The 64,825-nt window shown below is 52.7% G+C and overlaps 5 protein-coding genes across 7 annotated transcripts in view; 2 read left to right on the top strand and 3 right to left on the bottom strand.

Annotated features, from left to right (window-relative positions):
* Positions 1-2,406: 2,406 nt before the first annotated feature.
* On the bottom strand, positions 2,407-22,329 carry LMAN2 (lectin, mannose-binding 2). The gene is made up of 8 exons (XM_004679262.2): positions 21,900-22,329; positions 21,609-21,727; positions 8,948-9,065; positions 8,266-8,345; positions 7,935-8,096; positions 7,736-7,850; positions 4,148-4,267; positions 2,407-2,687 (listed from the first exon to the last, which is right to left on the bottom strand). The coding sequence occupies exons 1-8, from the start codon at positions 22,090-22,092 to the stop codon at positions 2,527-2,529; spliced, it is 1,068 nt and encodes a 355-aa protein (XP_004679319.1). The 5' UTR covers positions 22,093-22,329; the 3' UTR covers positions 2,407-2,526.
* Positions 22,330-22,789: 460 nt separating this feature from the next.
* RGS14 (regulator of G-protein signaling 14) lies at positions 22,790-37,965 on the top strand. 2 transcript variants are annotated; one of them, XM_012722426.1, is made up of 16 exons: positions 22,790-22,924; positions 25,014-25,252; positions 31,583-31,604; positions 31,811-31,989; positions 32,317-32,409; positions 32,502-32,645; positions 32,999-33,142; positions 33,266-33,377; positions 33,633-33,739; positions 34,123-34,326; positions 36,093-36,169; positions 36,383-36,503; positions 36,583-36,664; positions 36,775-36,821; positions 36,898-37,012; positions 37,302-37,965. In XM_012722426.1, the coding sequence occupies exons 1-16, from the start codon at positions 22,807-22,809 to the stop codon at positions 37,502-37,504; spliced, it is 2,007 nt and encodes a 668-aa protein (XP_012577880.1). In that variant the 5' UTR covers positions 22,790-22,806; the 3' UTR covers positions 37,505-37,965. The 2 variants fall into 2 exon arrangements, with proteins under 2 accessions (XP_012577880.1, XP_012577881.1); XM_012722427.1 differs by having other exon boundaries at positions 36,912-37,012; positions 37,302-37,389.
* Positions 37,966-49,359: 11,394 nt separating this feature from the next.
* Positions 49,360-60,276, top strand: SLC34A1 (solute carrier family 34 (type II sodium/phosphate cotransporter), member 1). 2 transcript variants are annotated; one of them, XM_004679264.1, is made up of 12 exons: positions 49,360-49,491; positions 49,613-49,762; positions 49,840-49,968; positions 50,040-50,183; positions 51,356-51,467; positions 51,572-51,767; positions 51,847-51,942; positions 57,014-57,083; positions 57,325-57,492; positions 58,538-58,654; positions 58,752-58,876; positions 59,773-60,276. In XM_004679264.1, exons 1-12 carry the CDS (start codon positions 49,383-49,385, stop codon positions 60,274-60,276), a joined length of 1,920 nt encoding a protein of 639 aa, XP_004679321.1. In that variant the 5' UTR covers positions 49,360-49,382. The 2 variants fall into 2 exon arrangements, with proteins under 2 accessions (XP_004679321.1, XP_004679322.1); XM_004679265.1 differs by lacking the exons at positions 57,014-57,083; positions 57,325-57,492; positions 58,538-58,654; positions 58,752-58,876; positions 59,773-60,276 and adding an exon at positions 53,151-53,201.
* A 1,724-nt stretch (positions 60,277-62,000) lies between these two features.
* PFN3 (profilin 3) lies at positions 62,001-62,414 on the bottom strand. The gene has a single exon (XM_004679266.1). The coding sequence runs from the start codon at positions 62,412-62,414 to the stop codon at positions 62,001-62,003; it is 414 nt and encodes a 137-aa protein (XP_004679323.1).
* A 790-nt stretch (positions 62,415-63,204) lies between these two features.
* Positions 63,205-64,825, bottom strand: part of F12 (coagulation factor XII (Hageman factor)) — a 6,197-nt gene continuing 4,576 nt past the window's right edge. Inside the window, exons 7-10 of the mRNA XM_012722142.1 lie at positions 64,563-64,820; positions 64,313-64,462; positions 63,641-63,789; positions 63,205-63,557 (exon numbers count right to left, since the gene is read on the bottom strand). Coding sequence (XP_012577596.1) covers positions 63,390-63,557; positions 63,641-63,789; positions 64,313-64,462; positions 64,563-64,820 — 725 coding nt within the window. The 3' untranslated portion in view covers positions 63,205-63,389. The remainder of the gene's footprint in view (positions 63,558-63,640; positions 63,790-64,312; positions 64,463-64,562; positions 64,821-64,825) is intronic.

The following is a 64,825-nucleotide window of genomic DNA, read 5'->3' on the forward strand; positions in this document are numbered from 1 at the left end:
ATTTATGCATACAGAGCTGGGGTACAGGCCAGAGGTGTAGGGGTGGTGAGAGGATTCACCAGAGACAGAGTGGGGGAGCAGAACAGGCAGATTGACGAAGTACACTGCTGAGGGGAGCAGCGGGCGGGTCAGGAGAGGTCTGTGGCGAGGTCTGTGGCGCCGTGTGGTCACCTCCCGGGCAGGGATTGAACTCATGCGGAAGTGGCTTTAGCTTCTTAGTGCTGTGCTGTAACCCGCTGTACCACTAGGGAGGGCCCTAAACAGCCATGTTTGGCCTCAGTAGCTATTGTTTTCCCCTGGTTTGTTAAATAAATCCCTTTGTTGTTTCCTGAGCCTGGGCAGTCTTGTAATTGTGTGTGGGTGAAAAACTCACTGAACTATTTTAGTGCCCCTTTAGTGCCCCTTGCTGCCCTTTATCACAAGCAGTGATCACCTCAGGGAGAGTCATGAGTCTGGGTGTGGGGGTGCCAAAGACATATAAATGTGGGGGTGCTGTCTTATTGCTAACATTGCACAGCAGGGACAGGGATAGGCACTTACTTTTGTATGAGGAAACAACTCTTTAAGAAAATTTCAAACACACATGGCAAAAATGTCGGTGGCAGTGCCCTGAGCCTGTGTGTGTGACGAGGCAGCTAGCACCCAGGGGGCGCCTCCAGCCAGGAGCCATCACTTTAGGTGCCAGGTTCTTACCGCTGGCTTCCAAGTCTGGATGCTACAATCACCCAGGATGGCCTTTCTCAAACTGCCCTTATACTTGACAAGAATGCTGCCCAAACTAACCTACACATATATATTTAAAAATAAAATTCCAGGCAGTCTCCAGTGTTGTTTCCGACCCAACATGGAGGCTAAGGGTGGCTTTCATTCCCAGGTGATCGTACCACTGAGCACCAGATGACTTGCTGCCAGCCTAACTAGGGACTCAGGAATCTGGAAGCTAATGGGGAGCCAGGAATCCAAGGCCACGGATGGCAAAGCTGTGGCTGTGCAGGTGTGGGGCATTCTAGGCACCAGGCCTCAGCTCTGCTGTCCATGTGGACAAGGCACCACCTCCAGGGGAGAGGGTCAGGGGGGTGGCGCTGCCCAACTGGGGGGACTTCCAGTGTCCACATATTTAAGTGTCGAGCGAAACATTAAATAGACTGTATTGAAGAAGTAACTTTATTGCAGCGAAGTGGACAATGTTTGTTATTACGCTTCATAAACAGGTCCCCAGGCCCACGTGAGGGACCCCTCTGCGGCCTCTCACATGCTGGAGCTCAGACCTAAGCTCTCACGTGGTGCCGGTAGCAAGGAGTGGTGTGAGCGCACAGGCGACGCTGGGCAGGGGGAGCAGGTTCGTACACTGATGGAGTCCGGGGAGCGGGGCTCATGTGGAGGGGGAATATACATGCCCACTCCTCCCACCGTGTCTAGGACATTCTCTACCATGAGCATCGACTGCTAATGTGAGCTACAAAAGCCAGGCTGCAGGAGGTAGAGTCATTCCTATTTGAAGATGGAAGTGTTATTGAGTGGGAAGATACTGAAGAGGTGAGACCACCAACGCAGGAAGGTTCCCAAGGAGGCAGGGCTGGGCTGGGAGCCTGGGCGTGGCACCAGAGTAGATGGCTACGCTGTCCCATGGGCCAGGCACTGAGGGCCAGGTGGAGAGGACTGGAGGAAGCGACCAGCAGGGAGAACCATGGCTGGTGCCTGCTGGTGGAGCTCTCTGGCCAGACCATCATCAGTGCCCCAGGCACCCCGAGGGAACACCACTACTGACCTTAGCCTGGCCTTCTGCACCTCATTTCTTCAGGTCATGCTGGAGCCCCTTAGTCAGAGTCCCTAGAGTCCCCTCTGGCTACAGTCACAAGCCTGCAGGGGCCCACGGCCCCCCGCTGAGGCCCAGGGCACTGGGAGACAGCCAAGCGTCCCATCCCCACGGCCCCACTGCTGCCTCACACCAGACAAATTTTGCCAGACCTCTGAGAGCCGGAAGGTTGGACAAAAGAGAAAAAAGTCCCTCAGAAGAGTCACACAGCTAAGGTTGGTTATTTTACTTTATTTCGCAGTCACACTCTGGGCCCCAGAGAATTGCTCCTCCAATCTCACCTGAGGGTCTGATGGGAAGGAACTCAGAGGGGGAGCGTGAAGGCCTGGGTCTCCCACTTGGCCTCCTCTTCTGCCACACACCACAAAGTACAGAACAGTATTGCCTTGTGTCCTCAGGCGCGCACCCCAGTGTGCACGGGGAGTCTCCAGTGTTCAACATCTCCCACGGGCCTCGACCAACTCCAAGTACAGGCCCCCAGCTCCCAGGATGCTGGCTACAGGCGAGCGCCTCTACCCCCAGCTCTGGGGACACCAAACCTTTCTTCCCCAGCCCTGCAGCTTCCCCTGCTGGGCAAGAAGCAAATGTACGAAAATACTTTAATTATTTCTTTGAAACAGTTAAGAAATAAGGTCGTCTTATTTTTCTTTTACAATCCCAGTTAAAAAAAAAGTTCACATTCATCCGGCCCTGCGCCAAGCGCCGGCTGCTCAGTAGAAACGCTTGTTCCTCTCCTGCCGTTTCTGGAACACCACGGCTCCCACCACAGCGCACACGATGATGCCCAGGAGCGCGCACAGCAGCAACAGGAACACCCGCCAGCCCGTCAGGGGCCCGCTGCGGAAGTTCCCCGTCGGGTCGTCCACATTGTCTGAGGGAGAAGAAAGAGCAAAATGAAGCAGTGAAAGGCATGTGGGCCCGTGGGGTCGGGGTTGGGGGGGCGGGTGTGGGTCCAGCAGGCCAGTCAGGCAGGAACACAGCCCACAGCCACCCTTAGAGTACTCACACTGGCAGTGGAGGGCAGGGCAGTCCGCGGGCACCAAGGTCCTCAGGATGGAGGCCAGTGCCTTCTGCTACAAGAAGCCCTCGACCACCCAGGGGAGGCCCAGGACCTGCCTTCACAGCCTGCCCTGCCCAGCAGAGGTCTAAGGTCCCCATCTGGAGAACCAAGGCCCTGGTAAAGGCTGCCTAGACGTGCACCTGGAGAACTCAGTGACTCCCGGGAGGGTCTTTCCCACGTCCTAGGTCCCCACAAACTGCCCACTACTCCAGCCACACCACCACTCTGCCCACTAACATTGGTGACCTGTATCACACACAGTAATCATGACCGTGGGGGACGTGGAGCCTGTATGCTAAGTAAGAAAGTAAGTCTCTCCAGCTCACCAGGCTGTGGGTGGAGGGACTGGGGTTTGGACTCAGTCTACTTGCCCTGCACAGCCCAGACCCTGAGCCACAACAGCCTTCCACTCTTGCACTGTGGGGTCCCCTCAGGCTTCCTTGCATTCAGGCCTCAGCCCCTGGACCTCCCTCTCAGGTTGCCTGCACACCAGTCACAGCCTGCTGATGTCCTCCCTTCCTGAAAGGTGACCAAGGAGGCCTTCACCACCCTGTGCAACAAGAACAGCCACCAATGGAACCCGAGCCCCTAACAGGTGCTCACCGTGTGCTGCTGAGCCTCTGGGTCCCACAACACCCGATGCCCACTCCTTTTCCTCGACTACCAGGGACAGCATCCAGCACACTGCAAACAGTGCTCTATGGCAGGATGTGTTTGGTCCCCAAAATGTTGAAAAACAACATGGACCTGAAAAAGCTGAAATGGCCTACTGAATCCTGCTCATACCGCACATGGTGGCTTGGCGCTGAGCAACAGCTACACCCTCTCCTACCCTGCTCACTTCATTCACGTGCCAGGCCTGTATGCATGACTTGGGGGCTCTTAGTATGGACTTCAGCAGAACTCTTGCTCTGTCAGGACAAAGTGGTGATTAATTCGTGTGAAGAGAAAAGCCCAGGCTTTGAGTTTTATGAAAAGGCAAAACCTGCTTTTACCTCTTCAGAGCCCAGGAAACGTGAGGATTTAGCTTCCCTTGACCAAGGGGCCAGATCTATTTTCCATACATTTACTGAGACCCTGCCCAGCCTGTGTCAATGTCATCTACACCACCAAACTGCCCACTGTCCCAACACTGAGGACAGCACCACTGCTCACCCATCTACTCCTCAGCGCTTTTTGCTGAGTAAGAGCCCAGGCCACAACCATAACCGGACCAATCAGGCCCTGATGAATCAGGGCCACTTGTCAGCCACCTGGGCCGAGGCATGTACCTTTGGGAGACTTGAGGAAATTGACACTGGGCTCAATCTTGGTCCAGTCAATGTTCTCCTCATCAGGCGTGTGCTCCACCATTAGCTGGAACAGCTTCATAGAGATGATGTCATGATTGTCTGCAGAACAGAGAATAGCTTGTAAGGGGCCTGGCACACTGCCCCTGTCCAACCCCAGAGGGATTGTTCAGTCATGAGAGCGGAGACCAATGCTCATAGCCTTCGCCAAGCCTATTTTCTTCTCCATGACCTCCAGTGGGCACTATTCCAGAATATGACTCTTGAGAGGAGACAGGTGGAGAGAATAAAGCATAGATTTTACATCAAAAACTCCCAGATGTACACAATGAGATACCACTTCACCCCACATCTTAAACAACTAGCAACATCCTAAAACAACTAGCAACAACAAATGTTGGTGAGGATGTGGAGAAAAAGGAACTCTCCTGCACTGCTGGTGGGAATGCAAACTGGTCCAACCACTATGGAAAGCTGTTTGGAGGTTCCTCAAACTGCTAAACATGGAGCTTCCCTACGGCCCAGCAATCCCACTCCTAGGTATCTACCCAAAAGACACAAAAACACTGATTCTCAAAGATACCCCCATGTTTATTGCTGCTTTATTGACAATTGGAAAAACATGGAAGCAGCCCAAATGCCCAAAAGTAGATGACTGCATTAAAAATATGTGGTACATATATACAATGGAATATTACTCAGCAACCAAAAAAGATACCCATTCCTTTTGCAGCAACATGGATGGAGCTGGAAGAGATCATGCTTAGGGAAATAAGCCAGAAAGAAAAAGAAAAATACCGGATGGTTTCATTCATAGAAGGGGCATAAAGGACCAGAGGGGAAAGAAAATAATAACAACTATATACCAGAGACATTTTAGGGGGGTAGAGTGGGGAATGGGATCAAAAATGGGGGTGTGTGGGAGTACACAGGACTATGGTGAAGGTACACGGGTGATTTGGTAATGGGAAGCCCACGTGGATTACAACTGAGATGCAAAAAGGCACAAAAATGATGTAAAAACAAACTATGTTATTAAAAAAAAAAACTCCCAGATGTAAAATCACAGGTCCGCTGCCCTCTTTGACACTTAGCTTCCTTGTTGGTAAATCAGGGTTAATGACCTTCATCCTGCACAGTATCAAGGCAAGTAAATGAGGTGGAAAATGTGCCACCAGGCAGACAGTCTTACTTGAACATGGATCTAGATACTGTTCCAAGGCTGCTTAAGCCCCAGCCTCCCGAGGGGGGGCTGCCGGACGGTGCTGTCAGAGGCCCAGGAACAGCGCTGAGATGAAGGCTCAGGGGAGGTCAGGCTCCACTGAATAAGCGAGGGAGAGAAGCTCTGCCAGACACCCACTGATGATCCCACTTCTCAGATCGGGAGCTCAAGCTCAAGACAGGGTGTCAGTGAGCCTGACCCCAGCGCTCACCTCTTTAGCTGACTAGAACGTGAGGAAAGGCTTAGTTTAAGATGGAGTCTGGAAAAGGGGGAGCCTAAAGGCTGTCTGTGCCCCGCAGTGCCTGACAGCCAGGGTGCACAGCGCCTGAGCAAAGACAAGGAGGGACTTGAGTCAGACTGCAGCCCTCATCTGCACCCTTCCGGGTGAGCCTGGAGTTGCCCCTTCAACTCTCAAATTCCCAGCAGTGTCGGCTGTTTGAGGGGGACAGGGAGAAACACCAGGTAGCCACTCGGCGCAGCAGCTGCCAGTCACAGCGCCACGCACAGACACCTCCGGCACTCTTCACCTGGACTCTCCGGTGGCCTCACGGACCTCCCATCCACCTGCCACTGCTCTGCTCTGCTCCCAGGACCATCATGCCATAAGCTGAAATACTGTTAGGTAAAACTCCAAAACAGGCTGTGGTGGAGCCACAATGAAACAACTAGCGACGCTAATACTATTTACATTAGCTAAGTTGTGGAAACAACTTAAGTGCCCAAGGACAGCGGGGTGGGTTAGAAAAATGTGACACATTTTACTACTCAGCTAGTAAAAAAGATGAACCCTTGTCACCTGATACAACACTGGTGGAACTGAAAGGGCTCAGTGAGATCAGGTGAAGGGGACAGCAAGCACAAGAGGGCCGTACTGAACCGAGAAGAGCAAAACTAAGGCTCAGGCAGAGCCACGCCAATAACAAACCCAAGAAATCTGACTGCAAAACTGACACAACCAGGAAGGGAGGGTGGCGGGAAGGCAAGGGGCCCAATGGGCACGGGGGCGGCCAACTGGGGCTTTGCTGGTGGACATGGTGTGGACACGTACATCTGTAGAGTTTTGAACTTATAAACCCTGAAACAAATACGATGATATAAACCAACTTTGTCTCAGTAAACATAGTCAGGAAAAAAAAGTAACATTAGCTGTGCTGCCACAGGGAAGGATTTTTCCTCCCAGAAGTCTACTAACTATGTACCGTGAATCCATGGATTAGATTTTCTATGAACAAAAATCACAAGACACAACTATCCTCGTGTGCCATAAATTATCAATTGTCTGTGATGGAAAAAAAAAAACCAGACTGGCAACAAGATGGTGATTACTGAAGTGGGTAACAGGGCTGAAGGGCTTGAGACCATCTCCTCACCGGGGTTGCAATGGGATTTTCAGGTCCCCGATGGCACATGGGCTAGAATGCAGCACTGCGTAGCTACAGCCACTTCAGTGTAAGTTCGATTCCCCTGCCCCAAGCTGACCCACATGCCGTGGCAGACCTCTCCTGACCCGCCTACTACTCCCCTCAGCAGTGTACTTCGTGGATCTGCCTGTTCTGTTCCCCACTCTGTCTCTGGTGAAGCCTCTCGCCGCCCCTGCACCTCTGGCCTATACCCCAGTTCTGTATGCATAAATAAATAAAAATCGTAAAACACACACACACACACACACACACACACACACAAACCAATGGGATTTTCATAGTAAATAGGCAGTCCAGGGGTTAACTATATGCAGGCACTCTGGTCAGGGGAGGCTTCTGGACAGTGGCTGGAGGACAGGCCCTGGTCCAGCCTGGTAATCAAGCCCTCTGTAGGTGTCCCCATATTGCTTCCTGATTCTGGTCAGGACTGGCCCAGGAAGTCAGGGAAGACACTGAGTGTAGCCTGGAGGAGCTGAGGGCAGGGTGTGTCTGCGAACAGCTGGAGGCAATGTAAATTGTGGGGGTGTGGGGTGGGAACCAACAGGGCCTGACTGACCCCTGCTGGGATAGATGGCTCCTGGACTTAAGAGAGAGGTGGTAGCAGTGAGGCCTCAGTCAGCTTTAATGGCCCTCTGGCTGAGCCAGGGAGGCGTAGGATCCAGCACAGAAGGGGAGTGCCAGTCAGCCCAAGTGAGAAAAGATGGTGGCCTCAACTGGGGGTAGAGGAGGGACAAGCAGCAGCCTGCTGTGTTGTGAAGACAAAGTCAGCAGGACTTGCCAGTGGATAAGAAGGTAGGACAGAGGCAAAGAGAGCCCAGGAGCCCTCGGGGCATAGATGCTGACAGACACAAGGAGAAAAGAAACCATGTGGCAAGCTCCTGCCAGGGCAGGGGCAACCAAGAGCAAGCTGCTCAGTCCAGCACTCACCAGACAGGTCGCCAGTGCCGGCTGACGCGCCGAAGTAGTAGCCAGTGGGCAGGCGCACACCAGTGATGTCGATGCAGTTCTTCCACTCGTTTTTGTCCTCCAGGTCAGTCATCACCTGCAGCCGGCCAGCAGGTCAAGGGCGCGCCAGGCATGAGGCCACCCTCCCGCTTCCCTGAGCCCCTGCAGAGCCAGCGCTCACCGTCAGGCGGCCCCGGGAGTAGCGCACGGCCAGGAAGGTGTCGTGCTCGCGGTTGCGGAAATCGGCAGTGCAACCTGCCAGCTCAGTCCAGCGGCCGTCCTTGCTGTGGTCGTAGGACAGGGAGCCATTGTTCACCATCACCGAGATGTACGGGAACACGCGCTGAGACCGAGACACTGGTTACTCCATGGCTGCTGGGTCTGTGGGGGCAGCAGGGGCCCCCACCGCCCTGATCCCTACGGGCTCCAACTGTGCCAGGACTTGGGGGAAGTTCAGGGGCCCAGCCTCTAGCCTACCCTGTCCTGCTCTGAGGGCAAGAGCAGGCACCTACCTCTGTGGTATCATCGTTGGGATATGTGTCCAGGAAGATGGCTAAGCCATGGAAGTTGTCTTTGCTTCCAAACACAGGACCTGGAATTAGAGGGAGATGCTATGGTAATGGGAGAAGCGAGCTGTCCTGCAGGAGGTCAAGTAATGCCAGGGTGGGTGGGAGAAAAAGACTCAACCCATGGTGAGGAAAGAGTAGAGGTCTTGGAGGGAGCAGTCCTCGGGGGGCCACGAAGAAGACTAAAGTTTGAAGCCTCAACTATGAGGGAACAGCTAGTGGCTATGAGTTGAAGCATCAGGTGACAAGGTGGAACCCAGCCTGTGAAAAGCAGGTAGCTACACAGGAAAGGCCCCACATTCTCAACCAGGACCTGGCAATTGCCTGCCACATGCCAGAGACGAAAGCCTGTAGGCTTTGCAGATCACACAGCCTTCCTATTTTTTGCTTTTAAACGGTAACTTTCTAAAACAGCAAAATGACACAAAGCATTGGTACAAGACCAGGCCACACTGGGGTACAGAACTGAGCTGTGGGATCCAGCTGCCCTTCTGCCTGAAGGGACATTCCTCTCACCAGCAGGCCCTGAGGTCCCAGGTTTCTGAAGAGAAGGAGCGACACCCTAAGCGAAGGTGCAGAGAGGCGGGTCCCTGCGTGCGGAACTACCATCCACATCAGCACCTCTCACCTGGCACCAGGCGGTCCCGGGTATACCACAAGGCGATGCCGTCTCCATGGAGATTCTTTTTCCCTACACCGTGGACTTTGAAGTGGACGTGCATCTCCCAGTCCTTGAGGAAGCAGGGCTGGAAGAAGAGCCAAGGGGGATGCTCAGAACCCTGGGACCTTGCCAACAGCTGGAGGTGACCCAGCACAGGGTATCTTCCCCACCAAGACAGGACACTTAAAACAGGACTGAAGGCAGTGGGGGTCAAGCAAACAGACCTCCCGAGCATTCCTGACAGGAGGGAGGGAGCTGCTGAGCCTTACAAGTGAGGAGAGGAGGCAGTACAGGGTTCCCAGGGCCTGAGTCCAGCCAAGAGGCTCTAGCCCCCACTAGGATGATTCGCTTTCCTCTCCCTCTCCACTGCTCCTGTTCCGGTCCTGGGATCTGTGGCAGGATAACTAACCTGCTTGAGCAAGAGCATTTTAGAAAAAAGTAAAACACATTAAAAAAAAAAGAAAGAAAAAAGTAAAACACATTCACAGACAAAAGAACTTGTCTACAACGGTTAAGCGGATGGCCCAGGTCTATCTGACTTGGAAACGTCTGCTCAGCATTCTCCACCTTCAAGTTTTTCACACAAACAGAACCAACTCCCTGCTGGCCTCCCAGGCCAAAGTCTCCCTGTGAAGCCAACCTTTAAACCGAGGGGCCTGAGCCACTCCAGGCCCTAGGACCACCTGCCTCCCTTGCAGTCTCAATATGGCCTCAGCATGGTGGTGACACTGGGGACAGGAGCATGGGCCTTTGGGCCACCATGATGTGAGAGAAGGCGGAGGCTCCCCAGCAGCCATGAACATAGGATGGGGATTTGGGCACCACCCACAGCCAGGAACAGCCAGGTCTTAACCACCAGGAAGTTGCTCATGAAAACTAAAGTGTCGACACATACCCTGACAAGAATTCACTTAGGGGAAGTCTGTAGCGGGGTGTGTGAGCAAGAGAATAAACAAAGGCCCCGCAGAGGGCAAATTAAAACCAGGTATTGTTGACCTACTAGCTTAACAGCTGTGGAAAAGAACATTAATGTCAACATGGCCAAGGCTGGAGAGCCGGATGCACCCTCAAACCACCAGGGGACAGGGACTGCTCCAAGCTCATGGGGGCAACCCAGCCACCGCAGCTTTTTAACAGAACCAGGCAGGTCTGGTTCTGCACTTACACTTAAAGGAATCAAATATTCTACGAGAGGAATGAAATTGCAAAACAGCACCAGTGCACCTCCTTACTTTTGGGAAAAAAGTTATCAGTACATGTGTAACGAGAGAAAAAATAAAAGGAACATGAGCCAACACTGATAATGGGTGACTTTGGGACGGGAACTAACAATGGCGAGAGAATGTGTACTTTCTATGTTTGATGTTCGTATAATGAATATATCCTGTCTGTAATCAAAGCCACACAAATTAAGGTTGATTAGACTATGCCCCAGTATGAGCAATCTGGTTTTTTCAGTCCTTGAGCCATCACCAGTGTTCCAGCTCTTGGCACCAGGAACCCAAACCATGAGCCCCAGTCCCAGGGCACACACAGAGCTAGCAGGGACCTGCATGACAGCTTGCGAAGTGTGACAGCTCAGCCTTCCCAATTCTTGACAGTTCACTGGCTCTGGGAGAAGCTGCAGATTGAGCCTCTGAGAGAAGGGGCAATGGAGAGAACAAGCATCAAGGACAGACAGATAAGGAACCCACAGTCCAAGGCCTGTGGGGGAAGGGGAGGGTGGAAGTCCCAGTGAGCCAAGGAACAATCCAGAAGTAGGGAGGGAAGAGAAAAGCCCTCCCAGGGGTGGTGGCTGAGCTTTGAGTCTTCAATCCTCGAAACTGGAATGAAGGGCTCTTCCAGACCTTAACTTTTACTATAATTTTACAAATATATTATGTGGCACACAATAAAAACAAACAGAAACAAACAAACAAAAAAAAACAGGCATGTGAAAAGACAAGATACGAATAAAACTAGAGTAAGGAAGAAAGGAAAGAAGGGAGGAAAAGAGGGAACAGGAGCTCCAGGTATTATCCAAGGAGGTATGAAACAGTTTAAAAAATTGGTTTTTTTTTTAATCGCACTACAAAAAAAAAAATCCAGAACCAAATAGAGTAACAGCTGAAAGTAACCATATTAATGGATAGGTTTAACACACATTAAAAACAGATGAGGACAGAATTAGTGAACGCAAAGCCAGAAGGTAGTGAAGGAATAGCTCAAGAGATAGCTAAACACTAAAATTGATTCAGGGCCCTTCCTGGTGGCACAATGGGTTAAAGTGCAGCACTGTGAAGCTTGCTGCAGCCACTTCAGCACAAGTTCAATCCTAGGCCAGGGAGGTGACCCACATGGCGAGGCAGACCTCTCCTGACCAACCCGCTGCTCCCCTCAGCAATGTACTTTGTTAATCTGCCTGTTCTACCTTCTGTTCTGCCTCCGGTGAATCTTCTCACTCTCCCTGCACCTCTGGCCTATACTCCAGTTCTGTATGTATAAATAAATAATCTTTAAAAATAAATTAAAAAAAAGAATGAAAATGAAATTAAGACAGTTTCAGACAAACAAAAAACTTCAAACTGTCTTTGAGTCTTCAAGGAAAAGAAAAATGATCCAGATCCAAATAGAAGATCAAAGAACTCAAGAAGAATGAAGAGCAACAATCTAAATAAATACTACTGAATAAAACGATAATGTTTTATGTGACTTAAAGTGGAAAAGTTAAAATAAATGACATCAGGATAAATGGGATGCAAGTGTCCTTGTGTTGTCCAGGAAAAAAAGTAGGCAGTGTTAAGACTTTTTGTTAAAACATAATGTTTTTTTTTTTTTTTTAGGGAGCCCTCAGGGACCGTTTGGATTCTCAGGGTGGTCGGATTCTGCCGAGCCTGCCGAGCCTGCCGGGAGTGCAAAAGGAACAGTCTCCTCTTCATATATCTTTGAAATAAGATTAGTTCTATGGGTTTTTTTTTTTTTTGTCTTAAAACATAATGTATTTTTAATCTTCAGAGTAATCACTAAATAATTGGGAAATAGGCACATAACTTTCATGCTAGCAGAAGCAGAAAGATGGAATAAAAATGAACCAATCAAAAGAAGTCAACACTGGAGAGAAAAGTGAACAGAAAACAGACAGTACAAATGGAAATTCAGTAATAGTAAGATGCACCCAAAACTTAATAAATACAATGGAAAATGTTGGGTAACAAAACAAAACGTAAGAGTAGATAGGGTTTCTCTGTAGTCTTTCTTACAACTGCCTTCAAATCCCCAATAATATGAGTAAAAAGTTTAATCTAGGAAGTAAAGGACTGGGGCTCTTTGGTGGCACAAGGGATTAAGTCTCAGTACCATGAAGCTGTCAGAAGCTGCTTCAGCATGAGCTTGATCCCCAGCTAGGGAGGTCACTCACCCGCCACAGCAGGCTCTCTTGTCTTGCCTGCTGCTCCCCTCAGCAGTGTTTATTTCAGTGGATCTGCCTGTTCTGCTCCCCTCTCTGTCTCTAGTGAATCCTCTCACCCCCAGCACCTCTAACCTGTACCCCAATTCTTGTTATAGAAATTTAAAAGAAAAAAAGGATCAAAGACTTAACACTTAAGAGCTAAAGCTACATAAAACTCTTAGAAGAAAATAGGAAATCTTTACAACATTAGACTTAGAAGATTTATTGGATACAATAGCTAAGTACGTGCAAAAACAAATATAAATTAAGGCAGATTTTTTTCCTTAGCTGAGGTATAGTTGTAGGGAGAATTAAATCAGAATAGTGTGTAAAAAGTTTCCTATCTAGTAGTTTCTGTATGTCAGAGGTTTAGAGGGCTCTAAACAAACCAATGAAGTCATTCCTGCAGCAAGTGCTTTTAACTACTTGACTAAAGATCAAATATCCCTTTGTGAGATGGCCTTTAGCTACTTAGCTTATGGGTATAAACTTCTGATATTACACTTTCTATCAACCAGAATTATTTAAGCAAGAGTATGTAAAAGGCCATGAGGGAAGCCCCAAACACTAATCTTTTAAATAAAGTCTGCCCCACTGTTAATGTTTCAAAAGAAAAAAAAAATTTGAAAAATTGAGAACATCAGCATGAAAACACAACTCAAGAATATTTCCAAATTACATATCTGATAAGGTATTAATATCCAGAATATAGTGACTCCTCAATATCTCTACTCCATCCCCACCCCCTTAATATCTTGACTGAGTTCTTAGAAACTTCAACTTGAGCAAAAAACAGGTCCTGGAATAACTTCACTTAAGTTTGTCAGCTGAAATTTTTTCCTCTCTCATCAATCTTACAAGGACCTGCTGAATGTAAAGAGCTCCTAAAACTCAACAACAAAAACACCCAACTCAAAAGTGAACAAAGACTTAATAAAGACATTTCTCCAAAGATAAACAAATGGTCAAAAATAGCACATGGAAAAAAGCTTGGGATCATTAGTCAGCAGGGAAATGCAACCAAACCACCCTGGGATAGCATTTGATACCCACTAGGTTGGCTGTTACCAAAAAAAAAAAAAGAGAGAGAGAGAGAGAGAGAATAGAAAATAACAAGTGTGGGTAAGGATGTAGAGAAATTATGTGTGTGTAAAATGGGTAGTCACTGCAGAAACAGTTTAGTGGTCTTCAAAAAGTTAAAAATAGAATAATCGCTCCCAGAAATTCCACTTTCTAAGCACATGTCCAAGAAGTGAAAGTGGGGAGTCAGACACCCAGTACTGCCGTGCTCAACGAAGCATTACAGAAGCCAAAAGGCAGAGAAAACTCAAGTGTCCATCAGTAGATGAATGGAGAAACAAAATGTACTGCCCCCCCACAAACACGTGACTGTCATAAAAAGGTAAACCATGAAGACATTACGCCAAGTGAGATAATTAAGACACAAATATTCTGTGATTTCATTTATATATGCAATAGTCAAATTCAGAGACACACAGTAAAACGGCTGCGTCTAGGGACTGGGAGAGGTGGGGAGGGCAAGTTTGTGTTAATGAGTACAGTTTTCAGTCTGGGAAGATGAGGAAATTCTGCAGGTAGATGGGGTAGCTCAATAATGTGAAAGTATTTAATGCCACTGAATTGTACATCTAAATATGGTCAGTTACATTTTTTATAAAAAGATTTGTTTATTTATGCATATAAGAACTGGGGTACAGGCCAGTGGTGTATGAGGGGAGAGCATGAGAGGATTCCCTGGAGACAGTATGAGAAGCAGAGCTGGGAGAATGACTGAAATACACTGCTCAGGGGAGCAGTGGGCAAGACAGGAGAGGTCTGCCATGCCATGTGGGTCACCTCCCTGGCTGGGGGTCACACTCGTGCTTCAGTGGCTGAGGACAGCTTCATAGTGCTGTGCTTTAACCCACTGAGCCACCAGGGAGGGTCCTCAATTACATGTTTGTATATTTTGCCATGATCAAAAAAAAAATGGAAAATTTAATTTTCTTTCACATGCGTAGACATAATCATAACTCATTTTCTGCTGGCCATTACGTTAAAAAAAATCTGTCTCCATGCCGATGAGTATCTCAATGGTTTCATAAATTAAATGATATAAAAATACAAAGGCTTAAAATGGTAAACCTTGTTATCTGTGTTTTTTTTTTTTTTTTAAAAGATTTATTTATTTGTACATACAGAACTGGGGTACAGGCCAGAAGCTCAGGGGCGGCGAGAGGCTTCACCAGAGACAGAGTGGGGAGCAGAACAGGCAGATCGACGAAGTACACTGCTGAGGGGAGCAGCGGGCGGGTCAGGAGAGGTCTGCCACGCCATGTGGTCACCTCCAGGGCAGGCGGGAATTGAACTCATGCGGAAGCGGTTTTAGATTCTCAGTGCTGTGCTTTAACCCGCTGCGCCACCAGGGAGGGCCACTTGTTATCTGTGTTTTACCACAATAAAAATAAGCAAAATAATCCCCAGAAGTCTAATTATATGTCGTGACAAGAGAGAACACTAAAACAGACACAAGGAAAAGGACAGAGGAAGGTCTGGCTCACAATGGGCAACCAAAAGTAAGCTCATAGCTACACCAACCACGCTGTGTAGAAGGAGACTCTTCCAAATGAGACTCCACTTACCGTGAAGATACAATAAAACTCATTTTCTATCTTAACCTAATTTGACTTCAAAATGCATTAAGCAGACGCTGACAGAACTACAAAGACAAATCCAAACCCAGAAAGTTAACACACCTCTTTTAGTGACTGAAGAAAAGAAGACAGAAGTGTCAGGAAGGATTGAACTCAACCTTCAACTTGATCTAAGGGTCCAGGGCACACTGCACTCATGCAGCGGAAAACTGAATTCTTTGCACAGACACACACTGCACCGCAAAAGACCTGCCCGAAAGGTCAGCAGACCTTCAGCAGTCCCTGATGCTGATGAAACTAGATACCAATAACAACAATCTTTATGACTAGAAAAGCCATCATAGAGTTGAAAAAAATATTTATTATCTCTCACTTAGACAAAAGTCAGCACAGAAACCAGGTTTCAAAGTGTCTCTCCGGAGCCCAGGGTATCTGAGAACAAGACCTCAGGTAAGAGCTGCGGTGAACTGTGCCTTCTGGCTTCCAGGAGAGGGAGGTTAGGAATGGGGGCCTGGGAAAAGGAACCCTACTCTCACCCCTGCAAGTGTCCCTGCATGTTCGCAGGGAGATCAGTTTCAGGAAAGAGTACACCAGGAAGTTCAAGACACCAGAATCTCCAGGCCCTAAAAAGTCTCTGCGGAGAAAAAGGAAGTCTCCTGCACTGCTGGTGGGAATACAAACTAATACAACCACTATGGAAAGCTGTTTGGAGGTTCCTCAAACTGCTAAAAATGGAGCTTCCATATGACAAGCAATCCCACTCCTAAGGATCTACCCAAAAGACAGAAAACACTGATTCAAAAAGACACCTGCATCCCCATGTTTATTGCTGCTTTATTTACAATAGGAAAGACATGGAAGCAGTCCAAATGCCCAAAAGTAGATGACTGGATTAAAAAGATGAAGTACATATACACAACGGAATATTACTCAGCCACCAAAAAAAAAGAAACACATACCTTTTGCAGCAACATGCGTGGAGCCGGAAAAGATCATGCTTAGTGAGAAAAGCCAGAAAGAAAAAGAAAAATACCAGATGGTTTCACTCATAACAAGAGTATATATGACCAGGGGAGAAAATAATAACGAACAACTATATACCAGAGACATTTTACGGGGGTAGAATGGGGAATGGGATCAAAAATGGTGTGGGGAGGGAAGTGCACGGGACTATGGTGATGACACACAGGTGATTTGGTGATGGGAAGCCCACAGGGATTGCAAGTGAGATAGAAAAATGAACAACATTTTGTAAAAATAAACTATTCTACTATTAAAAAAAAAGTCTTCATGGGGCAGATGGAAAACTAGAACTAGAACAGAAGACCAGGATACAGACAACATGAAGACGAAAGAGTTGAAGCAGGTGAGGGACAGGTTGGAAGTGACATACAAAGCTCTTGGGACGGGGTAGGGGGTGGGGGACAGACTGTACTGTGGCTCTGGCTCTCTACCCTGCTGCGCAGCACAGCCACCTGGGGAGCTCAGAAGTCTTGGTGTCCTGTGCATCACCAGACCAACTTTACAGTTCCAGACCATTCTACAATGAGATGGTTTCCACTCTTTGCTTACAGCACAGTGGCAAGCACAGCTAATCCAAGGGTCAGCTGATACATCAGAACACTTTGATGAACAATCGCAACATTACTTGGGGTTTATAAACCAAAAGCAGTTCAAAATACTGGGTAACCTTGCTGTAACAAAATGCCCTGCACTCTATCTGCTATTTATTGACTGAAGCAGTTTCTCAGTGCTCACCACATGAAAACAGAGAGCAAAGTAATGCCAAAGCATGCTTCATTCTGATGACATGCACCCATCCAGAGGGTGGGGGGGGGGGGGACATACATTCAGCTATATTTCTTTTTTAAAAAAACATTTATTTATTTATGCATACAAGAACTGGCATACAGGCCAGAAGCATGGTGGGGGTGGGGGGATGGGAGGGAGTAGGAGGATTCACCAGAGAGTAGGGAACAGAACAGGCAGATGTACTGAAATACACTGCTGAGGGGAGCAGCATGTGGGACAGGCAAGGTCTGCCACGCCATATGGGTCACCTCCCTGGCCAGGGATTTAACTTGTGCTGCAGTGGCTGCAGACAGCTTCACAGTGCTGGCCTGTTGTGCCAACAGGACTGCATTGCAATCAATTTACTTTTGATAATTATTCAGAGATTGTGTAATGTGATATATTTTTTTAATCTATTGTGTACTAATTATTATAGTAAGTCCAAAGGAAATACTAAAACTCAGTTCAAGATCCAAAGAACATTAACATTACACACATTTTTGTTACATATATGAGGTTAACCAGTAAGAGATTTGCAGGTCTCCCTGGTGGCACAAGGGGTTAAGCGCCGCATTTTAAAGCTATCAACATGAGTTTGTCCCTGACCAGGGAGGTGACCCACATATGGTGGCAGACATCTCCGGCCTCACCCACTTCGCTCCTCAGCAGTGTATTTCAATCAATCTACCTGTTCTGCTTCCCCCTCTCTCTGGTGAATCCTTCCACCCTCCACACCCCAGCTCTTGTATGCACACAAACCTTTAAAAAATGAAAATAAATAGAGATTTGCAAGTATTACATATACTGTATTTAGGATAAAACTGTGTGGAAAATGTAACAAAAATATAAGTTTAATTTAAAAAAAACCTGATGTGGGCCCTCCCTGGTGGCACAGCAGGTTAAAGCGCAGCACTAAGAAGCTAAAGCTACTTCCACATGAGTTCGACCCCCACCCCGGAGGTGACCACATGGCGCGGCAGACCTCTCCTGACCCACCCGCTACTCTCCTCAGCAGTGTACTTTATTCATCTGCTTGTTCTGCTCCCCACTCTGTCTCTGGTGAACCCTCTCACCACCCCTGCACCTCTGGCCTGTACCCCAGATTTAAATAATTTTAAAAAAAAAAAAACAACAAAAACCTGACGTATAAACTTGGGCTTCATCATAGTATTTAAAAAGAAGGGGGGCCCTCCCTGATGGTACAATGGGTTAAAAAGCACAGTACTATGAAGCCATTGCAGCCACTGCAGGTAGGAAGGTGACCCACATGATGTGGCAGACCTCTCCTGTCCTGCCCACTGCTCCCCTCAGCAGTGTATTTCTGTCAATCTGCCTGTTCTGCTCCCCACTTCTGTCTCTGGTGAATCCTCTTAACCCTGCAACTCTGGTCTGTACCCCAGTTCTGAATGCATAAATAAATAGATGTTAAAAAAAAAAAAAGAAGGGACCTTCTGCTCATCTATGAATGCTTTGATAATTGCTCACAATCTTCTGTGCATAATTATCTGAGCATTTCTAGGAAAAAGACCACTGAGATTCTCAAAGGGGGTATATTCAAAACAATATTGATAACACTAACCAATACTCTGATTAGCTTCCTCATGCATGGATGAGGAGACTGAAACCCAGAGAAGCTAAATTACTTTGCTGGGGTCTTAATTCCAGCTAGTCAAAGGAGGAGCTGATGCCTAGCCTTGAACCCAGGCCATTCTCCTCCCAGAAGCCACTTAGTGATCTAAATCAAGTTATTGTCAGTAGAGGCCATTACCTCTTAACACAAAAGAAATTGCACTGATAGTAAAGTAAGCCTTAAGGTATTTGTTCTTTGCTGTGCATGAGCACTGGAACATGCTATTTATATGGTATTGCACATCCAAACAGGTGGTTCTTATATGCAAAATAAAAAGCACCCAAAGTTTGTTTAAAAAAAAAAAAATGAGGCCCTCCCTGGTGGTGCAGCAGGTTAAAACACTGCACTAAGAAGAAGCTTAAGCCACTTCCGCATGAGTTCAATCCCCGCCTGCCCCGAGGAGATCCACATGGCGTGGCAGACCTCTCCTGACCCGCCCGCTGCTCTCCTCAGCAGTGTACTTCGTCGATCTGCCTGTTCTGCTCCCCACTCTGGGTCTGGTGAATCCTCTCACCTTCCACATCTCTGGCCTGTACCCCAGTTCTGTATGAATAAATAAATAAATCTTTAAAAAAAAATGAATACCGAATGGTAATATTTAGATTCCTCTGAATACATTTAAGAGTATTTTTGCTTTGTTTTTTTTTTTTAAGATTTATTTATGCATATAAGAACTGGGGTGTAGGTGAGAGGTGTGTGGGGGGGTGATAGTATTCACCAGAGGCAGAGAAGGCAACACAGCAGACGGATCTACTGAAACACACTGCTGAGAGACGCAGCAGGCAGGGTCAGGAGAAGTCCGCTGCCCCATGTGGGTCAGCTCCCTGGCTGTCAAACTCAAATCGCAGTGGCTGGTACTTGCTTGATAGTGCTATGTCTTTAACACCTGTATCACCAGGGAGGCCTTGTTTTTATTTTTAAAGGGCAACATTTGAAACATGCTGGAAACTATGTCCTTTGCAAATATTTTAAGTAATTTTGGGTATCAGCTTATAAAAAAGTGCAAGGGGATATATGTATACATACTTTCAGCCAGTACATCAGTAAAATGTGCTTATAGGCCACTATTACAACCTCCACATGAGCCCCTAAGCCCTGCTCCAAGGGCCTTATCAGTCCCTCAGGCCTTCTCCTTGTCCTGTGCCCCAGCCAGCAGGCCCCTAGGATTCTCCTTCCAACAGGAACACTCCTTCGGTCCCCGCCCTTCTTCCCCACACCAAAGTCTTATCTCACGCTGAAAGACAGCAGGTGCTCAGGAGTGCTTGCTAATTTGGTGCCTCTCCCAGGACAGGAAGGAGGGGGATAAAAAAGAGAAAAGTCCAGAAAGCATCTCTCCAGTTCACCGAAGACAGAGGCATGATTCTTGGAAGCACTGAGTAGAGACTTAGTCTCAAGGAATTTTTCTCAGGAAACATAGGAAACACTCCTGCTGTTAAGGGAGTCCCTGCCAGACCAAATAAAAAGGTCCCTAGAACTGAATCTGGAGGTGAAGGAAAGACAAGACAATCATATTCTAAGCTGTGGAAAGCTGATGAATATAGTGCAGAATTCTCAGCCCTGTGACATAGCCAAACTATCAACAATGCCAACCACCAGCTACCTACAACTATAATTAAATTACTTGTGACTAAACCCAATTTCAAATAGTTCTAGCACTATTTGTACCTTCTTAAGGGGGGGGGGGAAGGAACCTCAGTGCTATACTGAACTCATTTCCATGAAAAATATAAGGCTACATTATCATTTTTAAAAATTAACTGAAAGCCCTAAGACAGAATAATGTGACAGACTGTGGTGACTTGGGGAAGGTAAGGTAGTTAACAAGTACTGTCTGAGTGGGTGGCACTCGAGCTGAGAGTTAACAGATGAGAAGGAATCAAATAAGCATGAAGCGCCAGAAGGCCGTGTCCCAGACTTCAGGAACAAGTGCAAAGGTCCTAAGGCAAGAAGGCAGCCAGAGAGAATGAACAAAACCAAAAAAGCGAGTGACTGGAGATGCCAGGCACCAGAGGCCAGACTGTGTAGACATAATGCACATTTACCACTTCACATAATGCACATTTACCACTTCACAGGAGACCCCAGGCTCTGAGAATCAGAACAAACACCGAAGAAAATAACTCCAGATGTCCCAGCGTAGGAGTTGCTGAGGCAGATGAGGCAACACAAGGACAGACCTAAATGGGAAAGCAGCCAGAAAGGACTAAAGGATGGAGAAAACTAAGACACAGGCCAACAGTCAGGCTGTGGAAAGGATAAAGACCAGTCAGGTTGGGGCAGGAACAGGTTCAGTTCCAAGCAGTGCCTCTGTCCAAAATTACTCCCTTTCTCCCCTCTCTTGAACTACAATATATCAATATGGAGTCTGTACAGCAGCTGGCTTGGCCACTGCTCACCTGTGCATTCCAGCTGACACCTAAGGCTTCCTGACCTTCAGAGTAAAGGTCACAGAAACTAAAACTGCCCACAAATGCAGTCTCTCCCTGGTACTCATCAACCAAGCACTGGGGGAGGGGGCTGAGTCTGCAAGTATTTCTCTGGGGTTTCCTCCACTGTCCAAGTGGAGGGGGTGAAATGTACCAAGCGGATTGCTAGGCTTGGAGATCAGAGACATGAAGTTTAAGTACTGCTTACAACCGTCTCTGTGTTAGCTCTGCATCACATCGCAACAACCTATTTATTCAAACAGCCTATTTGAACACCAAATGCTATAATGCACGTTTAGGTCAGTGTCTAACACACAGCAAAATACCCAATAAAGTCCCCAGTCATTCCCTGTACCCCACTACTGAAAGGCTTCAAAGAGCCCGTGGGCTCCACTGCTTACTGTGACTTTGGGTAAAGCACTTGCAACTAATGGTCTCAACTTCTGGGTCAGTAAAATGAAGAAGACACCACTTGATGCTGCACATGGCTTTTTAAAGAATATAATGAGGAGGATGGAAAATGTCAAGCACAGCTCCAGACACACAGTAAAGTCCAGTCATTACCTGTTATTAAGGGTGGGAGTGACCAAGATGGGGAAGGGACGCGGGGAGGGAGCACGTGCCTTCAAACCACTAGGCTGCTGAAAGACCGGAGTGATGGCTCATTAACGGTCTGCCCAGACACTTAGGAACCACTCACCTGGTGGTTCCAGATGGAACCCTCTTTGCTTCGCTCGTCCGGGGTCAGACGCACGTACTGACTGGTGAGCATCGTGCTGCCTTGGAAATCCCAGAGGGGCATGGAACTGGAACCGACCCCTGTGGGCAGAGACCGAAAACGCACGTTCTTTGTAAGGCACAGACAGGTGTGTAAAAGCCCATACCAGGCTTGGCCTTGCCAAAGGCAAGAAACCACAGGGCTGCTCAGCTCAGGAGAAAATGCGCCCCTTTCCAACCCGGTCCTGCTTGGCGCTCACGCCCCAGGCCTCACCTTGGTAAGGCTTGATGAGCGAATGCTCCCGCTTGAGGTGTTCGCTGTTGCCGTCAGTTATGTCTGAAGCCACCGGCCCCAGAAACAGGAGAAGGAGAAGTGAGGTGGGGCCAGGGCCGGGGCCGGGAAGCCCAGGCCTTCCCGGGCACCGCCGGCCCCAGCCCCAGCGCCAAATCCAGCCTTCCACCGCCATTCTCCGCTCCTCTCAGCCACTTCCGCCTAGAGCTTCCGCCTTCCGGGTGTGCCATCTAATGGCCTCCGGCCGGAAACCCTCCAACGCTAGTGTCACCGAGGAGTTAAACGCAAGGCCTCTCAGCCGAAGCGGCGACTTTTTTTTTTTAAGCTTAGCATTCCCCCCTCCCAACCCCCCACCCCCCGTCGCGTGCCTTCCCATCCCTTTGGAGACGACGAGGCAAATGTGGGCCAGCCTCAGCAGCCGTTCTAACGATCGACAAGAACCGCAGCCAATCTTGGACTAGCACGTTAGGCTTGTCGGCCAACGAGAAACCCACAGGTAGCTTGAGTCGGCTGCCGGGCGCGGGTGGTCTGCGGGACCTCTGGCGTGGAGTGAGCTGACCGGGACTGTCCTGCAGCCCTGCGCAGCAAGCCATGAATACCATCTTAACAGTGACCTTGCTCAGTCCCGGGGGGAAATGAGGCTCTGTACTGAACACGGCAGACTGAATTCCAGTCTCGCGCTGCCTCGGACTTTTAAGTGGCCCCGGGCAGTCCTTCAGCGGAGTTTGGGTTCACCAGCCTCTGCCTTTCACACCTTTGCAGCCGGTTATTGGCACCCGCCACTCCCAGCTTCTCAGGACCAGTTGAGTTTAAGCAGGAGGAGCCGCCCGGATCCTGACCTGGACCCCCAGGGACGGTTGTGATCCATCCAGAACATGGTGCCCGCTTAATGCAGCAAGAAGCATCCAAGAAAGGCCCAGGAAAACTGACTATGGACCAGAGGTCAAGCACTATCTCACAGAGCTCTCTTACCTGCCCAGGCTATTTCAGTAATGATGTAACTACAGGTATTTTTTAAAGCAGGAGACTTAAATTCACTTTTGAAGTCTAAATTTCCGATATCTCAGGAAAGATCGGAAGATAAACCACACCAGACCCATGGTACTACCAGTGCCTTCCTCTTCTAAGCTGGTCTCCATCTGGCCACTAGTTTACAGCCCCTTCCTGGCTTCTCTGGCTGCTACAATTAGAAATTGTACACCTGTTAGAAATCACAGGTGTAGTCCTGTGATTCTTTAAGAAGCTACCCATTTGAGTGAATGAATTTATTCAGGATTATGTGCTATGACATCTTTTCTGGATCATAAAATTTTAGTTAGCTTTTCTATTACTCAAGTAATAACATGCATATATACATAAAGTACAGACTTCTCTACAACAAACATCTGCCATTTGGTCTTCAATCTCTTTTCATCCAACAGAAGCATGGGCATTACACTAGACCTCCATGAGGCCTGGAATTTTTGTCAGCTATGGTTGTACCTGGATTTCCAATCTCTAGAAGAGTGTTCTACACATAGGAATGATTAACAAGTAATTGGCAAAAGAGTGAATATTTGTTCTAGAACTGGGTAATGAAGGAAGATTAGAAAGGTGAAAGTATTCTTAGCAGAAGGAACAGGAAATACAAGGGCAGGGAGGGAGGTCCGAAAACATAAGGAGCAAAAGCTGTTTGGAAAGACTGGAGGCTGGGAAGACAGGTGTTAATGAATCTGGAGTCTTACTGAGATCTGAAATAGAAGGGCCGTCAGTTCCCAGCTAAGGAACATGGCCTTCTAGAAGGCGGTGGTGGTGATTTTAAGCATGGGAGTGCCAAAGGTAGGTTTCTCTGGCTATAGTAATAAGAGATTGGAGGGAAGTAACAGGTAGGAAGGTTGAAAATGAAGTCATCGTGAGCAGATGAGTGAGGACAAGACTTCAACCAGCCAGGTCTCCACAGGGAAGGAAGATCCCAAGTCCCACAGGGAGACTAAACATCAGCACCTGATCCAGTGTAGGAAACCAGGAAAAAGAAGTTGAGAACAATGTTCTAGGGATGGAGGTGCTTTACCAATCCCAGGGGATCAAGCTGAGAAATCCCAGAGTTGACTGGGGCCCCTAGAGTGAAGTGGTCAGAGCTGAAATTGACTTCTACAATGCAGATGTGCAGAGGTATCTCTGCAGCAGCAGGGAAGAATGACCTTAAGAAGGGGTCCCGTGATAGGACCTTTGGGAGGGAGGAAGATGAGCTGTGGCCCCTTGGGCTGGTCATGGCTACAGCCAAACGACTGGTATCCCCACTGTCCCATACACACGTTCATATCTGCTAAGCTTAACAGATCCCTAACTTGATGTGTAAACTTGGGCACCTCACTTCTCTCAGTCTCAGTTTCCTAATGTATAAAGTATGGAATAACGAGCATACTCACAGAAAGGTACACTACTACCCCAAGGTGGAATTTTTAGGTCTTTGGGTGCAGACACACCACCCAGGTGGTGAGTGTGTACGCACCTGGTTGCACATGTCTTGGGGCTGTTTGAGGCCACATATGCCTGGGTGCTGGTGTGCCTGTCACTAGCACCTACCCAAAGGACTCTACACGGACCCCAAGTGCTCCTCATGAGGGAGAGCCTATGTGCTTTTAATACTTGTATACCTGAGTGGTCTGTATGTGTCCAGCTTCACACTCCCTCGGTGGGAAGTGCCCAGGGATAGAGGTAGTAACGACACATGGCACTGCCCAAGGGAGGGTGTGAGTGTGCACAAGCCCACTGTGAGATAAGCAGGTGTGAGGTAAATGTGCTGAGTAAAGTACACGCGTGGAGACTCGGTACAGGTGTGCACATGGCCACAGGAGCCCCTGCAGAGTGTACACAGGTGCTAGACATGTGATCATGACCGTGGAGCTCTCTGTGCTGGGCTGAACCAGACCTAGCTGGGCTCCTTGCTGGGCGCAGAGAAACCTCTGCTGAGTGCTGGTGCCTGTGTGGGGTGTTGGCAAGGGTGCGTTGGTGGCATGTGTGTGCGCATGAATTTGTGTGTGTGTGTGTGTGTGTGTGTGTAGGAAGAGGCGTTCGTTCTCTTAGACCTTGCTTTCTGTGGTTCGGTTTCTATAGAGACACTTCCTGTGGCAGAGAAAAGAGGTAGTGAGCTGCTGTTTCAGGATGTGAGGGCCTGCGGGAGTGAAGCAGGGCTCTTTCAGTTGCCGGCCTACCACCTGCCTGCTGCTGTTCAAGCTCTGGTCGGCGCTGCCCACAGTCCCCATGGTGGGCACTCCCCGCGACGGGGACCTGTGAACAGCGACGACGGCATGCCAGGGAAGCCCAAGCACCTGGGTGTCCCCAACGGGCGCATGGTGAGTGCGGGCTGTGGGCCAGGCCCACGGGGAGGGTGTGGACACACCCAGGGTGGAGCCCAGGAGGCACAGCCTGTGGGGCTGGGCAAGAGCCTGCATGCTGCTAGCGGGTGGGAGAAGTTGGGAACAGACAGCAGCAGAGTGTGGGAACTGGTGCCTCCACCCCAGGACCACCTAGAAGTCCTCGCTAGAGACTTGAGTGACCCTGGAGATGAGACAAGAGCAGAGGACTTAAGTGTCCGGGCCAGCCCCCGTTGCTCTCTCACTTGCTACTTTGGCAGGGTTGGGGGAGGCCCATATCCTAGGGCAGCAGGGAGAAGAAACGGGTGCACACCCCCTTCCCTCCCCCACCCCTCTCCTGGTCTAAGCCTCATACCTCACTTAGCCTTCTCCTCCTTACCATACAGTGTGATGCCCAAGGTCCAAGGCTAGTTTAGGGGCAGCACCCACTGGGGCACTGACCACCAGCCAGACCTGCTCCCTCAGCTTCCTGCTAGATACTAGCAGTCCTTTGGCAGCCCGGGTAGGCCAGCAGGATCTGGTCAGGTTGCACCTCTCTGTTCTATCTCTGACCTAGCAGGAAGGGTGGAGGCAGCTAAGCACTGGGATGCTGCCGCTGCCCCACCCCTAAAGCCTCCTCCCTGACAGAGTTGCCCTCAGCTCCTCTGTTCACTCAGCAGATGGGGTAACCTGTGCTACCCCCCACCTTTGCCAATCCCCAGCCCATCCTAACAACCCTAGTGGGACCATACAATGTCTAGACCCTCCTCCCAAACCAGCCCCAAACTAGTACAGTGGGACAAAGCCGATGACTTAAGTTTCGGCTCTGCTGTCCGTTATAGGGCTTCTCTCCTATCCTGTTTCGTCACCTTTAAAATGAAGAGATTGGAACACATCTCAAAGACTTACTGAGATGATTAAGTAGAAAATCAGTGTGGGGGTCCCTGTTCCACTTGCTGTGGAGGCTCCATAAATGTCATCTTGATGCTTCCCTTCATTCTCAGCCTCTCTTCAAGGATCCCTTGACTCACCGAGAACCTGAGACACCCCTCCACCCCCTCTCCTGCCTTCTAATTCCCATGACCTATCCCCACCTCTCCTTTTAGCATCTCCTCTTGCCCAGGCCCAGGCGAGCTGGGTAGGAGAGGCAAATTCTACTAAGCTGGCCCAGTTCTGTCTTACTGTGTCTGTGTCACAGCCCCATGGTGGGCACCCATGGGACACTCAGCAACCTGTGGGCCTCCAAGTTAGCGGCCGGGTGCTGGGCTAACCCTTCTTGGGCACCCAGTCTACCACAGAGGGCCTTCAGGCTGTGCACACCCTCCAGGCCTGCAGAGGGTCCCAGAAACAGATCTAGCCTCTGCCCCTCCCACATCAACCCTTGGCTCCTTTCCCCAAAAGTCATTCAGAGCAAGGAAGGTGGCAGCTCTTCCTAGCTCAGGGCAGTCCTGGCTTCTCTCAGCAGCACAGTGCATCTTTGTCCTTCCGGGGTCTTTCTCAACTCTCTGTGACACCCCTTGGAATCAGGAGGGCCACCGATGGGTGGCTTACTGGCCATGTTCTCTGAGACCATGCTGGACTGACAGAGAGGGTGGCAGGGGTGTGCCAGACCCCTTGGGGGCTGGGTGTCTGACCCCTTCCATGAGCCCCTCCTTGTGGGAGGCTCAGAGGGGGATATCACACTGATTGACGGCCATCGCAGGTTGAGGAGCCCACCTGGGAGCCTGGATCCTCTGACTCAATGCAGGGGTTCCTCCTCCTCCCTGAACTGCCTGGCGCCCTCGCCTACCTCCCCTGCCGCCACCCCCACCTGCTGTCATTCCCCACTGACACGGCTTCATTTGTCAGCCTGCCACTCAGCCTGTCAGGCAGTTGCAGTGAAACCTGTCACTTAGGTGCCCAGCCCCTTTGCCAGCGAGGTCTTCACACTGCCCCGGCCACCACCGCATTTCTTCACTCTCTCACTCCTTTAGTTAAGAGCCCCCAGGCCCAGCCTCTGCCCTCAAGCAGCTCTGGGTATGGCACCATAGGTGCAAAGACCAGAGTAAAAATTCAGATCTGGGGAGAAGAGTCAGGTCAGGGGTAGAGAAAACTAAAGGAAGACCGGGGGAGACACAAGTTCCCCACTCTGGGCATCATGGCACTGCAGATGTCCTGTCACGACCCGCCTGCTGGAAGAGGAAGTGCTGGGCAAAGGATGTGGGGAGCAGGGTGGGGGACACAGGTGAATGGGGAGAGGCTAGGCCTGAAGTCCAGACAGGCATGATTATTGTGGCTTGTTCCCCGGGGCGGGGGGGGCATTTTGTCTTTCCACTGACAGGGAGGCCTGCATGCAGAGTGCACTGTACTGTTCTCTCTTTCCTAGTGTCCAGCATGGGGCCAGGCCCTGGTGCTCAGGGTTCTCTGTGGGCCTACACAGGGAAGATCTTTGCACCTGGCCTTCCCCAAGCTAGGAGGGCACAGAAGATGTTCATTAATTCAGCCTTCCCTTTGAGGCCTGATTCCCTCCAGAGGGCAGAGTTCAAGAGGAGCCCCTGGACCCTTTATCCCTAACCTTGCCCACCTGTGCCCCAGGACTGAGGCCCTGGGCCTCCTGCTCTCCTGTCTGCCAGGGGAGGGAAGACATTGGACTCCAGAGTTAGGCACGCTTGAGTGCAATTTTAGCTTAGCCACTTTCCTGCTCTGTGACTTATTTGGCCTCCATTTCCCTCTCTCGTTAAATGGGACAGGATGCCAGGATGGTGTGAGAACACGAGTGTGTGCTGGCAGAGAGTGCCTGGCACACAGTCAGCGCTCAGGCCATGTTGGGCTATCTCGTATGTTCCCATACCGGCAGCTCCCCAGGGTCCATTTCTTAAGAAAAGAAGTCTGCCAAACTGAGACCTGACATGGGAGGGGTGTCACAGGCCACCACACCCTTCCTCATCTTTCCTTCCTCTTTTCTCCCATTCCCTCCCCACTTCTCAGGCAGGCCAGAGTGGAGTGAAGGCAGCGCCAGTTGAATAACTTCCCCAGGCCTAGAGAAAGGCTGGGCAGGTGGCAGCCATTTGCTTCCCCCAGACTCCCCCCCCCCCCAATGCCTGGACTTGCTGTTCCATGGGCTGCCTGCTTAAGCTTTCACATGGAGGCCTGGGCTTCCTGCACCCTCCCAGCAGCACCCAGCAGGTGGGGAATGCCGAGCCACAGGCTACCCAGGGAGATTCAGGGAAGCAAAGTTACTTGCCCCCAAAGGTCAGAAGCGGGGTTGGACTCCATCTCTGCTCCGTTCCTTCCCTGGATCTCTGCTCATACCCTTTAGGAATCAACAACCAGTGGGCAAGAGGGGCTCTGGAAGGTGAACTCTGAACCACAAAGATGAGTGCTCCAAGGAAGAGCACCCCTAGGAAGGGGGTATTGGGAGTCCTGGGAGGGCAGAGGAGAGCTATTTGGGGCCCTGAAGTCTGCTGGGGGGCAGGGAGCAAGGAGGTGCCTGTGTGAGGGGGGGATTCACTTTGGTTCCCACCTCCAAACTAGGCCATTACTCTAGGAGGGAGCTCCCAGGCTGGCAAGGGAAAGGGACCCAGACACCAGTGGGCAGAGGTGTGGTGAGAAAGGGGCTTCAGGGCCACTGGTGTTGGGCGATGACTGATGTCAACAGGCAGAGATTGGAGAGCTGTTGGGGGGCGGGTTGGGGGGGGACATCAGGAGTAGAAACCCAGGCAGGAAAAACAGCAAAGCAGGAAGCAGGAGTGAGTAGGGGCATGAAGACAATAGAAAAGTTTGATAAAGTGTAGGGCGTGAGGGGGAGGAAAGTGGAGGAAGGTAAAGGGGCTCATTACCAGGCAGAATTTCCGCTGTAACCTGGCAACTGCTCCCCCTCCCGGGCCGGGAGTCAGGCCAGGGGGCCTGGGAGCCAGCCCTACCTAAAGACACAGACACTGGAAATAAAGAACAAAGTGAGAGAGGCATGTGGATTGGCACCTTTGCCCTCCCTGGGGTTCCTGGCCTGTCCCAGCAGCCTTGGGGGAAGAGGCTGAACAAGAAGAAGCTGAGTCCTGGGCTGAAGGGAGGTGAGCGCGCCAGGCACCAGCCCAGAGGCTGGGAGTTCCTGAGAGACCCAGTGGCAGGGCAGTGGCAGCGAGGGTGGCACAGAGGCTGGGGAGGTGAGGACGGAGGAAGCCGCTAGGAAGAGAAAGAGCGAGTTGGGAGGGACCTTGGGCTTCTGCTCTTCCGCTCACCCCCCAGGAGTCGGGACTTTCTCCAACAGCAGCGGGGCGAAGTGGACAAATGTAGGAGCAGGATGCCAAGGGCGGGGTGGTGGGACGGCAGGCCCAGGGCCACTCTCTGTGTGCACACCCTCTTCTCTTACGCCTGCGCCCCAGGTGGGAGCCCGGCTCAGGAGACAAGTTGGAAAACTAGAAGTGGGGAAGGCTGGGGCTGAGTCCCAGTCTGCAGCGCCTGCGCTCTTTCCGCCACACGTGGAGAATGTCCCGCATTTCAAACCCCAGCACCAACCAAGGACAACAGGGCTGACGGAGAGTGTCCTCGATTCTTTATGCATATTTAATCACAATCACCCTTTGAAGTTCGGACATTATTTGCCCCACTTTCATAAAGGAAGAAACGAAGCACAGAGAGATGAGGTATCCTGTCCAAGGTCACATAGCACAAATTTGAAGCCAGGCCCAGGCCGTCTGCCTCCATAAGGGCGTCCAGCCGGCCCCAGAGGCCCCTGCGAGTGCGAATGCAGCCCCTCACAGAAACTTCCCTGCTGCTTTCAGCTGGAAAGAAGCTCAGGAGAAAGGGGGTTCCAGTCTTAAAAAGGAGACAGAAGGCAGAGATTTTATGTAACACCCCTGGTTTTTAAACATGAGAAGCATATTTTAACTTTTAATTGTATTACCTTTAAACTGAAAAAAGAAAAAAACATTCGGGGGACCAAGATAACAATGTCCAAAGAATGTGCAGAGCAGTGTGGCCTGCAGAGCTGGGAGCTGGGTACTCCCATGAGGGTGAGCCCGTGGGAGAGTAGGGTTCCAGCATGAGGTCAGGGAGAGGCTTCCTGGGGAGGACATGGTTGGAGACCTGTTTCCAGGGGGAGGATGGCACAAAGGGACAGGTGGTGAAAGCGCTGGGTGACAAGCTAGTGAAAGCGGAGAAGGTCCAGGGAGGAAGGACTTGGGGTGACTCAGTCTGGTGTCAGCAAGCAGGTGACGGGAAGGTTGACAGGATGCGGGGAAGCCTGTGCGGTGGCCTGCTTTGGTGGTGGCTTCCATGGCTTCCACTTAGGACCAGCTGAGTTTGAGGGGCTTTTGGGACATTCGGAGGGGTAATGCTAGCGGAAACTGTGTGTCTGCGCCTGGAGGTAGGTGGGACGGAGGAGGTTCCCAGAGCACACAGAGAGGTGGGGTGTGGAGTCTGCCTTGCTTGGGTAGAAGGTGATGAGGAAGCTGGGGGGCTGCTAGAAAAGTAGGCAGAAGAGTAAAGGAAACTACAGTAAGAGTCATTTTGAAAGGAGGTTTTTTTGGTTTGTTTCACTAGTAGTTGGGATTCCCAGAGAGGTCAGGGCTATGCTTTAGAAAAGCTGGAGCCCAGGCTGGGGGGTGAGCATAGAATTGGCCTCTACAGCATTGCTGCTCACAGGGTGGTCCAGACACTGACTCCCTGGGAGTGTGTTAGAAATGGGGTGTCTCAGACCCCAAACTGCACCTTCTTGAACTTGAAACTGGAGGTGGGCTTCTCCCTACCTACTGCATCCTAAAGTTGAAAAACCCCTTCTCAATACTACCAAATGTCCTGTGCCTGCTTGAGGTGAGGAAGGCACCCCTGGAAGACCCTGGGCCCTATGAGTTGAAATGAGGAGGTTCATGGCTGTAGAGAGACCTTTCCTTCCTCAAAGACAACCGCAAGTACTAACAGAGCCCCTGCCACATGCTGGCCACTGCTCTGGATGCTAGAAATACGTTACACTGATTTGATCTTCACAACAGTCCCTAGAAGTAAGTTGCCATCATCTCCTGGTCACAGATAGAGACAAGTCACTTGGCCAAAGGCACACAGATGGCAAGTGTTTCTACCCACCACGCTTTGTGCTGGTGGAGGAGGGAGCCAAGGGTGACTCAAAGGTTGACTGGGACTGGTAAGTCCCAATGTATGGTGATTGATTGGCATTTGGTAGTTGGGGCCAGGGACAGCCTGAACAAATGCTGACCAGCAGGGATTTGGCCAGGATTGCCCAGCACAGCCTTCTGGGCAGAGGAGAATATAGCTCCAGTCTGGGTGATGGGCCTGGAGCTGCCCTTAGGGATCCGAGTGGGCACTGTCCTGACTTTCCACCCTGGTCTCTTGTAGGTTCTGGCTGTCTCAGATGGAGGTAAGTGACAGGGTACGTGTGGAAAGCCTGCCTGGTGGTGGTGGAGCAGGGGGAGGGGACGAAAAGGGGCGGGGACATTCCTGTCACTTGCTGTCTTTTGGGAGAGAGGACCTGTGCAGGTGCAGTGGCTCTGCCTGGGGTTGGGGGTGGGGTGGGGGGCTGGGGAGGACAGCAGGGCGCACCTCCATCCATCTACCCCTCTGCAGAGCTGAGCAGCACGGCGGGCTCCCAGGGCCAGAGTGAAGGCCGAGGCAGCTCCCTCAGCATCCACAGCCTCCCCAGTGGCCCCAGCGGCCCCTTCCCTACTGAGGACCAGCCCGTGGCCAGCTGGGCCCTGTCCTTTGAGCGGTTGCTACAGGACCCCCTGGGCCTGGCTTACTTCACCGTAAGCCCTGAAGTGGGATAGGGAGGGAGAATGGCAGCAGCTGGCGGGGTGGGGGGGAAGGAGGAATGAGAGAGGCTGAGGATGGACCTTCAGACTGGTCAGGGTGGGACTCCTTTGTCATTTGCCTCATCCAGCCTTTCTTTGTCGCCTTCTTCTCCCAGCTGAGAAGGTTCTTTTTTCTGTCTTGTCTCTGCCTTTCATTTTCTTTCGTTCCTCCTGATCTGGGCAGCTGACTTGGCCTCTTAGCCCTGGGTCTACCCAGTCTCCTGAATGCCTCCCCTAACAGGGTCTCTGTGTGTCTGACTGCCCCCTCCTTCTATCCCCAAGGAGTTCCTGAAGAAGGAGTTCAGCGCTGAGAATGTGACTTTCTGGAAGGCCTGTGAGCGCTTCCAGCAGATCCCGGCTAGTGACACCAAACAGGTTGGGGAAGAGGGGGTTGGAACAGAGCGCAGAGCAGTATTGAGGGGTTATGGCATGGGCTGCGCCCTGACCTTCTGTCCCACCTGCCCCAGCTAGCTCAGGAGGCCCGCAACATCTACCAAGAATTCTTGTCCAGTCAGGCACTGAGCCCCGTGAACATTGACAGACAGGCCTGGCTCGGGGAGGAAGTGCTGGCTGAACCCCGGCCAGATATGTTCCGGGCACAGCAGCTTCAGGTGAGCCGTCTGGTGCCAGGGCTGGGGGAGAGTCGCACCATACAGCAAAGCGGGTCCAGATCTAAGGACGAAGCCTGGGGATGGGGTTGTGGGCGGTGGAGGGACAAGGATGTGGATTTGGCTGCGGGCACTCTGCTAACGGCTGGGGCTGGGCCTGGGCGCAGGGCGGCGCGTGCCCTGGAAGCTGCTGGGGAGGAAGGGCCGGGGTGTGGTCAGGATGAAGGCCGCGAGGCCAGGGACTCGCTCTTGGGTCGAGGGCCCCAGCCCACACCAAGACCCTGGCCCGAGACGAGACGCGGACGGCCACTGACCGCCCGCTCGGGTTCTCCGCCCGCCCGGCGTGGGCCCCACAGATCTTCAACTTGATGAAGTTCGACAGCTACGCGCGCTTTGTCAAGTCTCCACTGTACCGCGAGTGCCTCCTGGCCGAGGCCGAAGGGCGCCCCCTGCGGGAGCCTGGCTCTTCGCACTTGGGCAGCCCCGAAGCCAGCAGGAAGGTGCGGAGCGGGCGGTGGGAGGCAGCGGTGGGAGGCGGCCTGCAGGCGTGTGCCCAGGGGATGGCGTGGGCTCGCGCCCAGCCTCGTGCCCACCTCGTGCCAGCGCCTGTCCTGCACGCGCAGAAGCCGAAGCTGAAGCCCGGGAAGTCGCTGCCGCTGGGCGTGGAGGAGTTGGGACAGCTGCCTTCAACTGAGGGTCCTGGGGGTCGCCAGCTCCGCAAGTCCTTCCGCAGGGGTGAGGGCAGGATCAGAGGGCAGAGATGTGTGAGGGTGGAATTTGGGCGCGAGTCCTCCTCCCCGACCCATGTCCCTGTAACCACCACATTCCCCGGGTGGTTCTGTTCCCAGGCTAAACGCCAGAGGTTTGGGCAGCCCCATCAGTAGCGAAACTGCGAGGCATCCAGACCTGCAGGAGGGTCCCCACAGGGTCTTGTAGATGTGTGGGTATGGGGAAGAGGGTTTACTCTGCCCAGTGCTCCCTCTCCCCCAGAACTGGCGGTGGGTGCTCCCAACTTGCGCAGAGAGTCCCAGGGCTCCCTCAACTCGTCTGCCAGTCTGGACCTAGGCTTCCTTGCCTTCGTCAGCAGCAAATCTGAGGTGAGCCAACTGGGGTGGGGTGGGGGGGAGATGAGGTTGGGATTAGGGCCAGGCCCCTTCACGGGCACTCCCAGTCACTGTCCCCACTTCCATGCTGGGACTCGCTCCCCAGTGTGGGCTCTCTGCCGCCTTACTTTCTGTCTGTCCTCACATGTGTGACATAGGTACAGTCTTCTTCAGGCAGTGTGTGTGCATGTATGTGCATGTGTGGTGCCCAGGTAGGTGGGTGGACCTGTCTCCAGGTGCCCATAGACCGAGGTGAGTATACCTGTCTAACCAGCATACTCTGGGACGTGAGTGTGTGCACACCCCATGAGCTTCCCTGTCTATGTACCTACCTTGTCTGTGTGTCTTTGACCTCCCCCCACTCCTGCCTGAATCAGAGCCACCGGAAGAGCCTTGGGAGCTCAGAGGGTGACAGTGAAAACCAGTTGGGAAAGTACTGCTGTGTGTACCTGCCCGATGGCACAGCCTCCTTGGCCCTCGCCCGACCCGGCCTCACCATCCGTGCCATGCTGGCAGGCATCTGTGAGAAACGAGGCCTCTCTCTACCTGATGTCAAAGTCTATCTGGTGGGCAATGAGCAGGTATGAACCTGGTCTGGTCCCCAACTCTAATTCCTTTTCTGATCCTGACCCCAACTCCTTTCCTGTTTGATTCTTTCCTGACCGCAGTCCCAAGGCCATTCCAAATCTCCTGGACCAACCCTAGTTTCAGCCCCATCTCTGTCACTCCCCTTCCTAACCCTTCCTAGCCTCCACTCTAACCCTGCCCCTCAATGCCCATTCTAAATCAGCCCAGCACTAACTCCTCACTCAAACTCAGACACCTACTTTTGTCCTACAAAATCCTATCCCCATCTTCTCCCCATCCTGGTTTCTGTCTTCACCTATCCTCCTCACTGTGGTGGTCCCAGAGACTCTGGGAGTTGGTGGGAGGGTTAGGAAGAATCGCTTCTGAAGCTGGGATTTCCTCCATGACTCCCAGAGTTTATCCTGCCCATCAGTGAAATGGCCACTTTGGGGAGCCCTCACCTCCTCTGCTATCAGGAGCACTCAGTGGCACCTAACCCATGAAACACTTTAGACTCAAGCTAGCATTAAACTTCAAAGGGAAGTCTAGGGCAAATCTACTTAAACTATCCAGTAAGGCAGAGCTAAAGAATACTCCAGGGGATATCCACCCAGTAGACAAGTCTATAAGGTCCTGCCAGGTGGGTCAGCTTGTCCTCTAGGCCCACGGGCTAAAGGTGAGCCACTGGCTGAAGGTGAGATATGATCAGGGAGAAGGAGTCAACCCCCTCCCCATTGAGAGTTTCTGGGGAGGGAGGAAAGGATTGCTGACAGATGCCAGGAAGGCTTCATGGAAGAGGTAGCAATATGAAGACGGGGAGGAGTTTGTCCCGTAGAGCTGTCCCGTAGAATACATTACATGCCAAGGGAACAGCTGAAGCAGAGGTCTGGAAGTGGGTAAGAAGCACAGGGCAAGTGCAGGGCCCAGTTGACGGGGGAGTGAGGGCAGCAATAGGAGGCGCTCTGCCCACTCTCTCTGACCCCCTGGCAGCCTTCACAGTCCAGATGGGCTTTCACAGTGGCTAAATATAACTTCAACGCCTACATCCCACCTGTTCCTGCAGAACAGCATAGGCCTAGCCCCGGGAGAGGCTGTTTCTTCCTACCACCCCTCCACCCCGGGCCTCGTGCAGGCGGTAGGGCCTCTGGAGGCAGTAGACACTACAGTTATTGTTTGTGCACCTACTGTGTGCCAGGCCCCATGCCAGCCGCTTCACATCCTAGTTGGGGATCTTGGGGAAGGGACCCTTTTTGCAGTGAGGAAACAAGAAGTGACCTTAGCAGGTGAGAACACCGAGAAGTAGACAAATGTCCGAAAAGGGACAAGGCCTGGGTAGCTGTCCCAATGTGGATGGCAAGGGAGGAAATGGATCTGATGGACCTGGTTGGGCTTCTCATGCCTGAGGCACTACAGGACAGCTGTCCAGGAGGCAGGTGCTGGCCTGGCCCAGGAAGAAGACACCTCAAGACCCAGGACCTAAACCACCCCTTACCGAAGCCATTTCTGCTTGGTGCCTCAGCCCACCTCCATGTTTCCTATGACACCTGTCTTTTCCAAGTCTGCCCAGCATTTTTGCCATCCTGGGGGTGGCCATGTCACATTCTAACCACAGCCCAGCCTCTTGTTCCCATCCCCATTGCTGATTCACCAGCCCGCTGGGAGTCCCTCTGACTTAGGGACCCAATGTCAGCCACTGGAGGAGGTGAAGGTGGCTCCCTCCCATCAGGGAAATGCTTGGAGTGGGTGGGAGAGAAGCTGAAACCCTGCCCGGTATCTACAGAAGCCTCTGGTTCTGGATCAGGACTGCACAGTGCTGGCCGACAAGGAAGTGCGGCTGGAGACCAGGATCACCTTTGAGTGAGTGCTCCTTCCAGGTTGAGTCTGGGGCCCAACTGGGACACCAGTTGGGGCTGCTGTTCTCTCTGAGTGCCACCTCTTGTGCCAACCGCCCAACCCCACTCCCTGGTCAGCCCCCACCGAGCCATTTCTTGCCTAGTCAGGTGAGGCTTGTCATGGGTGGGTGGGGGAGCCGGGAGGGCTTGCCCATCGCAGCGCCAGGCTCCCGTGCAGGCTGGAGTTGGCAGACCATGTGGTGCGGATCTCCACCAAGCCCACCAAGCGGCTGCAGGAGGCACTGCAGCCTGTCCTGGCGAAGCACGGCCTGAGTCCTCAGCAGGTGTCACTCCACAAGGTGAGTTGAGTTGTGCCAGTGGGGGGGGCAGGGTGCAGGGTAAGCTGCCTGTCCTGGGGCTGCTGACTTATCCCCACAGCCAGGGGAGAAGCAGCTGCTGGATCTGGAGAAGCTCGTGAGCTCCGTGGCTGCCCAGAGACTGGTTTTGGACACCCTCCCAGGTAGGGGATATTGCTCCTCCTTGGTCCCAAGGAGAGTTCTGGCCCAGAAGGAAGGGGGTTCAGGCTGGATAGAGGTAAATGCTTGCGGATGGTGGCCTTCTCTGCCTCAGGTGTGAAGATCCCTGAAGTGAGCCACACATCCCCCTGCCGCAGCCAGGTGAGTGAGGTGACACTCTCGGGCACCCATAATGCCCTCCACCCCCAGCTGTGACTCTGACCACATCTTCTCGCAGGGTGACCCACCTAGAACCCAGAACAAGGCAGCCCACCCTTCTCTACCACCCCTCAACTCGCTGGCCGAGGCGTCCAGTAGTGTCACTGGGAAGCGGCAGACATGTGACATTGAAGGTAGAGTGGAAGTAACGGGGGGGAGGGGGGTTTTGACCAGAAGTGTTGGACACCATTGCAATGGGTGGCAACAGAAGCCTGAGCTAAAGCAGGGTACTGGACGCCATTGGGGCTGGGATACGAGGACGAGGGTCCACTGGAGTTGGGGGACCAGGAGTGAACTAAGGGATGAGAGGGGGCACAGGTGTCCCGTCAGGGAGGCGGTTAGGGTAGCAGGACTGTGGTGGGTAGTGGTGGGCTAGCCCGGGCAGATCTGCTAGGTGACACCTGATTCTGTGGCCATCCCCAGGCCTGGTGGAGCTGCTGAACCGGGTACAGAGCAGTGGGGCCCATGACCAGAGAGGCCTTCTGCGCAAAGAGGACCTGGTGCTTCCAGAATTTTTGCAGCTGCCTGCTCAAGGGCCCAGCTCCCAGGAAGCCCCACCACAGACTGAATCAGCGGCCCAGCCCAAAGGACACTCCTCGGACTCCACCGCCCACTCAGCCCTCTGACTGTTGCCCAACAGTCCAGGCCCGCTGCATGGCACCTCATGGGCCAAGCATGCCGTGGGCCCGCTCTGCATGCCCTGTTTGTGCCATGAATGTCCCTGGCCCCTTCCTGCCACGGGCAGGCCCGAGGGCAGGGCTGGGATGGCTGGGGAGGTGGTTCAGCTGCCACCGCGTGGTCTCTCACGGGCCCCCCACCACCCCTTATTGCCAGCCCACTGCGGGGAGGTGGATCTAGTCCCCACACAGGCATGCTCAACAGAAAGGGGTGGCGTTGGCAGTGCCAGCCTCCCCTCCTGGTGCCGAGCCTCAGCGGGGAGCAGGAGGAGGGGCTGGCCCTTCCTCAGGGAGCTGGTATGAGTGCAGCTGGGGTGCAGGCAGGTGGGCAGCCCCTCCCTCTACCTACGTCGACTCTACTGTACATACGGATTTTGCGGTTGGCTTGGGGCAGCTGGGTTTGTCCTGGATGTATGATACTAATATTATTATAATTATTATTATTATTCTGCCATGAGGTGTGTTTCTTACATAACAGTCTACCCTGTGTCCCTCCACCCTAAACCGCACTGTCTCTGTCACCAGGGTCAGTGCCAGGAAGCTCTTGAGGACTTCAGGATGTGCCCCCCTCACTTCCTGTTGTCAGAACCTGTCTTCCTGACTGCACAGAACATGGGGTGTGAGCGAGAGACAGAGACAGCAAGAGGGAGGGAGGGTGTAAGGGGTGAGGTTCCTTTGGGGAACCCTGCCCCTCAGGCGTTTCCATGCTGCCCCACAGCCTCTGGGTCTCCGTGCATCTTCTGGTTACAGTCCTGGGGACCGAGTGTGTCTGCAGACCTACGGCAGGCCCGTTTGGAGGCACAGAAGCCTTGGGAGACACTGGTGGCTGTGGTGGGGCAGGCTCCTCCCCTCGCCTGCTTTGTCCCCCAGACAGCCAGGGGAGCTGGAGCCTTGCAGGGGAGACACCCCCCCCCCCACTGCCCAGCCTACGGGCAGAGAAATCAGACATAGCCTGTACTGACACATAGCCACGCCTGAGAGGCCACCGGCAGTGAGGCCTCCTCCCCGCTCACTTGTCTCTCTGCCCCCATCCTGTGACTGACTCTTCAACCTTGAAATTCCTGGCTGACATCTGTGGGCATCACTGGCTCCCAGTACCTTTCTAGGGAAGTTGGAAGTGGAGCTCAAGCCTTCCTGGGGCTGGGGGTGCTTTAGCCCACTGTCTCCTCAGCCTCCCTTTTGGGATGTGGTATCCAGGCCCCCTGGCTGCTGGCTGGGCTGTTCCATAACCCAGGCCCGGCCAATCAGAGTTGGGGTCACAGAAGACCTCTAGCGCAGCCCGAATCCCAACTCCCATCATGTTTTCCATCTACTGGGGATGTATAGAAAAGACATGCAGGAAATGAAGCTGATGGGAATGAAGCCCACACAGGAGACCAGGCGTGAGCCGGGAGAGGATGCCCCAGAAAACCGACCCAGGTGGCTGATTCAGTCATGCCTGAAGCCAGCAAGCCCGGACCTCCTGGTTAGGCGAGCCAGCACATTCTTCTGATACATGTGTGCTGGCAGCTCTGGGCGGGGTTGCTGGACCCACGTCCACAAAGCCCGCTTCACTGAAGACTCAGTCTGAACACATCAGAGGAGCCTCCCCTGGTTACAGATGCTATAGATTTAGTGTTTGTGCTCCCAACCTCATATGTTGACATCTCACCCCCAGTAGTGGGAGGTGGGGCCTTCGGGATGTCAGCAGGGTATGAGGGCTGAGCCCCTACGAATGGGTTAGAGCCCTTATGGCAGGGACCCTGGAGTGCTCCCTCACCCTTTCTGCTCAGCGAGGACACAGAGAGAATTTGGCAACCTAGAACCCATAAGGGCCCTTATCTCTGGGTTTCCAACCTCTAGAACTGTGAGAAATAAATACCTGCTGTTTATAAGCCTCCCGTCTCTGGCGGCTTCTCTCCAGGATTCTTCCTTCACTGCACTCAGCCCACCCTAAGAAAGACCTTGTGACTTATTCGTGCTTCTTTGGGGATCTGATGTGTGCGCCCTGTTGGCAGGGACCTTGCCCATCGTATCACTGCTTTGTCCCCTCACACTGACAGATGATGCTGCAGCTTCAGAGAGTTCCAGCAAAGGACAGCAAGGCATTTGGGGTCCTGACTAGGGGGCTGCACAGCATCAGGGTTACAGTCTATGGTCAGAGATGGCGGTATGGAGACCAGATATGTCGTCCTCTGGTCAGCTACAGAACCTCCTGGGCTTTCTCTCTTGTGGGAAGAGACACCCTCCATTTCCTTAGGACAGAGAGGTATGGACACCAGGTGAGAACAGGGGTCTTCCCAAAGCTGGAAGATCCTGTAGGCCAAGCGCATCCTTGTACAGACTCCCTTTCCTAAGGAGACTGGCCCATGAGAAGAGACCCTACAAAGGTGGACCCCTGCAGGGGGCAGCTTCACAGCAACCAACGTCCCCAAGTTAGACCCACTCCATCCTTTATCTCACTTTTGACTTCACAACAAAATACCCTGCGGACTTCAGGAGGGAAGATTCAGAGAGTGGGATCCTTCAGGGAATTGTCACCAGAGCTTCACTAGCACTCAGGTTATCTGACCCAAGGCATATGCCCAAAAGGGCCCAGATGCTGCAGAGACCTCCCAAATGGGGGTCCTGGGCCCCCTCAGGGGAGGAGGGTACATTGACATGGTTACATTGGGCCACAGTTTGGGAGTTTCTGCTAAAAATTAAAAACACAACCCATCCCTGCTGGGTTGTCTATGACCCACAAACTGGCCAACAGCCCAGTGTGGACAGGGGCGGGGTGTGAGGTCATAGAACACATGGTGATGCTCTGCTACACCACACAAGAGATGGAAAATCACATATTGTGTTTTTTCTGTTAGAAAGTTCTCCAAGATGTGCTATTATTTGGTAAAAGAAAGCGGAGCAATGCATATGCATGGTGTCTATATATAAACAACAAATACACGGGCACTTGTAAGTGCACAGACAGGTGAAAGAATGTTCTAGAAGGATATGTCAAACTCACAGGAAAGATCGGGATTAGGTCATGGTCAAAAGAGTCTCCCTTGACTTTAATAATTTTTTTAAAGATTTATTTATTTATTCATACAGAACTGGGGTACAGGCCAGAGATGCAGAGGGTGAGAGGATTCACCAGAAACAGTGTGGGGAGCAGAACAGGCAGATCTACAAAGTACACTGCTGAGGGGAGCAGCGGGCGGCTCAGGAGAGGTGTGGATCTCTGGGGCAGGCGGGAATTGAACTCATGCGGAATTGGCTTAAGCTTCTTAGTGCTGTGCTTTAACCCGCCGCGCCACCAGGGAGGGCCCTGACTTTAATAATTTTTAAAAAAAGATTTATTATTTATGCACATAAGACCTGGGGTACAGGCCAGAATTGCGGGGTGGGGTGGGTGAGAGGATTCACCAGAGACAGAGTGGGGAGCAGAACAGGCAGATCCACGGAAATACACTGCTGAAGGGAGCAGCAGGCAAGTCAGGAGGGGTCTGCTGTGCCATGTGGGTCAGCTCCCTGGCCAGGGATCAAACACGTGCTGCAGTGGCTATGGAGAGCATCACAGTGCTGTGCTTTAACCCACTGCGCCACCAGGGAGGGCCCACCTTAATACTTTTTAAGGATGCAATTAAAAATAGTTATCACACAAAGAACTTCCCAAGGCCACTTCTTACCACCCCTTTCTCCAGAAAGAGAACCTAGTTGTTCTTTGGGAGATCAACCCACTGCACTTCTGGGCCCATTTTGCTCGGCTGGATGTGTGCCCTCTGCTATGATCCCCCCTCCCAACACGCCCTTGAAGCTGCCTTGGACTGAGAGAGACCTGCTTTTCATAATCCCTAGAGGCCCTGAGTCCTTATTGTTCCAGCCAGGCCTGCCTCATTTGCAGCAAAGGGTACTGGGGCCCCAGAATAGGGGGACCCCCTCAGTCATCACACTGCATGGAACTCAACTCCTGGGTGGCCAGAAAAGTAGCAGAACTGCTTCTTCTCCACTCAAGGTGGGAGGGTAGTTGGCCTGTCCACCCAGTGCCCACATTTGTGGACCACCCTGCAGCCTCCAGCACCTCATCTTACAGAGGACACTGGGCTGGCTGGGAACAGGTGAGATGCACATCCCTCTGACACCAAGCTCCCAAAAGAGAATCTTGCTATCTCTCTTGTTCCCCTCAACCCCTCCCAACCTCAGGGCCTCAAGGCCAGGGAAGAGGATGATATAGAGGGGCCCAGGGTGAGCGAGCACAAGGCACACGCTGACCTCGGCTGTGGGCCAGGGTGGGGGCAGGGAGCAGCACTGGCTACTTACCTGAAGCCCAGCTGAAGTGCTGACGCAGCTGTGGGTCTGTGCTCCCTGGGGCAGTCACCCCTACCTTCATGGGTGAGCACAAGGTGCACCCAGTAGGGGAGCCTGACTGACAGATCAGGTGACTCCAGCTTCTGGGCAATTGGAGACTGGACTTCAGCTTCCACAGGGAAACAAAAGCTTACATGGGAAGAACACACACACGGGCTTACAATGATCAGAGCTCTGGCTGGGCACTCGCCCACATGGCTGCACAACTGCAGGGGGCGCCATTTACTTATGGGGTGGCCCTGGGGGATCCAAGAAGAGGTGGGTACATGAATGTGTGCATGGGTCTTGTAACCTCTCAAGGTCAGAGCAGGGGTCCTCCGAGACCATCTCAGCTCCCGTCTCCAGAGAACAGACCCGAGGGAAAGGTGGAGGTAGAAAACCACATGGGCACACTCCATGTGGTCTGTGTCTATGGACCAGCATCCCACCTCCAGCACAGCCTGCAGTGCTAGCGGCCAGGCTGAAGTCCTGGCCAGCTAAGATGAGTGGGCAGGGAGGATCCTATTAGCCCAGGAGGTGATGGATGACTGAGGGGCTGAAGGAATCCAGAAGCGTCCCAAATACTCCCAGAGTGTGGAACTAGAGCTTGGAGCTGGTACACAAAACCTGGAGCTGGAACCTGGAGCCCAGACTTAGGACAAGCAGCCAAGAGCTCAAGTTCAGAACCTGGAGTCCAGAAGTTGGAATGAGAGATTGGAGTCAGAGCTTCAGTGCTGGAATGGTGAAGCCAGAGCCCTAGAGTGCCACGGGGAACCTGGAATCCTCAGCCTTCGTGAGAGCTGGTCCCTGGCCAGCAGGGAGGGCCAAGGGCTAGAGCCACCCCAGAAGGGAACCACAGGGGTGAGGCAACTGCTAAGAAAAGCCTGGCGCAGCCTCAGTCCTTTGATCACAGACTTTGGCCTCGTGAGTCAATGAGTGACCAGTGCCTGTACCACAGGATTAATAATTACACAGGGCACTTCTCCCCCCCACAGGGCTGGGGTCTCCTCAGGTCAGCTGCTCCTGCCCTAGCCCCATAGGATCTTGTGACCCTGGGTCCCCCCATCTGGAAAATGGGGCTCAGGTGGAACAAGGTGGTCAGCTCAGGTAGAAGCCCAGGCCCTCTGAGAGAGGACAGTCAAGAGGGCCAGAGGAAGGACTGCTCTGTCCCCTGAGGGGACCAGTGGGTGGTCGCTCCTTTGGCTCCCAGCCCACAGGTGAGGTGGCTGCCTTGACCACAGGTGTATCCGTGTGCACAGTCCCGGCCTGAGCGCTGGGACAGCACACACATGCCACATTCTCAGCATGCAGCCTGCGACAGCTCCGGAGGAGTGGATGTGTTGGTCGAATAAATGAGCATGTCGGGGAGAAGAAGCAGGAGTCTCAGACTGTGCTGCCAGGGATCCATGTCCTGGGATGGCACGGGTCACTAAGCAGCCTCTCTGCCACAAAACCACACAAAAATCCAGTCTAGGGACACATGGTCTGAAAGGTTAGTTCTTGATTGTCCTCAAACTTTAGGTCCCGGGGAAAACTCACATAGCAAACCACGTGACTTGAAGGAGCAAGTTGTTTTGAGGGAGAATTGCAGAAAGGGCTGACATACCAACGGCCACAGCTCGCTCAGTTCCTGGGCACGATGCTTGTTCTTGGGTTTTCTCTGCTCCCCGGCAGCCCTGCTGTTCCTGGGGAAATGGTTTCCGTCAGTGTGACAACAGACATTGGCTGCCAGCCTGTCGTCCTGGCGTTGGCCTCTCTCTGCTCCGGCTCCGCTTCCTGCCTACGGCTCTGTCCCAATCCCAGGCAGACTGCCCCCTCCCAGCTCACCCCCAGGCCACACTCTCTGGTTACCAAGTCCCTCGATTCTCACATTACCGGACATCTCAGCAGCATTTGACCCAGTTGACCCTGGTGTCTCAAAATGTGGCTGGCCCTGGCTTCCAGGGCATCCACTCTCTGCTCCTGAACCAGGCCACTCTGCCTCCTTCGCTGGTCTCTCTGCCTCTGGCCTCCTTCAAAGGGAGGTGCTGCTCTGGGCTCAGCCCTGGGCACCCTCTCTCCTCACACCCTCTATCTTTTCAAAGGGGCAGCTTCTAGATGCAGCCTTGGGGTGGGGGGCAAGCTGTGACCCCCAACTATGGCAAGATGCTGGTCTTTTGCTAAAAGGGGTAGGTTTCAAAGGGAGAAGGGAGATGTGATGAGAATTGCATTTTGAAAAGCTGTCTGGTGCTTTTTGTTTTATGAGGGTGGTGGGAGGGGGCAGGAGCAGGGAGGAAAAGGGGAGGCTGTTGCAGCAACCCTGGTGGGAGGCGGTGACCCCGACAGAGGTGGCAACGTGCTAAAGGAGCCCCAAAGGTAAAAGCACCCAGAGCACTGAGTGAGGGACCAGAGAGGAGTTGGCATGAGGTGCCGGTTCTGGGCCTGGCTCACGATGGATCCCACGCTGCTCCCCGAGGTCCAGAACACCAGGCGGCCTGGCTGGTGTGAGCAGACATCTCATGCTCAGACTCGCAGAGCCAACTGCTCACACCAGAGGCGCCTCACACACGTTCTGTACAGAAGGATCTTGGCGTCCCCCCTGCAAAACTGCTCCTCCGGGGTGTCTTCTCTCTCCCCTTTCAAAATTACTTTTTTTCCTGTTCTTTTCTTTTTCTTTTTTTTTTAATTTTTCTTCTGTTTATCTTAGTTAGTTTCCATTTTTCCATTTTATTCTTTTTTTTTCCTTTAAAAAAAGAATTCTTTTTCAGGTGCCTTTTTTCTCTTTTTATTTATACTTCTTTTTTTTAACATTATTGTTCATTTTTGTACAATATTTGATCTCTCTTCTCAGGTCTGACCCCATAAAGTTCCCACCGCCAAGTCACCATGAACCGTCACCAGTCTCTTATGCTCTCCCCTCGCTGGTAGGGTGCCTCTTCTCAAGTCTCAATGAGACAGCACCGACAACCCAGACCCTGGTGGGAGGTGGTGGCCCAGTCAGAGGTGGCAAAAGGCCAGTCTGGGGGAGGTAGAGGTGCACAGAGGGGCAGAGTCAACATCCGGGACACAGTTTGTCTCTGGGGGAAGGAGGCCAATGGTAAGCAGGGCGGGGACTGGGCTGAGAACAGGGCTAAGACGGCTGGGTCTGTACTCTCAGGAACCCTGAAAGCAGTTCTGGTAGCTCCCATGTGTTGGCGGTGCTTTTCCGAGGATGCTTTTACAGTTCCCTCCTACCCCTCAAATTTTGGGGATATTTTGAGTGTATAAATGGACCATAATTAGTAATTACATCTTTTGCCATGCCTTTGATCAACAACTGCCTTCACCACTCAACCCCAAGCTCCACGAGAACAGGGAAGGTAGTTTCACAACTGTCAACATAGTAACCTTAGTAAGAAGGAGACACACCTCCAGTTTGTAAGGAGTACCTTAAATATGGGTCCTCTTACCCAGGGTCTGACCTAGCGGGACAGGGAAGGGGAGCAAGGTCCATGGCCCACAATTTCCATACCCACCCCAGGAGGGTGGGATGAACCTGAGAGTGTTATACCCAGACCTGAAGTGGCCCAAACCCACCCCTGATGTGACTTTAGCAGGGAGCCCAGAGAGATTCGGCTAACAACTGGCGTGGCGACACCTCCAAGCCACATCAAGCCCCAGTCTTTTTTTTTTTTTTTAAAGATTTATGTATTTGTGCATACAGAACTGGAGTACAGGCCAGAGGCACAGGGGCGGTGAGAGGCTTCACCAGAGACAGAATGGGGAGCAAAACAGGCAGATCGATGAAGTACACTGCTGAGGGGAGCAGCGGGCAGGTCAGGAGAGGTCTGCCAAGCCATGTGGTCACCTCCGGGGCAGGCGAGAATCACGCCGAAGCGGCTTTAGCTTTTCAGTGTTGTGCTTTAACCCGGGCCCATAAGCCCCAGTCTTATAAGACCAGATGACTCCCTCCAGGCAGGAGGGCACCAGGACACCCAAAGTTTCACTTCATAAATTAGAGTCCATGACAGAATTTCAGACTACTGCTGAAAAGAAAATCTGTGTCCATTATAAAGACCCAAAAAGGCCTCTGATATACTAGCCAACGTAAAAGGAGCAAGATGCAGTTTTCAGACAATAAAGCCCGAGTGGGTTAGAAAAGCACAAGAAGCAGAGTTCCAAACTGTCACCGCGATGTTTCTGGAAAGGAGAGTTGTTCTTATTTTCCTTCGGAGAACTCTCTAGTAAGTACCTGATGGCTGAGCCCCTGCCTCGATTCCCCAGAACCTGTCAGGACAAAACACCTGTATGGCTTATTTCCAAACAAGGCCACTTGTCAGAGTGAAAGGGACTCTGGCCACCAGTCAGACGCTAGGACTTGGCCAAGAAAACCAGGACTCAGTTTCACTCTATGCAAAGCTGACCCCAGCTGCACCCGAGTCTCCCCTCTCCCTTCCCTTCCTTTGTCCCTGTGCATTCTGTGGCCTAAGCTCTACAGTTAGAGCCAGGACCCAACCCAAGCTGGCCCTTTGCCACTTTGACAGAAAATCCACTGTGAATACAGTGGACAACTCCCTGGTGCCCCGGAAATTAAGCACTGATTAGTTAACCTTTGTCATATTAAAGGAGGATCAGAGCAAAAACATCTGTCTCTCTGTATGGGAAAAGGCTGGATTGGTATCTCCCTAAAATGTGTAAAGTGTTGAGTAAGATTTCAGCTCTGGGGACCCTGAGCAATCAAAGGGCAGTTGATGAGTCGATGACATGAAACCAGGCTGAGAACCTACAGGTGGCAGGCCGATTGCCTTGCACGGGACACTTCATCCTGAGATACTGAAAGGAGCATGGGAGTATGAAGAGGACGAAAAGGCTAAGGGATTAGTGCTCAAGGCGATGGAGAGACTTGCCTCTGAACTGCAGGCTGACTCATGGAATGCATGAATCAGGAAAGAAATTGGCCTTACCCTTCTTGGCTCAACTTAGTGTAGGAATTCAGCTAGTGTGCTTAGGAATGGATGGGCAGACACGTAGTTGACTGGCTAGGTAGACAGATGATGGATGGATGGATGGAGGGAGGGATGGATGGATGGATGAATATGGGTGGGTGATGAATGGTGAATGATGGATGGATGTGTGAATAGAAGGATGAATGTGTGATTGGTGGCTGGGTACATGGGTGAATGAATAAATGGATAATTTGAAATGTTAGGCTGATTTTTAGACGGTAGCCTGAGTTAGATCTTGAATAGAATTCCCCACTACTGAATCTGATAAAATCTTAATCCCTTGTAAGGGAAACTCCTTTCCATCTCTCTGTGAATTTGGGCCCCAACACAGGCCCCATCGATCTGGGAAAGGAGAGTCAGTTTCTCAAGTTTCCCTAAGTCCTTCTTGCACATCAGGGATTCTGCCACAGAACTGTGTCATCAACTTCCTGATCCAGAAACACCACTGTCCTATATCTCCTCTCCCCCACTCTCCCAGTCTCCAATTCTGCTGCCCACTTGTCCTGTGATGCTCACTCTTTTCTCCCCCTCTCCCGTTTCCACTTTGGTCCAGACCTTAGTCTCTAACCTAGACCACCTCATCTGTCTCTTTACGGGTTTCGGTGCTGCTAGGTTTTCTCCCTTTGACATTCCCAAGCCCTGTGTCTTCACCAGGAGGAACCATTCTAAAATGCAGAGCGGGCTGTCGGGGACTGGCCGAGGGCAGTGCCTTTGGCTCCTGCTTGCCATTTTCTGAACCAGCAGGGGGGCTGGAGACCCAACACTACACAGTTTCTGGGTTTGTCTCCAACTGATTCCTTCATCACACATTCATTTTCCTCCAAACACCCCCAAGACACACAGACACCCAGACATAAAGGCCACAAAATGTTTGGGTCACTCCCTGGGTCATTCCTGCCAGTTTGGGAAGGGACTAGGCCAAGAACTTCTCGGGGTGCCCTGGCAACAAGGGGCCCGCAGCGGGCCTGGTGGGCTTGGGTTGCAGTTCAGGCCAGCGTCCATGTGGAGGAGGGGAGAGAATGAGCACTGACTCCCCCGTAGCGGACGATTAGCGATTAACTGGGAGGAATCTCAGGAGTAAGGTTACTTGGGGAACGGAGGTTGGGCAGGTAGGGTTCTAGGGACTTTGCCCTTGGCCTAAGGATATAAACAGGAGGGTCCCAGCTCCCCTCAGGCCCCTGGGGCTTCCCTGAGCAGCTGAGCAGGAGCTGAAACACAGAATCCCAGGTGAGCCCAGAGCCCCATGACCCAACCCCAACCTCCACTCTTAGTAGAAAACAGCCTCTCCCCTCTGTCTTGACCATGGTCCTACAGTATCTCAGTTCCTGGCCAGCCTGGCTTGCTTCCCAGAGAAAAAGTGCCATGCTCTCCCAGGGCTTGAACTGAGCTTGTAATTCCCACTTTAAGAACTAAGGATCTTTGGGATGATGTTGGGGGTGAGGGTTCATGGGTGCTGATGCAGATGGGTGTACAGCACCCACATCCCAACAGCCAAGAACTCAATGGATTCACAGGAATGGAAGTAAGCCCAGTCCTCTAGACTTGGGGATAAGGCAGGAGATCATCCTTACCAAACCAGGGCCAATCTGAGACTCCTTCAGGGGGAAGGGCTGTCAGTGCTTATGGACTTTGGGGGGTGGGGGTGGATGCAGAAGGAGGTTCACTTGTGAGGAGAACCCAAGAACTTGGGCTCCAGGCCATCGGACCCTTCCCTGAGTGTGCGCCCATGTTTCCACAAGCAAGCAGATGTCCGTGGCTCCTCACTGCTCTCAGGAAGGACAAAACCCCTGCATGACCCAACCCAAAGCACAGCCACAGCCCCACCAATGCCACATGGTCCCTCACCCCCTCTGATTGCAGGGTATTGTCAGCTCCTGCCCCCCCAACCCAGGGCCTCTGCCCTCACATCCCCTGCTTCCACCCAGTTAATTCCTGCTCGGCGCTCAGTCCTCTCCTGATGCTCTCTTTTCTCTCCTAAGCACGCACCTCCTTACACCCATATTTACCATTTCCCACCACTTTAAGGGATTATTTCACTACCTCTTTCTCTCCACTAGACAATGAACTTCCTAGGAGTTGCATCTGGATTTAGTCACCCCTATCTCACAGCATCTAGTGCCATGCCTGGAGTAGAGTATGGTCCATAAATTCTTCTTACTTTTTAAAGATTTATTTTATTATTTATGCATTCAAGAGCTCGGGTGTAGAGGAGAGGCCTGCTGTGCCAGGTGAGTCACCTCCCTGGCTGGGGATCAAACTGGTGCTGCAGTGGCTGGGGACAGCTTCATGATGCTGAGACTTAAGCCCCTGTGCTCAGGGAGGCCCCATGCTCAGTAAATCCTTACTGAATGAATGAGTGCCGGAATCTAAGCACGAGTATGCACCTTTGGGTGTTAGCAGTTGGTGGTAAAAGGTGTTTTGCTGGGGTCGCACACTATGGATGTTCGTTTATGTGAGCATGCAGACGTTGGTGGGGGTGCATGAGTGTGTGTGAGTTTCCAGGACACCGCAGCTGCCATTTGGTGTTGACATGCAGTCCCACATGTGTACCCAGGATGATGTCCTATGGAGAGAGGCTGGGGGGCCCGGCAGTTTCCCCACTCCCAGTCCGCGGGAGGCACATGATGCACGGGGCAGCCTTTGCCTATGTCCCCAGCCCTCAGGGTGAGTGCAGTTCCCACCCCCAGCCCTTGCTTGCCCTTGATTGCCCTGATTGCCCTTGTCAAGGGTGAGGCCCTTCTCCAGGCTGGGACTTCTGGAACTCCTGACCGGCCTTCTTCCCCAGTCCTACACAGGATCCCAGGGACTTCTGCCTATGCCTTCCCCAGCCTGGGCCCTGTGGCCCTCACTGAGCACAGCTGCCCCTATGGGGAGGTTCTGGAGCACCATGACCCGCTGCCTGTCAAGCTGGCCCTGGAGGAGGAGCAGAAGCCAGGTGGGCCTGGGTGGGGGCAGCAGGGGCATCAGTAGCCACGGTCCGGGCTACTGTGCTCATGGCCGGTCCATCCCCAGAGCCTGGGTTGGCCCAGAAGCTGCGCCAGGCCGGTGTGACAATCCTCAAGGTGCCACTGATGCTCACCTTCCTCTACCTCTTTGTCTGCTCCCTGGATGTGCTCAGCTCAGCCTTCCAGCTGGCTGGAGGTAGGACTGGAGGAGGGGGCTGGGGAAGGGCTTCTGTCTGGCCTGAGACAGCACTGGCTCATGTTCCCTAGGGAAGGTGGCTGGTGACATCTTCAAAGACAATGCCATCCTGTCCAACCCTGTGGCCGGACTGGTGGTGGGGATCCTGGTCACCGTGCTGGTTCAGAGCTCCAGTACCTCCACCTCCATCATCGTCAGCATGGTGTCCTCTGGCTGTGAGTTGGCCACAGGGAGAGCCTGGAGGCTGGGGGAGGGGGAGGGGCGGTGCAAGGGGCTGGGGTGGCTTGTTGGGGCAAGGGCAGGAGTAGGGACAGGGGCCTGGGGGCCTCCAAATGTGGCTGGAGTCAGAGGGTCTGGGGGTGCTGCAGGAGTTGAGAAGGGCGTCTTGAGGGGAATACAGCCTTAGGAACAAGCGCCTCCATATTGCTGCACCCTCCTTATTCCGTGCAGGGAAACAAAACCAGAAAAAGTAGAGCCACAGCCTCAGGAGGCCTCAGGAGGTGTGCAGTTGAGCCCGGACCAGCTCAGGGGAAACTGCACAAGTCCATTTACATAGGGAAGTTGTTCCTGCACACAAGTCCTTCATTCAAGGAGTCAAGCAACTGAGGATGCTGGCTAGTTGAACCCTAGGTGTAGAACCCATAGACGCAGAGGGCAGACTGCCAGAGACTCCGGTAGCTACGGATTTTGATATCTGGGGATCCTGCAACCAATCCCCAAGGATACCAAAGGAAGGCTGTGATTAAGTTTTAGAGGAGTCAAAAGTCAGTTGTGCATTTTCAAGCACAGGGGTTGGTGCTTGTAGCTACCACGTTGTTCCAAGCTCAGCTGTATAGATACATGACTCACTGCACCTATGCCCTGTAGAACAGGCTCCAGGAAGGGCAGGCTCCACTGTAGGGCCACAGCACAGTCCCCAGTCCGCCTTACTGTTAAGGCTTGTGTCTCATTGATGAGGCCCGCCAGGTTGTGGAGAACAATCTCCTTCATTTGAAGTGAACTGAGCATAGAAGTAAATCATGTCTGCAAAATACCTGATAGCAACATCTAGATCAGCATTGGATTGAAGCACTGAGGACTAGCGGTTAGCTAAGCTGACACATGAAATTAACCATCACACTCAAGCACACGCGAACACCCTCGCGCAGGTATGCATTGCAGAGAGGACATAGCCCACATGCGGCTGCACCTATGAGCGTGCAGTGCGTGTACATCTGCTCACTGTGAGTGCCCACATGTACCTGTGACACTGAACTGAGGCTGGGCAGAGCCAGAAGCATGGCAGCAAGGCCCATTGAGGGCTAAGATGTGGGAGTGGCAGGAGCTGTGGTAGGGGCCAGAGCTGTGTGGCCCACTCAGTTAGCTCAGAGGTTCTCTCTTCTACCAGTGCTGGAGGTGAGCTCTGCCATCCCCATCATCATGGGCTCCAACATCGGCACCTCTGTCACCAACACCATTGTGGCCCTGATGCAGGCCGGGGACAGGACCGACTTCCGGCGGTGAGGGGGTAGAGTGGTGAGGGTCCGTGTTTGTGCGGGGAGGGTGATCCTTGCTAGCAGGAACCTGCAGCACGAGCGGCCTGCGACATGGCCTCCCTGCCCAGGGCCTTTGCAGGGGCCACCGTGCATGACTGCTTCAACTGGCTGTCCGTCCTGGTCCTGCTGCCCCTGGAGGCTGCCACTGGGTACCTGCACCGCGTCACTCAACTAGTGGTCGCCTCCTTCAACATCCGTGGTGGCCGGGACGCCCCTGACCTGCTCAAGATCATCACAGAGCCTTTCACTAAACTCATTATCCAGGTGGGGGCGGGGCCAGGCCCAGGGGCTGGAGGGAACAAAGACCCTACCTTCCCCCCCATCACCCACATATTGCCCACAGCTGGACAAGTCAGTGATCACCAGCATTGCCACTGGCGACGAGTCCCTGAGGAACCACAGTCTTATCCGGATCTGGTGCCACCCAGACACCATGGAGGTGGGTTCCCAGTTTGGTCCCAGCAATGAGGACTCCCTGTTCAGATAGCTGGCTGTTAGTGCCACCGTCTGTTTTAAACGCTCCAGAGAGACCTTGCAGATCTAGCCTGGAGAGGGTGGCCCAGTTACTGTGACACTGTAGCTATAGTAGACATTGTTAATCCCTCCCTGACTCACTCTGGCTTACGAACCCATTATCTGTTGGAGTTAGCATGTAACCTATCCACCCTAGCAGTTCTCAAGCAGCACCCAAAATACCTGGAACCTTTTAGAGATACCAAATATTATGCCTTTTCCTAGACCTTCTAAATCAGAAAGAAAAACTCAGAGAGTAGCACCCAGCAACCTTCAAAAAACCTTCTAGATGTGCTCCGTGTTCAAGTTTGAACCCTCCCAGTTTTGCAGGTAGAGAAATAGGCTCCAAGAAGCTAAGAAACTAGCTGGGAGCTTCTTCCCCCATTTCAGGGACCCCAAGCTCATGTCTCATTGTCTAGGGCTCTCCACTTCCACAAGGGGTATCAGGAGGATTAGTGACTCAGCCTTTCCATGTTTGGAGATCCAGGCAATGTGTGTGCGTGTGGGAGGGGGAGTTATTAGGGTACCCAGGAATTAAGACAAAGAGGAAACTGGCCCAGGAGCAGGCGAAGAAGGTCTCATGGAGACCTCAGAGACACAGAACCACTCCTGACATGGGGCTCTGTCCCCTGCAGACTGCCATCGGTGTGTCTCCTTATCCTCCTGCACCGTTTCTGCGATATTCTGGCTTCTGTGCCGGAAATGATGGTGTTCAGACCAACTACATCCAGCGAACTAGGAAACAATTAGCATGCTTTCTCAGTCATGAAAGGGGAAATGCTGCATCAAAACCATAACATGCAGTATTTGCTTCCTCTTAATTATCACACGCAAGAAGTCACTCCATTTAGAGCATGATACTGCACAGCACAGTTATGCCTCTCATCCTCTGCACTTGCTACTCCATGCAAACGGACCTTTATCCTGGCGTGAACAGAGAATATCCTTTCAACTTGCCGGAGAGGGGCCTCAGCCTCTGAGTGCACACAGCTCCAACGCAGTCCTGAGAATTCAAAGCAACTTGACATCAAAAAGCCCAGGCCAGCAGGGTCTACGCTGGCTCTGTGACCTCTCCGACACGGCCTCACCTTCTCGTGAGCTGTCCAAACTGCCCAAGTCCACTCTACTTCATAGCAAAACCTGCAAGAGAGAGAAATCACACACTTTGCGCTTCCTGAAAAATGAGCCACAGAGAGGGGAGCTTGGATTTGGTGTTCCTCTGAAATCCCTGCTCCCCACTGCAGCTGTCTTAGGCAAGGCCCCCTCATTTGGTGGAATGCTCACACGATGGTGGACATGAGCAACACATTTCCTGCAAGAGGAACCCGCTCCTGTTCCCTGCCTGGCCTTTTGGGGGAGAAGTAGATTCCAGGCCCAACTCTCCTTGAAGGCCTATCTTTAAAAGCAATGGGAATTTCAGATTTCGGTGGGGCTTGGAGAGTGGCTGGGGGTTTGCCCCTCAGCTCCCACAGCTGTGCGCTCTCTCCCACATGCATCAGTGGTTTTCCTGAGGCCACTGAGCTTCCCCATGCCCCCTTCCAGCCTGTCCCAGTTGCTCCAGTTTTGACCAACCTGGGTCTGACTTGTCTAAACCAGTCTCCAAGGAACCTACATCACCAAGATAGAGCACTGGGATTCTGAGATTTTCCAGATGGTGAAATAAAAACCAAAGACACTTATAGTTTCCAACACTTCTCAACACTCTGGGTCCTGACATGCTGGGGAAATGCCATCTTAGGCGGACTGTCAGCTGCACCTACCTGGACTGCCAACCTTGCCTGTGTGGTTTAAGCAAACATCTTTCGAGGACTTGCAACTTGGTAAGCAGGAATGATCATATCTCCTGTTCACAGACAAGGGATCCAAAGCCCAGAAAGGCTTGTCCAAGTCCATGCGATAGAGGCAAGTCGAAAATCGTATGGCATCCGGTCTTGACTCCTGACTCCCCATCTTCCTGCCTCGTCCATACCCTGGCGTTCCACCATTTCCCACTCCAGCCATCAGGCCTGAATGCCACCAGTGACCCCAGCCACGGGATACGGCTCCAGGAGAGCTACCCGCAGCCTTAAGACTGAGTTCTCTTTACCACCAGATGGCGCTGCTGGCATGGTGAGCGCCCTTTGCTCCAAAAAAAAAAAATTAGTTTTTCCTTCCTTTGGAGGGAAAAACTCCTACACAGGCCCACCTCCTGAGCTCTTCTCCCCAGGGAAAGCATTCCTGAAGCCAGACAGTCTTCTGTGAACTGGATTATCTTCAGTTTCCAGAGGTGCTTCCTCAATCTGGAGTGTCTGCTTGTACAGAAATCCCAACTCTCTTCCAAGATTCCTCACAATACCCCATGGTAGGGGTGGGCAGTATTACAGATCCCAGAGCTGCAGAGAAGAAAGTTGAGGCCCAGGAAGGTGACTGCTTAGTCCAGTGTCACAATGCTAGGAGTGGTTCAGGTGGGATTTGAGCTCAGGGATTTCTGAACCCATTTGTGCTGTTCTTACTGTAAAGTTCACCACCCCACAACCCCCCAAGGCACAGAAGGGATGGCAACGTTCTTGGGGTATGTTCCAGACCCTGGACCTCCCAGATTTTGGGGGGGGTGCATATAAGAATTGGAGTGTAGGCCAGAGGTGAAGTCGGGAGTAAGAAGATTCACCAGAGACAGAGCGGGGAGCAGAACAGGCAGATTGACTGAAACACATTGCTGAGGAGAGCAGCGGGCAGGTCAGGAGAGGTCTGCCACACCATGTGAGTCAGCTCCCTGGCCAGGGATCAAACTCCTAGTGGCTGATAGCTTGATAGCACTGAGACTTTAACCCCTGTGCCACCAGGAAGTTCCAACCCAGCTCTTTATCCAGGTTGGAGAGTCAACCTTTTCCTTCTGTCCAGCAAGAAAACCCCAGAGCATGCTCTTTTGCTCTGCCATGCCCCTTACAAACATACACACACACTCACTCAGTCTGGCTCTGATGTCTAGCCTCTCTGTGCCCTGCCTTTGCACCCCTCTCATGCACTTTGAGGTCTCCCTTTGTGAGCTCAGTTAGGACCCCAAAACTCCAGACAAGGAGGTTCAGAAACCCCAGAAGTCTCAGCCCTCAGCCTCTCGCTGTCCCTACACTGCCTGCACTGAGTAGGACCACAGGAAAGTTCCTGTCCTCCAAACTCCCCAGGGGCTCAGAGTCCATGGATCCAGCCCAGGGTAGGTCAGTGACACAATGACTTGTCAGGCATCCACTCATTTCAGGGGAGTCATGTGCCCCCCAGGGCTCTAAGCTGGGAAACCCTAAGATCCACCAAGCCGCTTTCTCACTGCGCCGGGACCCTCAGGCATGTCTGTAAGCATTGTTGATCCTGAAACTAGAAAATCAATCACATCTGCCCCTGAATTCTGGATGGGCCTGGAGAGGGGAGATGCTAAACCATATGCCTTCAAAGCCTGTTTCCTGAAGGCTTGTCATGTGCTGAGTCCTACTGGGAACACTTCATCCCCATTTTCTCCTGTGACCTTTCCTAACAGCTCATTGACTGTCCAGCCTTAGAGAAGACAGCCTCAGGGGATAGCCTCTCGGTGTGGGAGCTCAAGGTAGTAGGTATAAGCAGCAGGATTTGAACTTAGATGGCCAGCTGCAAACACCTGTCTTTCCCCCTTTCCTATATCATGTCTAGCCCACCAGGGCCTATTTTCCCCTAGTTCCTCAACCTGTCATTCTGGCCAGAGTTTGAGGGGGCCCCCAGAGCCCTGGTATGTACAGTTGGTAACACAGGTCTTGCTCCAGTCAAAGATGCGTCTGCCACTAGAGAAAAAACCCAGCTGAAAGCCAGGTGCCACTGGGAGGACTCATCTCTGGCAGACATGTTATTCATGACACATAGTTTAAAATAAAACTGCAAGAGTCTGTGACATTGAAGGCCAGTACTCTCGAGATCAGAGGACATGGGGTGCAGAGCACCCCAGAGAATGGTACCAGGGTCCAAATCAGTTTTCAGAAGAGGCAGCATGCAATGAACAGGGACAAGTTGAAGGCCCAGCATTTCGCAGGTATTTTACCCCCATATCTTCAGTGGGCCACTTGCAGGACCTGCCCCACCAGGGCTCCATTCCTCCTCTGTGGGGTGGCTTATTCCCCGTGAAGCCCAGCCCAATTCTCCTTCCCCTGCTTTGTGGCTTCTGGGTCCCAAGAGAAAGATAAAGCACCCTACATAGCCCTGGGGAGAAGATACTCCGCAGCCCAGGGAGGCCCTACGTGAGCAGAGCCCCAGCCCACTGGCCTGCAGCGACTGCAGAGTGTGGTGTCAAGGGGTGGCTGACCTTTACAGGTGGAGAGTGTGAATGAAACTCCAGTGTCCTGGCTCCTCTTGAAGAGCTGGGCTATTTGGCCCTACTGGATCATGCGCCTGGGCGGTGACGGTGGCCAGGAGTGGAGTGGCAGCACACACCCCACTCAGCCCAAGCCTCTGGATGTTTGTTGGCCCGGCCTTGGGGTCTCTGACATTATGCCCTTGGATGCCCCTTTCAAACCTGTTTCCTCCCCTGAAGACATGGGGAGGGGGGTTTCCCCAAGGAGCCCCCCTTCAATGACCTCTTTCACTGAGGATATGTGGGGCCTCGATCCCCTGTCCCACTGTGCTCCCCCCACCCACTCCTTAGAGGAGAAGATAGGACAAGGATGCCAGAGATGTAGGATTGGCCATGGTGGAGGGACAGTGTCAGGTAAAGAGGTCATGGTCAGTGGCGTCCAGGCAAATGAGGTTGAAGAAAATCAGAACAGAGAGCCACTTTTGCCTCAGACGCGCCAGAGCAAGTGAGCCATGGGCAGACTGTTGGGCTCTGGGTGGCAGGTATTTTACCCCATGTCTTCAGGGGAGGAAACAGGTTTGAAAGGGGCATCCAAGGGCATAATGTCAGGAGGCCCAGCTCTATCTCCTCCACCCCCATTTCACCCTCACGCCAACTAGTCCCCATTTAGAATTTCCTAAATTCTCAAAGTTACCTCCTCTTCATGTAGGCTCCTATCCACATGCCCAGGGCGGAGGCCAATACCAGCCAGACCCTCAGAAATGCCACCATGGAGAAATGTGAGTGCCTGCAGCATGGGCGGTGTCCAGCATGGCAGGGGCAGAGCCTGGCAGGCCTGTGCCCGCGACTCCTCACCCCCACCCATGGCCACTTCTAACTCCAGGAGGACAGAGGCCAGCTAGCCCAGCCCCTGGGCTTGGGTGAGGCCTACTGTAGAGGGCGAAGGACTTTGAGGTTCTGAGTACAAAGAAGAGGCAAAGTGAGGGGCTGGGAGCTCATTCCCCCATTTTCCTACTGCAGGCAACCACATCTTTGTGGACACGAGGCTGCCTGACCTGGCTGTGGGGCTTATCCTGCTGGCGGGATCCCTGGTGCTGTTATGCACCTGTCTCATTCTTCTGGTCAAGATGCTTAACTCTCTGCTCAAGGGCCAGGTGGCCAAGGTCATCCAGAAGGTTATCAACACAGGTGAGCCTGGAACAGAGGGGGGGTCCCCTCCAATTCTTCAGTCTTATATTGCCTTGCTATATGATATGGGTAAAGCCTGGCCAGCTCTGAGCCTCAGTGTCCCCAGTGCTGGTTACCTGTGGCTACCTCTGGCCGTGGCTCCATTCTAGCAGGTGGCTGAAGAGATTCTCAGAGGCCATGCTTGATTCAATCAGCCCCTAGCCCTTAATCCTCTACCGGGTGCCAGTTTCTAAGTAGTGCCAGGGAGACAGAGGTGGGGAGCAGAGATGGATCCTGCCCTCAAGGGGGCTCACAGCCTGGGGGTAGGTTGAGGAGATGGGACAGGTATTGGCCAATAAACAGGTGCAGGGATAAATTCAGAGAGGCAGCCCCAGAAAACAACACTGAGAATGTCATAGTTTGGAAGCAGATGCCTGACTGTGGTGAATGAGCAGAGGCCTCTGGGACATTCAAGCAGAGGCCTACCAGAGGGGTCATTAAGATGTGGCTGAGAGGATTCAGAAGGAACAGCAGAGCAAAGCCTCCGAGGCAGGAACGGGCTGGGCAAGTTTGTGGCACAGGAGGTGACAGCAGTGCGTGGGAATTCAGTGGGCGACGTGGGGGGTGGGGGGGATGAAAGCCAACTGGGGGCCCCACAGGCAGGGTGGGTAATGGGGACGTTTGGAGGGTGTGGGGCAGTGGAGAGACACCATCTGATCTTCAGTTTAAGCTTCATTTTCTGCTTTTGGGGTCCTACCTTGCACCGACCTCACCAGACACTAGGATAAGGGGCATCCGTGCATCTGCGGGAGCTGTGGGAGGGAGCAGCAGTGTGCCGGGGCCGGAGTGCCAGTGGGTTTTCAGCAACAGTGGTGTGTGTTCTGAGTGCTGAGGGGAACATGTGGGAGTGAGAAGAATCTTCCTGGCAGAGGAAACAAAATGTGTGATGGAGCCAAGCTGAGAAGGGCCTAAAGGTGAGAGCAGAAACTGGCACCCACCTCTCCTCCCCGAGGAGGGCCCTGCTCTCGCTCAGCACTGACCCGGCCTGGTTGGCCTTTCCTTGCAGACTTCCCCACTCCCTTCACCTGGGTCACAGGCTACTTTGCCATGATGGTGGGTGCCGGCATGACCTTCGTCGTCCAGAGCAGTTCTGTGTTCACCTCGGCCATCACCCCACTCATTGGTGAGCGCGCTGGCAGAGGCCTGGGGGCTGGGGTCGGGCTGGGAAAAGACTGAAACAGGCAGGGGGGGGACCATACCCATCCTCTCTGCACCCCCAGGCCTGGGTGTGATCAGCATCGAGCGTGCCTACCCCCTCACACTGGGCTCCAACATCGGCACCACCACCACGGCCATCCTAGCAGCACTGGCCAGCCCCAGGGAGAAGCTGCCCAGTGCCTTCCAGGTGAGCTTAGGAGTAACTTTGGCAGAGGGAGGACAGAGCGGGGCTGGGACATGGGACCAGGTCAGGGGGGGCATAGTGGGTAATAAGTACAGTGGGACCCTGAACAATGCAAGCGTTGGGGGCACCAACCCAGCACAGTGAACATTCACATAACTGTGACTTGCCCCGAACTTGAGTACAGTCCTCCCTTGGGACCTGTGGGAGGTTGGCGTCAGGAGCCTCTGTTACCAGAGCCCGGCATGCCGCAGCCTCCGTGTCTGCAAGTTCTGCATCTGTGGATTCAACCAGCCAGCATCAGGGGCTGTTTGAATCTTTCACTGCAGATCCCCACAGAAAAGAAGTTTCCGAGTGTAAGTGGACCGTGTAGTTCAAACCTGTGTTGCCCAAGGGTGCTCAGTGTGACTGCCCACCAGGGGCTGCCCATTTGCCATCCTCAAGACCTTGGCATCTAACATAATCACACCAATAGAGAGCAAGTAGGACTTGCATTCTGAGGAAGGGGGGTCTATAAGACGGGGCCTGGCCTGGTCTGGGGACCACGAAGGCAGCGATGGCTGTTGGAGAAGCAAGAGCGTAACTGACAGCCGAGGAGCTGGAACAGGGCACTGGCCAATCAGGAGGCTGGGGTTGCAGAGCGGGCACGAAGAGGAAGACTTGAGCTCTTGGATTTGGGGTGGATCTTCTGGGGAATTTCTGAGAGAGGGATGAGTGGGGGGAAGTGGAGTTTATTTCCCAACTGGTCCACAACTCTTACAATATCTTACTGGGGCTACATCAGCCGCAGGAAGTGGCTTTCCTGACACCCAGGCCAGGCCAGGCCCTACTAACTGTCCCCACTGCCCTGACAAAGCGCTGGGGCCCCCGACCACCCCAGTCCTCCACCCTCTCCCCTGCAGATTGCCCTCTGCCACTTCTTCTTCAACATCTCGGGTATCCTGCTGTGGTACCCGGTGCCCTGCACACGCCTGCCCATCCGCATGGCCAAGGCGCTGGGTAAACGCACAGCTAAGTACCGCTGGTTCGCCGTCCTCTACCTCCTCCTGTGCTTCCTGCTGCTGCCCTCACTGGTGTTTGGCATCTCCATGGCAGGCTGGCAGGCCATGGTAGGCGTGGGCACACCCTTCGGGGCCCTGTTGGCCTTTGTGGCTCTTGTAAGCCTCCTGCAGAGTCGCAGCCCTGGGCGCCTGCCCAAGTGGCTGCAAACATGGGACTTCCTGCCCCACTGGATGCACTCCCTGAAGCCGCTGGACCGCCTCATCACCCAGGCCACCCTGTGCTGTGCCCGGCCTGAGCCCCGCTCACCCCCACTGCCCGCAAGGGTCTTCCTGGAGGAGCTGCCTCCCGCCACACCTTCCCCCCGCCTGGCACTGCCTGCTCGCCACAATGCCACCCGCCTGTAGGGTGCAGCCCAGACTGCCAGCTGGGTTCTAGTGCCCAGGGCAGCAAGTCAGAGGTGTGTCCATGCACTCTGCCCTTGTGCAAGTGCTCAGCGCTCTCCTGTGACTGACAGTCCACACGTGCGCACTTGTGGCATGTTTGGGTGAGTCTGTGTCAGGTGGCAGAGATGTGCTCATGCCCCTGTGGGGGCTAAGTCCAGGCTTCAGGATACCTGGGTATGATCTCTAGTCCTCTGCATGCATATCTGCAGACCTGGGCTTTCCCTGTGTACACACACCTCCAGCTGGGCTGAGCAGGAATAAGGGTGGGGCTGAGCATGTGACTTGCACTGTTTGCTGGTGTATAGATGTGGGTGCTTGAGTCACTGGCTGAACTCCCACACTTTCCCACTACCTTCCTCCATTCTCCATCCCCTCACTCAGGTTTACTGCACCACCACTGCAACCTCCTCCCCAACACTGCCTCATGGAAAAAAAATTAAAATGTCATTATGCATTTGCTAGTCTGTTTGCTTTCTCTCTGGGGCAAGGAGAGACCAAGCCTCAGAGTTCAGCACCACTACCCCCTCCCAAATTCACAGCAATAGCAGCATGCGCTGCCCTGGAGTTAGCCTGCAGTCATTCCCATGATCTCTATGGCATTAATAAGTCCAGCCCAAGATTCAAACTCCCTGAAAGACAACCCACAGCCCTGGGGCTACGGTCAGCCCTAAAGCACGTATGAGAGGGGCTTGCTGCACTTTGATTCCCAGTCCCACCAGGCTGACCACTGGTCTTTACCCACCTCTGGACTCACCCACCAGGCCCCCTCCCTCTCTCATGATTTCTGGAACGAGATCTGTTCTTCAGAAACAAGTGATGGGTCATGGCTTAGCAGGATCACAGGGGAGGGGCAAGGAGGGTAGAGATGGGCAAACAGGCCCCTCTGCATGGGAAAGAATGGAACCAGTCACCCTCCTTTCTGTCTTTGTTTTCTACCTTTGGTCAATAAACCAAACATCATTTGATACACACACGTACTCAATCCCAGAATTCAACTGCTCTTTTGCACAGGGCTTTTGGAGCTGAGCTAGGTCAAGGGATAGGAGGTGCCGAAGTTCCTCCCTCTAGCCCAGGTACACTGTTGTGGGGCTTTTGGGCCCATTGGGCAGTGGCAAGATGTAGGCCCCAGACCCATTGTGGTGCTCCTGGACGTGACCCCCATTTTGAGATAGATAGGGAGGAGATGCAGACCTGATGGCCCCAGAGCTGCTTTCCAAGTACCAATTCACCCTGTCATCCACTTGCCACCCTTGTTAATGCTGACTGGTGCCTAGGGGAGGAGGTGAGAAGTACACTGACTTCTAGCCAAGAGTGGGGTGTGGGAGGAGTGTGGAAGGAGGCAGTTTGTTCTGTACAGAGCTATGGAAAGGTTGCAAAGGCCTGAGCTGGAGTGTTTAAGGTCACGCTTTGGGATTCTTCCTCAGTTGCAGGGCCTGGGGAATGGGCCAAAGCACCCTGCCTCTGGCCTGGAGAATCAGGGCAGGACAAGAGGCCAGATCTAGAACACAGGAGGCTGGAAACTACTACTCAAAGTATCAGATCCACCAATTAACCCTTCAGCAGGAATTTTCCCAGGAAACTGGTTTCCTCATGCTACTCCCACTGGGCAAATGGAGGCTGAATGGGCCGAGCCCAGGTCAGGATTTATTCCAGCACCGTGCCTCGTGGGCCATTTGGCTATCCCACTAGGTACCCTGGGCGCGGAGCCCGTGGATTAACTCGTGCACGGTTTTGTTGAGGATGCCCCCGTGCACACCCCGGCGGCCCAGGAGCACAAGGAGCGCGCGCGGCGTGTGGCCCACGCAGAGGGCGCGCCCGTCCAGGCCTTTGGTGCGTGCGTCCAGCACTCCATCACCCTCCGCCAGCAGGTGGTCGCGGATGACGCAGCAGCGGCGGCCAGACACGCTCAGACCCGCCTGCAGGAAGGTGCGCCGGTCTGGCCCTGTGAGAACACCCACCTCCTGCGGGGAGATGGCCGCTAGCAGGCCTCCGGGCCGCGAAGCCCACACGCAGCGGTTGTCTGAGTGGCCCACGATGGCCACGTCGTCGATGCGCTGGTCCCGCAGCACTGCACTGATGTAACTTTTCCAGTCTCCCATTCCGGCTCTGAGTGCGTCCCTCGCCTTGCACTTACGAAGAATGTTCCACTGGGCTTGTGTGCTTAGAGCACAAAGCCACAAGGGGGTGGGGTTATGACGTTGCGGTACCGTGATGTCACAGAGCCGCTGCCTGCGCTGAACAATGGATAGGGTGTGGGATAGGAAATTGTTTTGCCTCTTAAGCCTGGTAATGTTCTAGTTATTCTGAGCGAGGGACTCGCACAGGTCAGAATAAGCCTTGTAAAACCAACTTGAATGGCCCAGCGAGCACAGTACACATGGATTTAAAAACAAAAAGATGGCAAGGGTGGCCATAGGACCCCTCAGTTTGGTAACCAGTCCACCTCCAGACCATGGTTCTCAGTTTGGAGCATGAGATGCAGTGTCCTGGGGGTTATGGGAGGGTACACACTGTTTTACTGTTAAGTGTTTCTAATTGTGGTTCTCAACTTCAGCTGCACCTGGGATCATCTGGGGAGTTTTTAGAACAAACTTCTACCCACACCTCAACCATTGAGACATTGACTTAGTTGGTCTGAGGTTGGATCTTGGGTGTAGTCTCAAAATCCCTTGGTGATTCCAATGAACAGTCGAAATTGAGAACTGCTGCTCTAGAAACTTTAAACCTTTTAGTATGTTTCTTGGGAGGAATAATACTTGTACAGGGCTTGTACACAGTAGGGTTCAGCTGGACATAAGTCTTACAAAAGATCTTAACAGAGTCTGTTCTCTAAGAGGTGTGGAATTGTTCAGTTTAATATCTTGACATATGTAAGCAGGAGGGCACCTCAGAAGAGCCAGGCTTTCCAAGCATTTTCAAAGCTCTTTATTGAGTACCTACATGGTGCCTGGCACTAGGCTAGCAGCACTAGGGAGTAGGGGAAGAGGGAACCCCATCCTTGCCTTCTGCAATCATGCCCCAGCCACCCTCCCACTCCAGAGTCACACAGTGGGAAAAGAGAAGTCCCTGGGAAGTCAGGAGGTGGTGTGCTGCTGGATCCAGTCTAGGTAATTGGACACATCAGTGTAGACACCAGGTTTATGGTGGTCACCACAACCTGAGCCCCAGCTGACAACACCTCGCAGGATAAGCTTGTGCCCTGTGTCCTCCTCCTCACACACCAGCGGACCTCCGGAATCACCCTGGGTTAGGAACACACAGCTCAGCATCCTTGGCCTGGAATCTACACTTGACACAGGGAGTATAAGAGGGCCCATGGGCTCACCTGGCATGCATCAGTCCCGCCCTCCAGGAAGCCAGCGCAGAGCATGCCAGGGACAAAGGAAGATCCATGCACGTGCGGGGCGGAGCAGAGCTCCTGAGAGAGGAGTGGCACCTGAGCCTCCTGCAGGAAGGTGGAATATTCCTGTGCCCCTGTGAATGGAAAGTGGCATCTTGGCTCCCTGCAGACAGCTTGCTACCCAGGTGATGGACCTGGCTACACCAGGTTCTTCCAAAACCACCTAATCTCTTGTCTCCCTTGCAGCAAGCTGGAGAGGGACGGATTTGTGGTTAGCACCATTAATGGACAAGGAAACTGAGGCCAGAGAGGAGCCAGAATTTGAAAGCACCCAGTGGAAGCAGGACTGTTTTGGGACCCCATGTCCACTCATTCAATTCAAACAACCTTGCTCCCCAACTAACCTACCCACTTCTCAACCTGGGGCCAGTATCTTGTAGCCTAGTCTCCCAACAGAAATTGTGATTCTCCCTTTACCCTTAAGGAGATTTCAGGACCTTCCAGTTCCTAGGAAAAATAGGCGGCAGAGACAAGGACTCTGCATTTTCACAACTCAGCAAGATCCACACCACCTGTCCATGGTGACGCTAAAGCTGTAGGTTTCTTGAATACCTTGGTAGCCAGAGGTCCCAACCTACCCCTGGTCATTCTGCCTACCCTCAAACTGGTGACCCCAGCCGGCAACCTCGCAGAGCATATTCCCAGTTTCAGTGGGGTGGGAGGCACCACTTGGCAGGCACACAGGTTGGATGTAGGGCGACAGGAGCGCGCAGTTGCCATCAGCTCTCTCCTGCAGGCGCAGCAGTGCTAACCCAGGTGAGGAGCAGAATGAGAACCAGACCCCAGCTCTGGGATTCTGAGCTCTCTCCCTACACTTTCCCTTGTCCCCGTAGGGACATCTACACACCCACGTCATGCTGGTAGGTAGTAGGTGAAAAGGCCTCGTGCAGGTAGTAGGCATGCACGGCCAATGTCTGGCACTGCTCACAGCTCTGGTTATGGCGGTCCTGGCCGAGTACCACCTTCAGCTCCTCCGGCTCTGGCCTGTGGTGTCGAAGAGGAAGCCTTTCGGATGTCCGGAAGGAGCTCCCCTCCCGGTTCCTCAGCTTCCTGCTGAGGGGTGCAGGGAAAGAAGGGGGGAAGGTGTGGGGGAGGGGGCGAAAAGGAGGG

The sequence above is a fragment of the Condylura cristata genome, unplaced genomic scaffold (assembly GCF_000260355.1).
Source record: "Condylura cristata isolate star-nosed mole 26May11 unplaced genomic scaffold, ConCri1.0 scaffold00008, whole genome shotgun sequence".
NCBI classification, from domain to species: Eukaryota; Metazoa; Chordata; class Mammalia; order Eulipotyphla; family Talpidae; genus Condylura; species Condylura cristata.

What these genes read in the sequence shown, in the direction of transcription:
- LMAN2 (XM_004679262.2), bottom strand. Translation starts at nt 22,092, where the DNA reads ATGGCGGTGGAAGGCTGGATTTGGCGCTGGGGCTGGGGCCGGCGGTGC. An exon ending in GTTCCATCTGGAACCACCAG is followed by an intron (nt 9,066 to 21,608) that starts GTGAGTGGTTCC and finishes CTCTTCTTCCAG; the next exon opens with CCCTGCTTCCTCAAGGACTG. An exon ending in CCGGGACCGCCTGGTGCCAG is followed by an intron (nt 8,346 to 8,947) that starts GTGAGAGGTGCT and finishes CTCTAATTCCAG; the next exon opens with GTCCTGTGTTTGGAAGCAAA.
- RGS14 (XM_012722426.1), top strand. Translation starts at nt 22,807, where the DNA reads ATGCAGCAAGAAGCATCCAAGAAAGGCCCAGGAAAACTGACTATGGAC. An exon ending in GCCCCGAAGCCAGCAGGAAG is followed by an intron (nt 33,143 to 33,265) that starts GTGCGGAGCGGG and finishes CTGCACGCGCAG; the next exon opens with AAGCCGAAGCTGAAGCCCGG. An exon ending in CCGCAAGTCCTTCCGCAGGG is followed by an intron (nt 33,378 to 33,632) that starts GTGAGGGCAGGA and finishes CCTCTCCCCCAG; the next exon opens with AACTGGCGGTGGGTGCTCCC.
- SLC34A1 (XM_004679264.1), top strand. Translation starts at nt 49,383, where the DNA reads ATGATGTCCTATGGAGAGAGGCTGGGGGGCCCGGCAGTTTCCCCACTC. An exon ending in GGAGGAGGAGCAGAAGCCAG is followed by an intron (nt 49,763 to 49,839) that starts GTGGGCCTGGGT and finishes GTCCATCCCCAG; the next exon opens with AGCCTGGGTTGGCCCAGAAG. An exon ending in GACAGGACCGACTTCCGGCG is followed by an intron (nt 51,468 to 51,571) that starts GTGAGGGGGTAG and finishes CTCCCTGCCCAG; the next exon opens with GGCCTTTGCAGGGGCCACCG.
- PFN3 (XM_004679266.1), bottom strand. Translation starts at nt 62,414, where the DNA reads ATGGGAGACTGGAAAAGTTACATCAGTGCAGTGCTGCGGGACCAGCGC.